General features: G+C 33.8%; 1 protein-coding gene and 3 pseudogenes across 4 annotated transcripts; 3 read left to right on the top strand and 1 right to left on the bottom strand.

Moving 5' to 3' along the window:
- Positions 1–3,069: 3,069 nt before the first annotated feature.
- On the top strand, positions 3,070–4,008 carry LOC308650016 (olfactory receptor 2B11-like; annotated as a pseudogene). Its single transcript has one exon. The product of its transcript is annotated as an olfactory receptor 2B11-like (transcript).
- Positions 4,009–45,624: 41,616 nt separating this feature from the next.
- LOC308650015 (olfactory receptor 2H1-like) lies at positions 45,625–46,563 on the top strand (the record flags this gene model as incomplete). Its single annotated transcript, XM_081295942.1, has 1 exon — positions 45,625–46,563. The coding sequence occupies one exon, from the start codon at positions 45,625–45,627 to the stop codon at positions 46,561–46,563; it is 939 nt and encodes a 312-aa protein (XP_081152068.1).
- Positions 46,564–58,454: 11,891 nt separating this feature from the next.
- LOC308650018 (olfactory receptor 2J3-like) lies at positions 58,455–59,383 on the top strand (annotated as a pseudogene). The gene has a single exon. The product of its transcript is annotated as an olfactory receptor 2J3-like (transcript).
- Positions 59,384–64,393: 5,010 nt separating this feature from the next.
- Positions 64,394–65,631, bottom strand: LOC308648898 (UPF0488 protein C8orf33 homolog; annotated as a pseudogene). Its single transcript has one exon. The product of its transcript is annotated as a UPF0488 protein C8orf33 homolog (transcript).
- Positions 65,632–72,089: the final 6,458 nt, after the last annotated feature.

Below are 72,089 nucleotides of genomic sequence, written 5' to 3'. Positions count from 1 at the left end.
TCAAGAAAGCATTTTTTTCACATAGAAAAGGACTAGGGAAAATAATTGAAGAATGGTCCATCACAGTAAAAGATATTATGTGAATATAATAATGTTTTAAAAATAGAAAACATGTATCTTCTATTGCAATTTTTTTAATAATGTGGGTTCACTGTAATTTTTAGAAAATTCAATATATGAATAGGATAATTCTGACTGGGCTTATTTATTATCATTTCCACATAATGGAATTTTTATGTGAATGAAAACTTAGGCCCAGAGATGTTCCTAAATTCTCTGTGCTTCTATAACATCTTGAGTAACAGAGCTAAATAAAGATTAGGGGTCACACTATTTCAGAAAACAATCTTGCAGTACAGATGTTCTGTTTTGTTTTGTTTGAAACCTTCAAACTCCAAATTTATAGTCTTGATATGTCACTGCCTCTTTTAAGGCATTGATTACATTTTGATCTTTACCTTTACCTTTCCAGTTATTAGGAGACTCTAAAATTAACAATTAACAATATCCTAAATTATAGATAGTAAAATTTCCTTTCTCATAAGGTCTAGGGTAGGGTGAGTACTACTAATTTAGTAGATGTAAAACCTTATTACAGTTTTGTCAAATGTGGTTCATTAAGAACCACGTTGCTTGGATTTATTATTGTTTTACCATTGTTATTTCTTATGGACTAGGACAGTATATAATCAAAAGGCAACATTCACATCTTAACTCTGAGTAGCTTTCTATGATTCCTTACAAGTGGCACTGCAGATAAAATGAAATAGAGAATTTGAAAACTGTGCTTTGTAACTCTGATAATGGTACCTTGAAATTGCTAATTTACTAGCAGAGTGATTCCAAATTTTATTGCTGGGCCACTGTCCTAACTTCCCCTCTGAATATTCCCCTTCTTACAGGATGCTGTGGTGGAGTGTGTTTTATAAATCCACAATATTAAACAAAAACTTCTTTACCTAATTCATCTCTCTCAACATGTGGTTTTACTCAGCTCATTAATTTTGTGGTTTTCAATATAACTTTCAGCCAAAAAAATAAAGAAATGTGTTCTGGAAACATAAAATTCCTTGTGTATTTTAAGAAGTCTCTGGGCCTGAATGAAGATATTAACTTTTCTCTTGACAGCAATTGATGTGGAATTCAAAAATATATTTGTATTTACCTATGATTAGTGGATCACTAGGACCTGCCTGTTCAAATTTTCTTATTAAGAAAAAAATGACAAAGTATCTTGATAAATGAAAAATCCGTACAAGATAGACAGATTACCTAAAACACAAAATGAAAGAACAAATATTGAGAATCTGAAGTAATAGTCATGCAAGGAAGAGGGTACACACAAATTCATTTGTTTTGTGTGTGTATGTGTGTTTTTAATTTGTTATTTTTAGATATACATAACAGTACAGTGCCTTTCACATATTTTACATACATGGAGTATAACTTATTCTAAGTAGGATCCAATTTTTATGGTTGTAATTATGTGACTTCACTGATGATGTATTTATGTATGAACATAGGAAAGTTATATCTGATTCATCCTACTGTCTTTCTAATTCTCCTCCACACTCCCTTTCCTTCATTCCCCTTTGTCTAATCCACTGAATTTCTATTCTCCCCTTCTCCAACCTTTGTGTGTTATTATCCATATATCAGAAAAAACAATAGGCTGTTGTTTTTTTTTGGGGGGTGGGGATTGGCTTATTTCACTAAGTATTCTTCATATCCACCAATTTACCAGCAAAAGTCATAAAGGCATTCATTTTTAGGGCTGAGTAATATTAAATGGTGAATATATACTGCATTTTCTTTATCCACTCATCTGTTGAAGAGCACCAATTTTAGTTGCATAGCTTAGCTACTATAGATTGACCTGCTATAAACATTGATGTGGCTGTATGGTACATAATGAGGAGTGGTATAACTGGGTAAAATGCTCATCCATTCCAAGTTTTCTTAGGAATCTCCATACTTCTTTCCATAGTGGTTGCATAAATTTGCAGACCCAACAATGTAGGACTGTGTATTTTTCCCCCCACATCCATGCCAACATTTTATTATTACACAAATTCTTGAGCATGGTGAAACTTATGTAATTGTACCTTCATACACTCAATTTATACCTGAAGAAACTGATGTTGGAAGTGCTAGATTTCTTACTCAATTCCAAGTAATTAGTAGAATTGATTAAATCCAAAGACTTCTTACTCCCCATGGAGATGGAGGAGGATAGGCCTATAATAATGATTCTCAAAGTTCTAAATTTCTTGTTAATTCTTCTACTATAACTATCTTGATATTCTACTCTTCCTAACATTTCTGAAATGTTGCAACCCTGCCTGTGAAAAGGATTCATGCGATTCCAAGACTCCATGCTATAGCTGCTCTAGCAGAGACCTGGGGATAAAAACCAGTAAACAGTCTCCCTAGCTGATTTTTATGGCAGCCAAAGATTGAAAACCACTGACTAGTGGTGTCCCAGCACATTTACCTCTATTTGCAATTGAATTTTCACTATAAGGAGATCATTATTGTATGCATTTATTATTCAAAGGAGGTAATTCAGATGCAGAATATTTAGCTATTTTTATGTGGTTGTCATGTTTACATTTTTAATTAAATGAAGTGTGAACATATTCTTGAAATTTCTACAGAAAAGTAGTTATCTTTACTTGGATGCTAATTCTCCTTCTCACCTCATTACCTGCTTCAACTCTGGCTATACACTTGTGAAATTTTTCTTTTCTTTTTTTTTCCTCATAGAATATAGCTATAGAATAGCCTTATAATGAGATTACTTCAAACAATAAGTTCCTTTTAAATATGTTATATTTCCCATTTTTTGCTCTAGAAATGTCATATTTTTATCGTACATACCATTTCTTTTAGTATCATGAATGGAAATTTGGTCACCTTGCTACAGACCTTTGCCTTTTTTCCTCCAAGAGTTATTGCACACTATCCTCTATAATAGTATGGCCGATATGTAGTTATACTTTTTAACTAATTATAACTATTTCTAATTTTTTGCCACTTCCTAATTACAAGTGAGACAACTTGAAGAGAATGACAATAGTTAATGAAAGTCATCATGAATAGTTCATCCTACTAGGCTTTGCAGACCTACCTTGGCTAGAGCTTCTTCTATTCATTATTCTTCTCAGAACATATCCCCTGGCCTTGATGGGAAACATTGCTATCATTCTGGTTTCCAAATTAGATCCTCGTCTCCACAGCCCCATGTATTTCTTCCTCACCAACCTCTCCTTTCTAGACATGTGTTATACCACAAGCATTGTGCCTCAGATGCTATTTAATTTGGGAAGCTCTACAGAGACCATTAGCTATATTGGGTGTATAATTCAGTTTTATATCTTCCATATAATGGGGGGCACAGAATGTCTGCTCTTGGCTATTATGTCCTTTGACTGCTATGTGGCCATCTGCAGACCTCTGCACTACACCCTCATCATGAATCAATGCACTTGCATCTTGCTAGTATCCATTATGTGGATGACTGGAGTGATCTTTGCTTTCTCAGAAGCCACTCTTACATTACATTTGCCATTGTGTGGTGTCAATAAACTGGATCACTTGTTGTGTGAAATTCCAGTTCTGATAAAGACCACGTGTGGTGAAAAGGAGGCTAATGAGCTTGCACTGTCTGTGGTGTGTATTTTTATATCAGCTGTTCCTATATGTTTAATCCTTGCCTCCTATGCTAGTATTGAACGTGCTGTATTTAAGATTAAATCTTCTGAGGGAAGGAAGAAGGCCTTTGGTACATGTTACTCTCATCTCATTGTAGTTTCCTTATTTTATGGTCCAGCCATTAGCATGTATCTTCAGCCTTCCTCCTCTATCACAAGGGACCAGCCCAAGTTCATGGCTCACTTCTATGCAGTAATGACACCAACACTAAGCCCCTTCATCTATACCCTAAGGAATAAGGATGTAAAAGGGGCCTTAGGGAACCTAGTGAGGAACATTTGCAAACGCAAATAAAATTACTTGTAAAATGCAGTTTTTCTAATAACTCACTTAAAAATATTTTTAGTTGCAAACAGACACATTACCTTTATTTTATTTATTCATTTTTATGTGGTGCTGAGTATAAAATCCATTGCCTCACACACAGTATGCAAGTGCTCTACCACTGACCCACAACCCCAACCCCCTAATAATACATTTTTGACTAATAATATAATCTCATGCTATATGTTCTTTTTGTCAACTATATTTTGTTTCTGACATTTTTAGTCACATTGAGTATGAGTGATATCAGATTATTTGTACTAGTAGGGAAAGATGAGTTGTAAAAATGCAATAAATAGAATTTTTGTTTGAATATTGAACTAGTAACTGTATTGAGTAGTAAAAGGAGAATTTTAAATTTTAATTGCAATATAAATCCATTAGTTCAAGCTCACCATTATAAATACACACCACATAAAACAACACCAATATGCTTCCTATCAGGGTTACATATTAAACATTACATGACTCTCGTATTTTGACAAATTTCTGCAGGCAGTATGGCTTAACTTTATGTTTAGGCTGAAACATTCTAGGCTTTAAAAGAATCATTAGTTTATCAAGCTCAGCTCATGTAGATCTTATCACTTCTTCAAAAACACATTGTAAATCTTGTTTACATAATTAATATGCAATGTTTTACATGATTAATTAAACAACTTATCATTAAATGTTACAATGAATAGAATTATGAGAAAAACTATTAGTAGGTGTTTTAATGTTCATTTTAAATATCATAAGCATGACTCTTTTGAATCAATGAGTAAATAAGGTAATAATGGACCACTACCTGGAAATATTTCTATGCATAAATTGAAACAGCCAGAAATGTCTTTTGAACCAGAAAAAGAATCAGTGTGAGAATGAAGTGTATATTTGGAAGGCTAGTAACTAGATTACATCAACAAATAATACAAGTATCTCTTTATTGATACAAATTTTGGTTGCAAATGATGTTCAAAAATCTGTCACATCCTAAAAGTAAATCTTATTTATAAAACTTACACTTCTATCTTAAAATATTGTCATAATTAGTTCTATTTTGTGAAAGCAAATTCATGATTTTTGTGGTTAAGTAGTGTTGAATTCCTATGTTAAGAAGTCAATATGATGTTGCATAGTGAATGCATATATACTTGTACAAAAAAACCCTCATTTGGACTTTTCAAATGTGTCTTCTAGTATAATCAAGATCTGAGAAAAATCACAAAAAAGGAAAATCACATGGTACAATGAACCACACAACCAGAATCAACTGCAACCAGATCTATTCTTTGAAAATAACAGAACATCTGGTGCTAGACCAGGTCTTGAGACCTTTGGAGCTTGGCAACTATTTTAATTAATATAAATATTGATTTCTGGGTACTTACTAAGGGATTGTCACCAAAAGTTTTTAAATTTCCAGACTGTCATACTTTAAATTTTCTTAGTATTTTTTAAATATTTGCATATTCATGAGGTAGGCTGAGGATGAGATCCATTTTAAATATGGCAGAATTCATTTGTATTTATATGCAATCTATATACACAGATGAAGGTAATCTTGAGAAATATTGTTTGTGCATTTTGATTATAATCCATCACAGCAGATAAGTGTAGAATTTTCCACTTGTAGCATCACATTAGTATTAAAATATTTCAGATTTCAGAGCTTTTTGGATTAAGGATGCTCAACCTGTAAGGATATTTTGAGCTTTGGGAGGAAAGACTTCAATTCTGCATTAAAAGCATAGCTATAAAGGTTGCCTATAGTTGTTCATAGTGCTTTCTTATATTATCCTGAGTCCTGATGCATTTGACGTGTATGCTATGTTCTTGGTCTGTAAAGATTATTCATTTTGGAAATGTAAATGTAATCCAGACTTGGTGAAGTATCAGAACTAAGAATTAATACAAAATTCTCAGGATAAAGAATACTTATAACAGTGGTGGGAAAAACCCACAGAAATATTTTATTTGTGCTAGTGAACTTCACATTTCTAAGGTATGTATGTTCAGTATGTTTCAAAATTTAGTTAACCTTTAATAAGCTCTGAAGAAAAGGCATATCGTTATATCAAAGTGAAATTGTATTCTATGTTCAATGGAAAGCATAAGCAGTATTGAGAGTGCCTTTTTCAAGAAAATTAATTAGAAACTTATGATTCCCCAAAGAAATCGGACTTATTCTGAAGAACAAATAGAAAAAATTAAAGATTTTAATTGTAATGATAAAAGACAGTTAAGTCTTTAAGAAATCAAAATGGTTTAACCATGGTTTTCTCTAAACTAAAGACATCCTCATCTATGCTTAGCATACTCATGGCTAGACAAGAAGTGCATCCCCTTCTAAGAGGGATAATTAAACTAGATATAAATTAGAATTCTGCTTTAACAAATGCCTTTAGGTCTTAATATAAATCCAATATGTTTTCAAACTGTCATATTTAGAATTCCCAAGCCTTAGAAGGGACACAGAGGCCACTAGTAAAACCGGGTAGACTGAAGAAGAATTATATATGGTGGGATTGGAAAATCTGTCAGATTTGTTTGAAGAAAAAACAGTAGACTTAAATTTAGATAACTAATGTCCTAGTCTAATATGAGAAGTAAACACTTCAGTATTGTGATTAAAATAAGTGTATTTTGAATAAATGCTTAAATTTTTACCTGAGCAAAAGTATGTGTATAATACACATAAATACAAAATAAACTTCAATATGTAATGAGTATTCAAATAATCATTTAAGAATTTATTTCACAGAAAAATAACCTCTGAACATGTTTATTTTTTATTAAGATTTACATCATGCAAATTGTTTCAAAAGCTTTCTAAAAGTAGTTAAATGTAGCCATTTTAACTAGTGATCTCAAGATCTTAGTATCCTTATATATATTGAACTTTGGTTACTACATGCAGAGAATTAGGAGGCTGACCTAAATAATGACTGGTGCTTTCTGTTATTTTATACAGACATGTTAGAGTCTGTAAACAAGTCAAGATGGCACCTGGCATTTTGCCAGAGGGAGTGGTTTGAGAAGTAACGCCAGCGAGCCATTAAGTGTGGAGATTCCTTATTGGTTGACTGCTGTATCTAGTTTATGTTAATTAAGATAAGCTGTGTGTAAAGTATATATACCCCTCCTGTCCTACAATAAATGGCTCCCACTCCTGCTGTATCAATGTACACAAGTCGCTTGTCACATCACCCCCCAACCCCACCCCCCCACACCCCAGTTAGTTTGCTGCAGCCGGACTGCGGCACAGACAGAAACCAAGTTCAATACTTCTCATTAATATTCTTTCAACCATTAGATTGTATTGTATATGTAACACTAACACAAACCTCCCTTCCCATACCAATTGTAATATATAATAATTTCAGTTTCTATACTTTTCTGCATTTTCTGCTTTGTTCATTCATTTATTTTTGAATTTAGAAATGCTCCTTCTTATTGCCTACATCTTAAGACCTTCCTTAAAATGAACTATTATAATGAGAAAATACATTCTGTAAAATATGGTTCTGTCTATTGCTAAATAAAAATGCCCAATACCAAAGGAAACATAAAAAAGTAAAATAACAAAGGATCTACAAAATTCTAAAAAACTAGTGAAACCCTAAGCAACTTAATGAGACCCTGTCTCAAATTTTTAAAAAATAAAGAAGACCGGGTATGTACCTCAGTGATCAAATGCTCCTGGGTTCAATATCTAGTACTAAAAGCAAAACAAACAAACAACAAAAAAAAACATACAAAGACAAAAAAGAATAAAAAATTAAGTTCTTACCAATCAGTAATTACCTGTGATGAAAATGAATTAAGTATGCAATTGAAAGACATAGATAACTGACAGATAAGAAAACAAGCTCCAACTAAATGCTGACTACAAAGATTCATTTCATCTTTAAAGACTTTAGAGACTGAAAGGGAAGGGATGGAAAAAGACTGTCCAAAGAGAATGGAAACCAAAGGAGAACAGGATTAACAAAACTTACACCAGTTACAATAAACTTTAAGTCAAAACCATAAAATTAAATTTAAAAAATCATTATATAATGATGATACCAACATCACCAAGGATATAATAATTGTAAATTAGATAAAAGAAATATTAAAAGTCCTGAAGAGAGAGAATACAATAAAAGTAAGAGACCTCTAAACTCCATTTTCACCAATAGTCTGATTGTCCAAACAGAATTATCTATAAGGAAACATTGTTCTTAAGTTACACTTAAGACCAAGCAGACCTAAGAGACGGTCATAAAACACTATCTCAAAGCATTGGCATACACATTCTTCTTAAGCACACAGAAGACATTCTCCAAGAAATATCTCGTGTTAGCCCATAAAACTATTTCTAACTATTTTAAGGAGTTTGAAGTCATATCATGTAAACTTTTCTGAATAAAGTGGTATGAAATCAATAATGACAGGAGAAATTTACAAAGATTCCAAGTGCATGGAAATTAAGCAACATGGTGTTGTTTGAACAACCAATTTATCAAATAAAAATAATACTAAAAATATATTGAGACCAAAAAAAGATGAACATGCAACATTCCAAAGCTTGTGCAGAAGCAAATTAAGCTGAGACTGGAAATGAAATAAAAAATTAAAATTTTAGCTATTTTAAAAGATAGTAAAAAATCATTAGATAGATTAAGAAAAAGGTAAAACTTCAAATAAACATAATCATATGTAAAAGAGGAGATACCACAGAAATACAAAGGACAATAAGGTTACTATGCATAATTCATGCTTGTAATTAGATAATCTAGAAGAAATATATGATTTCTTAGAGCCTTACAACTTATCAAGACAGAACCATGAAGAAATAGAAAATCAGAACAAACCAATAAGAAGTAAGGAGATAATAATCAATAACAACCCAAAGGACTTTAAATCACATACTACAGTGACACAGCCACATCATTGTATATAGCAGCTCAATTAGCAATAGCCAAGCTATGCAACCAACCTGGATGCCCTGTAAAAGATGAATTAATTAAAAAATGTGGTATATATGTACAATTGAATATTACTCAACTGTAATGAAATTATGAAATTTACCATTAAGTGGATGGAACTTGTCAATATCATGCTAAGTCAAATAAGTCAGTCTCAAAAAAGCAAGGGTCGAATATTCTCTCTGAGATATGGATGCTAACTCATTACAAGAAAGAGTAAGGAGGAGAAGTATAGAATTTTATTTGATTAGACAAAGGGGAATAAAGAAAAGGGAGGGAGATTGAAATAAGAAAGTAGAATGAATCATACATAACTTTCCTATGTTCACATATGAATACATGATTAGGGTAACTCCACATTGTTTAACAACAAGAATGGGATCAAAATTTTAATGACTTGCACTCCATGTATATCTAATATATCAAAGCACACCCTAATGTCATATAGATCTTAAAACAAAAATATTTTTAAAAGGCCTTATATGAAAAGCCTTCAGTGAACCTCATACCCAATGATGAAAAGTTGAAAGCCAGATGGGTATTCATTTTCACCACATTTTTTTTCAACACAGTACTGCAGTCTTAGTCATAATAATTATGTGAAGAAGTGAAATTGTCACTATTTGTTCCATTAAAAAAACTACTGGAACTAATTAGAGAATTTTATAAAGTTGTAAAATACAAAATCAACAACAAAAATCAATGTTTCTATGTACTAATAATGAACTATATGATAAAATCTCAAGAACAAAATCTCTTATAAAACTAGAAAATTTTAAATACCTCTGAATACTTTCAACGAATGAAGTGAAAGACCTGCCATTGAAAACTGCAAAACACTGATGAAAGTAGCTGAGAAAAACAAATAAGTGGAAAGATATGTTTATGGATTGGAAAAATTACTGTTGTTAAAAGGTTCAAAGAGAACTACAGAGTCACTGCAATTCTTTATCAAATTTGTAATGTTATTTTTCATGGAAATATTATAAACAATTCTGAAATTCCCATAGAATTATTTTTAAAACTCCAATATTACCAAAATAGTCATTACCAAAAAGAAACTGAAAACATTGTTCTGCTTGATTCAAAATATACTTTGAAGCTATAGTAATGAAAACATGGTGCTGATAAAAAATAGACACATCAGCTTATGGGACAGAATAGAGAATCCGAATATGAACCCACAGATATACATTGAATAGACTTTCAACAAAAATGCCAGGAATACACAAGGGGAAAATATAGTATCATCAATAAATAGTATGGGAAAAACTGGATATCCACATACAGAAGAATGGAATTGGTTTCTCATATAACCAACTCAAAATGGATTAAACACTTAATGTAATACCAGAAACTATAAAACTACTAGAAAAAATAGGGGAAATCTAAAGAATATTGGTCTGGGTATTTTTTAATATGTGACCTGAAAAACATAAGCAACAATATCGTGGGATAGGGAGGGGAAGCATGGAAGGAATAGACAAACTCGAGATAGGCAGAGGGGTTGGAGGAGAAGGGACAGGGCATGGGGTTATTAATGATGGTGGAATGTGATGGTCAGTATTATCTTAAGTACAGGTATAAAGACACGAATTGGTGTGAATATACTGTGTATATAACCAGAGATATGAAAATTTGTGCTCTATATGTGTAATAAGAATTGTAATGCATTCTGCTGTCAAATAGAAATAAATATATAAATAAATAAATAAATAAAAGAAACATTGCTGGGATAAAAAAGAAAAAAGTCAAATTAGTGAAAACTGAAAAGTTTCTGCACAACCAAGGAAACAATAAACACAAAGAGTCAATAAATGGAATGAGAGAAAATATTTGCAAACCATTATCTGATAAAAGGCTAATAATCAGAGTAAATAAGGAACTCAATTGTAAGAAAATAAATGACTCCATTAAAAAAATAGGTAAAAGACATGAATACAGTCTACTGAAAAGATGATCTTCAAATAGCCAATAGGTATATAAAAAATTTCTTGACAATGTGAATTATCAGAAAAATGCAAATTTAAATAGCTCACTGTAGAACATAATTATCAAAAAGAACAATGAAATCAAGTGTCTGCAAGGATGTGGAGAAAAATAACACTTGCACACTGTTGGTGGGAGCATAAGTCAGTTTATGCATTGGAAAAATCAGTGTCACCCTGATAGTTCTTTTTTTCTGAATCTCAATAGTTCTTTTTTCTGAACTTTGTATTTTTTGCTCAAAATTGCCACATTCCACATGTTTTCTAAATCTCCAGACCCTTTGGCAACTAGCCGTGTAGTCAACTGTGTTTTTATAAGTTCAACGTTTTAAAATGCACATATAAATTTAAACAGAAGATATTTGTCATTATGTGCATGGCTATTTTACCCAGCATAATATTTTTCAGTGTGTCTGTGTTATTGAAAATATGCTATTTTCTTTATGTATCCATCTGTTAATAGACATGTTTTTTTCCCCATACCTTGGCTATAACAATGCTGCAATGAACTTTGGTGTGCAAATATATTTTCAACATGGTGATTTCAGTTTATATATATATATGTGTGTGTGTGTGTGTGTGTGTGTATGTGTGTGTATATATACATATATATGTATGTATATATATATATATATATATATATATATAGAGAGAGAGAGAGAGAGAGAGAGAGAGAGAGATTGATAGATCTTCAGAAATTGGATTATTTTATCATGTGATAGATATTTTTAATTTTTTAGAAAATCCCAGAGTGTTTTCCATAATAACTAATAATTTGCCTTTTCTATAGCTGCATACAAAATTTACTGTTCTCTACATCCTTGCCAATACAAGTTACCTTTTATTATTCATAATAGATGCTCAAGCAGGTATAAAGCATAAGGTGATGACTACTAGGAATCAACCTAGACTCTGCATACACTGAAAACTGGGACCACAGGGATAACCCTGGAAACTGGATCCAGCTAGTGCTGAGGCAGGGCTGGAGTCTAGTTCCTCTGGGGTTGGTCTGAAGCCTGAAGTCAGGGTCTGCCTTTGCTGAACTGGAGCAATTGAATTTGAAGATTAGTCTGGATCTTGAGGTCAAAGGGATCGGCCTTGTCTTGAGATTTTCTTGAAACGGAGTGATGCACACCAATGATCCCTAGCTCACTACCTCTGATGCACACCAATGTCACTATCTCGCTTCACTTCTCCATCTACCATTCTTTAAACTTGACTTAATATTGCCCAATATATACATATATCAAAACATTACCTATTGCCTATCCATTTGTATAATGTTAATGTTTTTTGTGGGCCTACTAATAAGTTAATTTTAAAAAGATAAAATAAAAGGAGAATTTAAATTATAAGAGATAAATATGAACAGTTTTTTAAAGTTTATTGTTTTGATGACATTAAAAAAAAAAAAACAATCAGAGCTGGGGATGTGGCTCAAGCAGTAGCACACTCACCTGGCATGCACGGGGTGCTGGGTTAGATCCTCAGCACCACATAAAAATAAAATAAAGATGTTGTGTCCACTGAAAACTAAAAAATAAATATTAAAAAATTCTCTCTCACTCTCTCTCTTAAAAGAAATACAATCAATTACCATAGTACTATTCTACCTTAGTATGAATGATGTATTCATATAATACTTTTTTAATGTTACGTAACATGAATTTTAGAAGAATTTGTACTGGGAACTAAAAAGTTGGACAAGAGTTGTTTGTTTATTTAAAAAAACTTGTAATTGAACCCAATAACTTTATATTATTTATTTGTTTTTTTTGTGGTGTTGAGGATCAAACCCAGTGTCCCACACATGCTAGGCAAGCACTCTACCATTGAGCACCACCACAATGTTGTTATTGCAGAAACCTCTAAGCCTTAGAATTTGCAATTCTCTTTTCCTAGAGGAACTCTCCATAGTGAATTAATAGTACCTAGGAAAAACACCTGCAAGTTTAAGATTCTTTGTATATATAAAAATATGGTATTCTAAAAAATGGTGCTGGGAAAATTTGATGTTGAGTGGAGAATAAAACTAAATCCCTTATCTTTCACCATACAATAATCTACAAAAGATGGATTAAGACTTAAGTGTAAACACTGCAATTATGAATCTACTAGAAGAAAACATAGCATAACTACTTTAGGACATTGGAATGGGCAGGTTTTTTTTTTTGGATAAGATTGCAAAAACAACACAGAAGCAAAAATTGAAAATGAAAATCATTCAAAATAAAATGTTTCTGAAAAGTAAAGGAAAAAGTCAAGTGAAGAGGTAACCTACAGAATGAGAGAAAATATTTGTAAATTATACATCTGACAAGAGGTTAATATCCAGAATATGTTTAGCACATACACACACACACACACACACACACACACACACACACACACACAAACATAGCCCTTAGAAATGGCATATTACAGAAGGTAATTTTCCTGGCCACTTGGTGGCATGAAGCCAAGGATCTAGATGTGAGAGGGGGGACGTTTTGGGGAATTAATTTTGAACATTCAAAACAGTTTGGGAAAACAGGTCCACTAGATAAAGAAATAAAGAAACATCAACACTACTGGAGCCACCAGTGGTGGTGGAACGGGCCGTCTTCCCTGTGCTAAAATAGTGGTAGATACATCAATTAAATGAACTCCCAAATTTAAGAGGTCTGAGATGTGTATGAATACAGAAACATCAGAGATTAAAGACACTGAACGACTAATCCTCCGAGAGGTACCTTGCACAACATTATTGAGTGGTAGGATAGAAAATAAGAAACCAGCTCTCTCCAGGCAGCCAGGTGAATAGGAGGAATAATCCATTTTGCAGCACAGGGGAATGACATCAGAGGCATCTGAATAATGGCAAATGTGTCTAACCCAAAAATCAGATTTGGCAAACTTACTACACACAGCAGAGTGTATATCTATGAAACCAGAAGAAAATCAAAAGTGGAGCCAACTTATATAGTGGAAAACCAGTCAGGAAAACACACCTGGATTTCCTCTTCCAGAACAACTGCTTGTAATATGACTCCTTGAAATCATCTGGGAAAGTCAGGCCAGGCAGAGAATGTAAAAAGGCAGGGAGAAATAGAGTGAGTTCAGAGACTAAACCCAAGAGTCCTGAGAACACATGTGCTTGAGGGGATCAAGAATTGGCCCCTCCATTGCACAAGTAAAACCCAGGGGTTTTTCCTGGGGGACAGTCTCCTAGTGTGGCCAAGCAACTGCCTGACCCAGGAGGTGCCTTGATTTAAAATCTTCAAATCAATCCAAGGCAGAGGTTAGAGACTAACTAAACTCAAACCCTTCTCCCAGAAGTCCTGCATATGGCACCTCCCATCACTTCAGGAATGCCACCTGACACACCTAAGAATATTACTTAGAAATATAATGGAAACAATCCCTTAACCTTTTGTCAATATTGTCCGCTTTATTTTAGTTCCTTTTTTTTTCAACTCACTATTTAATAATAACCTGAATTGTTCATAGACACTTATACATTCTCATACCTGTTTTTGTTTGTTTTGTTTTTTGTTTATCATTCCTAGCATTTTTGTGTACCATTATATTTAATTTTTATTACTTATACATGGTAGTAGAATCTATTTTGACATATTACACATATATGGAGTGTAACTTCTTATTCATCTAGTTGTACATGATGTAGAATTATATTGGTCATGTAATCATATATGCACATAGGGTAGTAATAGTTGATTTCTTTTATTATTTTTTTCTGTTTCCATTCTCACTCCCTTCCCTCCATTCCCCCTTTGTCTAATCAAAAGTAATTTTAAGGTAGTTATTTCTCACTAATCAATAATTTGAGAACTAAGATGTTTGATTAGAATATATCATTTGTATAATTGTACCCTTTTACTTATTTTTATTTTTACTATTAATTTTTAATTTTAAACTATACACTTTTTTCTCTCACTTATCTGTGTCCCTTGATTCTCCTTCTCTCTTTTCCAATGCTAACAGCTAACCTTTATTGGTCTCTGTTTTACTCATCCTTTATTTTCTATTTCTCTTTTTCTCTCCTCTCCCCAAACATCACATCCTACACTTCTTTTCTATCTCTGTTTACAACTTGAAATTATAAATCCATTTGTAAACATATTTTCTTGACTGTGGGCAATAACTGATCATATCATTACTGTTTATTGTGACAATTAGCATAGTAGATGCCAAAGCAGGAATTATTTGTTTTGATACTGCAAACATTTGCATTGGTTCTTGTTAATATCGGAGTCCCTCTAAACTATAAGGTACTAGAAACCTTCTGAGTCCCTATAAATTCACAGGATAGAAACTCTATTGTCTCAAAATCATGCTGACAAATGAGCAGACACAAAACACATGAAATATCGAGGGAACAAATCACCTCAAAAAAAAAAGCCAATATATTTTAACAACAGATTCCATCAATACCACAATGGAAGAAATGACCAAGGAGTTTAGAATATTCAGAGTTAAATTGATCTGTGTGGTTAAAAAATGATGTAAGAGAGAAAATATAGGAAGCAAATGATTACTTCAAAAAAGAGAGAGATTCTGAAAAACCCAGAAATTCTTAAAAATGAAGTAATTAATAAACAAAATTTAAAATTCATTGGAAGCCATCACAAGCAGACTAGACCAATTGGAATACAGAGTTTCAGGCAATGAAGACAAAATACATACTCTAGAAAATGAAGCTGACCATGGAGAAAAGGTGTTAAGACACCATGAACAAAATATTTAATAAATATGGGATAGCATGAGAAAACCAAACTTAAGATTTGTTGGGATAGATGAATAATTTGACATATAAACCAAAGGAATGCATAATCTTTTCAATAAAATAATACCCCAAAATTCAAATCTTAAGAACAAAATAAAAAATCAAATAGAAGAGGCATACAATAACCAAATATTCAAAATTATAACAGTCCCACAAATAGGCATATTATTATGAAAATGCCCAACATAAAAAATAAGGACAGAATTTTAAAGGCAGCCATAGAAAAATAAAAATTATTTCTCATTAATAACTTTTAGAGGAAAAACAATCTGGATCTCAGCTGATCTCTCAACTCAGACCTTCTAAATAAGAGGTATTGAAATGATATGTACCAAGCTCCTAAAGAAAATGGATGCCAATCAAGAATACTATACCTTTAAAAAATTAAGATTCAGATGAAATAAAACCCCTCCATAATGAACAAAAGTTAAAAGAATTCACAACTAGAAATACTTTACTACAAAACATTCTCAGCAACATGTTTCATGAAGAAAAAAGAAAAAGAAAAAAGAAAACCATCAAGGGCAGCAACAATGCTAAAGGGATAATCAACCAACAGAGAAAGTAATTCAAATTTAAAATCAGCAACAAGCCACAATGATATGGAATAAAAATTATTTCTCAATAATAACATTAAAAGTAAATGGTCTGAATTCATGAATCAAAATATATAGACTGGCAGATTGGATTAAAAACAAGACCCAACAATATGCTATTTTCAAAAAGATGCACCTCTTAGGCAAAGACATTTATAGACTGAAGGTCAAAGGAAGGGAAAAAAAACACTTTTTCTTCCTGTGGATCTCTTAAGCAGAGGTTTTCATATCAGATAAAGTGAATTTCAAGTAAAGATTAATTGGAAGGAACAAAGAAGAATATTTTATACTGCTGAACAAGTTTTAACAAAAGGAGAATTTATACACCAATAAATCATAACAATCTTGAATATTTATGCCCCAAACAATGGGGTATCTACAGACAACAAACTGAATACACTTTCTTCTCAGTAGCACACAGATCCTTTTCTAAAATAGACCATATATTAGACCACAAATAACTCTTAGCAAACACAAATATTAGAGATAATAGCTTGCATTGTATTAGACCATAATAAAATGAAGTTAGAAATCAATGATAAATAAAAAAATATAATGTACTCAAGCACCTGGAAACTAAATAATACACTACTGAATGACCAATGGATAGCAGAAGAAATCGAGTATAAAATAAAATATATTTAGAGATAAATGAGAATAACTACATTACTTGTCAAAATCTCTGGTATACTATAAAGATAGTTTTAAGAGGAAAGTTCATTGCATTGAGCTCATTCATTATAAGAACAGAAAATCATCAACTAAATAACTTAAGATTAAATCTCAAAGTCCTAGAAAAAGAAGAACAAATCAACACCAAAAGCAGTAGAATACAGGAAATAGTTAAAATCAGAGGTGAAATTCAGAAAATTGAAAAAAAAATTTCAAAAAATCAAAGGAAAAAAAAGTTGGTTCTTTGAAAAAAATAAATAAAATTGACAAAATCAATAAATGGGCAAAGGTACTAAACAGGCACTTCACAGAAGAAGAAACAAAAATGGTCAAAAAATATATTGGAAAACAATGTTCTACATATATAGCAATTAGAGAAATGCAAATCAAAACTGCACTGAAATTCCATCTCACCCCAGTCAGAATGGCAATTATCAAGAATATAATTAACAATTGATGTTGGGGAGGATGTGGGGGAAAATGGTCACTTATATATTGGTAGTGGGACTGCAAATGCAACCACTCTGGAAAGCAATGTAGAGATTCCTTAGACATCTCAAAATGGAATCACCATTTGGCCTAGTTTTCTCATGCCTCACATATCCCCCGAAGACTTAAAATCAGCCTACTACAGTGACACAGTCACATAGATGTTTCTAGCAGCTCAGTTTACAATAGCCAAGCTATGGAACAAACCTATGTGCCCTATAACAGATGAATGGATAAAAAAAATGGTATATATACACAATAGAATATTACTCAGCCATAGTGAAATTATGGCATTTGAATATAAATAGATGGAGTTGGGGAATATCACATTAAATGAAATAAGCCAGTCCCCCCAAAAATAAAGGCAGAATGTTCTCTCTCTCTCTTTCTCTCTAATATGTGGATGCTAACCCACAAAAAGGGAGGGAAAGACTTGAAGTTTTTTAGACTAGACAAAGTAGATTGAAGGGAAGAGATTGGGAACAGAAATATAAATGACAGTAGAATAAATCTGACATAACTTTTCTATCCTTATCATTGTAACTCTACATCATATACATAGACATTAATTGGATCCTAATCGGAACAAGTTATACTTACTCTATGTATGCATAATATGTCAAAATACCCTCTGTTTTCATCTATATGTAGAAAGAACAAGTAAAAAATTTTTTAAAATCCTCAAGCAACTCAGGGGAAAATAGAAAATTAAAATCTACTTTATAAATGGGCAATAGACATAAATAAAAACTTTTTAAAAAGAAAACATACAAATGACCAATATTATGAAAAGGAAAAAAATCTTCAAGGAAATGGAAATCAAATCCTAATGTTAAGCATCATCTCACTTCACTTAGATTCTTAATTATCAAAACATAAAAGACGAAAAGTGCTTGAGAGGATGTGGAGGAAAAAAGGATCCTCCTATTTTTTTTTGAGGAGAGCAAATTAATAGTTATCATTGAAAAGTTATATAGGTCTCCAAAATCTTAAAAATTGATATATATGATCCAGCAATAAAAATACTTAATGTATGTACAAAAGAAATAAATTCAGTATTTCTAAAACATATTTGCACTCCTATGTTTGATGTAGTTCTATTCATAATAGCCTAGAAATATTAATAGTCTAATTACTATTCATCAACTGAGGAATCAATTAAGAATTGTCATACATATGCAAAATAGAATAATATGAAGCCACATGAAATGGATTAAATCTTGTCATTTGTTACAACATGACTGGAACTGGATGGAGATCAATATGCTAAGTAATGTAATCTAGACACAGAAAAAGAAGTGTGCAGTATGAAATTGTACTCATATATAATCTCAAATAAATTGATTAAGATCATGGGTATAGAAAGCTATTAAAGAGTATAAAAGGGAGGAAGAGAAATGAGGGGTTAGTCAATAAATACTGAGTTGCAGTTTGATAAGATTAATAAATTCTGGTGTTCCATTGCATACTAGGAGATTATCATTAATTATGCACTACATACTTCAAAAAAGCTAGTAGAAATTATTTTAATTGTTTTTATAATAAGAAAATTATAAGTGTTTAAGAAGATAGATATATTTACTCTTATTTGACCATACACTATATATATGTGTGTATATCAAAATATCATGATACCCCATAAATATTTAAAATTCTATGTATTAATTTAAAAGTGAAATGAAATCAGAAAACAATGTGAATGGAAACACTTTTCAATACTTTTAACCTGAAAAGTCCTGATCATATATACTTCAGAGTACAAAGCTTACAATAATAAATACTGGAAAATAGTACTTGTAAATTACTATATTCTGTTTGTTCAATCCAAAGTATGGTTTCAGGAACAAACCCTTGTAACAAAAATAATAAAGTCTCATGCAGGGAAAATAAATACATAAATTGCCTACTGGAAATAATGGAACTGCCATAAGATTCAGCAATGTCAACACTGGATATGTATCCAAAGGGAAGTAAATCAACATAATGAACCTATACCTATAATCCCACATTAATTATACCATTATTTACCACATTCAAAATATCTTAATCTAAGTGCCCATCTGTGGATGAGGGAAAGGCTTTATATATACAAATGTAATACTATTCAAATATAAAAAGAAATAAATTTTGCCATTGATAACAACATGAATGAAATTGGAAATCATGATATTAACAAAATTAGCTAGGTACAGAAAGAGAAATACTCCATGATATTACACTCATACATGAAGCAAAAAAAATGGTTTTATAAAAGTAGAAAGTAAAAAAGTAGCTACCAGAAGTTGGGATGTTGGGAACATGGGTGGGTTAGGAACATGTTGGTGAACAATATTTCAAGTTATTGAAAGGATAATTCAAGACATCTATTGTACAACTTGGTCACTTTGTTCAAAATATATAGTAGCCTTGAAAAATTCTAGGACAGTGTATATAATATGTTCTCACCACAAAACATAATTGATATATAACCACATATTAATTAAGTAGACTTAGTCATGGTACTATTTGCATATATTTTGAACCATCATGTTGTACATGATAAATACAAGTTTACTCTATGAACTGAAAAAGTAAAGAAAATATGAGGAAAATACAAGCTGAAAATAAACAAAAAAACAGTAAATAAACAATAAAACAGAAAATTATCTTAGATTGTTTGTAATGGTAAATGAATGCCCTCAATGTTCCCAACATAACACATAGAGTGCACTCTATCTGGAGTATTAAGGGTAGTTTTGAAAAAAAGCATTTATAAGGTTGTGGGGTGGATTGAGATAAACCAGAAAGATGTTCTCTATGAGTATTATATATGAAATACCCTGAAGCTAGCAACAGTGGAGAGCTTGGTTTCAAAAAAAAAAAAAAAGGCCTAATGTAGCAAAGAGAAGAAGTGGTATTTGCCTTTGGAAACAGTGTCTGAATGTACAAGGCCTTCTCCAAGAGCTGTGTCCTTTGATTGAGTAACAAAGTCACTGTCATTTGTTCTATCTGAGTTGGAAATAGAAGAAAATGGCCCAAACCAGCTAGCCTCTCATTCTTTAATCCTCAGATGGGTTTCCTATCAGCTAAACATGACAAGGAGCCACATATCATAGAATCCTTTTGATCCAGCCACTAGAGAAACAACACAGTAAAATTATTAAATATGAAGAATGGAAGGCTATTGCTTAGGAATGAGCACCTGTACTTGATCCCAAAAGCCCAGAACAAGCCAAAAGGAGTCACTCAGGTCAGATGTCATAGTTAAAATGGAAACTTTAAGTAACTAGATCCTCCAAAAGAACATTTATTCCTGAAAATGAGAAATTCCAGTTTACCTAAGTCAATGTGATAAGGATGTTTCCTGTACTTTACCCATTACACAAAAACAAAAAGACAGAAATTTCAAGTAATCTGAAAAACAATTAAAATTTGAACACTATCTCCTCATCTTCATCTTCCAAAATTCTCTGTTTTGACATTGTTCAGCGGGGACTTGTATCCTATTTTTAAAAATGGGAGCTATTGGGTATCATGATTTTAAAAAGTTGATATGTAAATAAATTTGTTGTAATTTTGTCTTTTGACCAGAAATATATATTGAGATACAGAATGGATTTGGGGAAGGGATAGGAGTAGAGACTATCCTTCAGGTATATAATGTATAAATACATTATAATTTAATACTAGTGGCTACCTTTAGAGAAAGGAGAGAGTGGTCAGAGGAAAACTATTTCCATTTGTCTCTCTACTCAACCTACTTGTTTTTGTTTTCAGAAAAATGTAGCTAATATATGTAATCAAGAAATCTTAGTGGTATCTCTGTATGTAATGTACACAAAGTGGAGAGAGACAAAGAAACAGTACACAGAACTCAATCATCATTTCATATTTTTCTTATAAATAAATTCAATAGTTTGAAGGTTGTTTTAAAATATCATTTCAATTTTTCTAATTGGAAAGGTCACTTTCTTCTTCTCTTTCAAAATTCTGCTCCATTATCAAAAATCTATGTGAGCTGTTGTAAGAATTTGTCAAATAAGAGAATTCAAGGTATTCGTACATAAATTCTCCAGAATCATTTATTCAAATTAACTATACTCTAATTATTTTCTATTTATTTACTCTTTTTAATTGTATTATCTTTAAAATTATTGTTCAGCATCTTGGGAAATGGAGTGAGTTTATTTTAAATAAATCTAACATAGACTAACTCCCAAACTCAGCCTGGAGGTAACCAAGTGTACATAAGAAGCATTTCCATGGAGAGCTTTATTTAAAGGAACTTGCTCTGTTAAGTCATCTTGGAAAAAGATATGTGAATGGACTATGCAGTAATAATGCCCAAGAAGTCTCAGGAATAGCATACAAATAGCACTCCCACAATGCATATACTTGATATTTTCTACTATTGCCTTCCTAACCTAGGTTTTTTTTTTCACTTTGGTACCCCATATCACCTGATAAATTAAGTTCTGAATGGAATACTTAAATAATCATCTGCATATTATAGTTTATTTATTCTTTTCTGAAAGCTTGAACAATTCAAGTGTATTCCCTCATAATTCATTTTTATTGAATATTTACCGAGATGAGGTAAGTAAAACAGTACACATGTATTGAGGCCATGAATTTTAGGGAAGGTGGAATGTGTACTAGAAAGAAGATCATAGTGCCTAATACACATAAAGAGAGAGAGAGAGAGAGAGAGAGAGAGAGAGAGAGAGATTCATTTCAAAGAGCATTTTCAAAATTCAAAAAATGCTACTTTGCTGGCCCTAGGAACAATTAGACTTCTCTCTGTACTTAATATATTTCTGAGTCTCACAGATCATAATTAGAGTCATTTAAATTACAATAAACATTATATTCCACATATTAAATACTCAGATGAGGTATGATGTCTTCTATCAATCATGTAAATTATGTCAATTCCAATAATATATATAGGAATTTGGTAGACTGGCTTGATTATATGTTTCAACCAGATGCTATGGACTTGAATGCAATTACTTTTATTTTTTCTAATGATCTGTTACTAAATATAAAGCTAAATGTACTATAATTATAACTAAAATACTACTTTTGATGAAGTTATATATGTATAAATAAACCAGAAAGAAAATGTGAATAGAAATAAAAAGATATCAGAAAGAATACAGCTTGTCAACTTTTAACATGACTTTAAATATTCATGGATATAGTGTAATGTGTAGTAAAATAAGGATGGAAAGATTACTAGAAGTAGAGGTTCAAAAAAGAGTTAAAAGTAATAAAATATGATGAGAATAATAGGGTAGACCTGAGAAATATAAGGATAGGATTATAAAGCTTATGCATAGTACAAGAGTAGATCTATTGATCTCTGGGGAAGTAAAATGGCTTTAAGGGGATCAGTGCACACAAACAAAACTACACTTGATGAGGTGAAAAATAACAAAGTCCCTGATAGTATAAATGTCTTAATGTTAATATATACATATATATTGATGTGAATAACATTAATAGAACTAAATAAGAATAATTTTGGAAGAATTAATGGAGGATCAAATCTAAAATTACTCTTTAAAAAATTAATGGATGATTAAAGGTAGAAAATTATGAAATGTGAATATAATAATGTTGAAAGTATATTTAGTAAGTATCTTATACTGCAATTATTCAATAATGTCTTTAGATTGCAAATTTTAAATTCAATCCAATTCATTAATGCCATCCATTTTGTTATTAAATTTTCATTTGATTATTAATTATTAAATCAGTTCTTATTAAATCATTATGGCATAACACATATATAGCTAAAATAATGGATACATTATTTTAATTGGCAACATTAATATTTTAACTCTGAGTAGAACTATTTGTCACCTGAACAGGTGGCCTTCAAGATTTAATGAAATAGAGATTATTGAAAACATGCTTTGTAGCTCTGATAATATAATCTGTTTATATGAAACCATTTGGCTGGTGGAATAACTTACAATTTTTCCAAAGGATGCAATGTTAATTTCACATCTGAGTATTCATCATTGTAAAGATTGTAATTTTTATGTAGCATACATTATAAATAAGTGAAAGGTACATAAATTTTAAAAATCAATTTTTTTTCTGAAAATATTACTTAATTCATATCATTACTTTTTTAATAAGACTTTTAACTAAAAAAGAAAAAAAATATGTCCTGAAAAATATAAAGTAACTTCAGGATTTGAATGTCTCTCCACTGGAATTGGGATATCTCCTGAAAGAAATTACCCAAAGTTAAAAAATGTATTTGTACTTATATGTCAAAAGTCTTATGATAAAAGAGTATAATAAAACAGGTGCAGTGGTGTATGCCTGTAATCACAGTTCCTCAGGAGGCTGAGGCAGAAGGATTATTAGTTTAACAACATTGATATGCTAAATAACTCAGTGAGACCCTGTCTCTAAATAAAAATTAAGTCTGGTAGTCTTATTAAGGAAGTTGGGGCCTAATCCCACATGATGAAGATTAGGGCCTACTTTTTCTTCTATTAGATGGAGAGTCTCTGGTTTAATTCCTAGGTCCTTGATCCATTTTGAGTTAGGTTTTGTGCATGATGAGAGATAGGGTTTTAATTTCATTTTGTTGCATATGGATTTCAAGTTCTCCCTGCATCATTTGTTGAAGATGCTATGTTTTCTCCAGTGCATGTTTTTGGCACCTTTGTCTAATATAAGGTAGTTGTATTTTTGTGAGTTAATCTCTGTGTCCTATAGCACAAGAATTAAAACCAAGAATCAATACATGGGATGAAATGAAACTAAAAAGTTTCTTCTCAGCAAAAGAAACAATCTGTGAGGTGAACAGAGAGCCTACATCCTGGGAGCAAACTTTTACCCATCACACATCAGAGAGAGCACTAATCTCTAGGGTATATAAAGAACTAAAAAAGCTAAACACTGAAAAAACAAACAACCCAATCAACAAATGGGCTAAGGACCTAAACAGACACTTCTTAGAAGCAGATATACCATCAATGAACAAATATATGAAAAAATGCTCATTATCTCTAACAATTAGAGGAATGCAAATCAAAACTACTCTAAGATATCATCTCACTCCAGTTAGAATGGCAAATATTATGAAGACAAACAGCAATAAGTGTTGGCAAGGATGTGGGGAAAAAGGTACACTCATACATTGCTGGTGGGACTGCAAATTGATGCAGCCAGTATGGAAAGTAGTATGGAGATTTCTTAGAAATCTGGTAGGGAACCACCATTTGACCCAGCTATCCCTCTCCCCAGACAATACCCAAAACACTTAAAAACATCATACTACAGGGACACAGCCCCTCCAAGTTTATAGAAGCACAATTCACAATAGCTAAACTGTGGAGCCAACTTAGATGCCTTTCAGTGGATAAGTGGATAAAAAAATGTGACATATATACACAATGGAATTTTACCCAGCAATAAAAAAAGAATAAAATTATGGCATTTACAGGTAAATGGATGGCATTGGAGAAGATAATGTTAAATGAAGATAGCCAATCCCCAAAAAACAAATGCCAAATGTTTTCTCTGATATAAGGATATTGACTCATAGTGGGGTAGGGAGTGGGAGCATGGGAGGGATAGATGAATTCTAGATAGGGCAGTCAGGTGGAAGGGAAAGAAAGGGGGCAGGGGATTAGCAAGAATGGTGGAATGTGATAGACATCATTATGCAAAGTACATGTATGAAGGCACGAATTGGGTGTCAACATATTTTATATACAAACAGAGATATGAAAAATTGTGGTAAAATGTGTAATAAGAATTGTAATGCAAAAATATAAAAGTAAGGCTGGGGATGTGGCTCAGTGGCGGAGTGCCCCTGAGTTCAATCCCCAGTAGCCCCCTCTCCCCAAATAGAGTGTAATGAGATAATTTGATAAATGAAAATCCCTAAAAAGTGGATGAATTATCTAAAATTGAACAGGGAAAATTAAATGCCCAAAGCTTGAACTAATCTTTTTGCAAAGAAACATAAATGTATAAACAAATTCTAGGGTATGAAGAGACCTCAATTATTATAGCTTAGCTCTTTCAATTTATAAAACCAGTGGGTCATTGCAAACTGTGTAAATGTAAGGAAATTGATGTTAAAAAGTGTTTATAATTCTTGATTAACTTCAAATACTTAAGATATACTTTTAAAATCAAAACTTCTCTTTATAGAGAAGACTTGATGAGTTAACTGACTAGATGGAGCTGGGGATTATTTATTTATTTATTTATTTATTTCAGGCTGCTGAGATTTTAACTCTGGATCTCGTGCAATCTAGGCAATTGCCCTACCATGGAGCTATACCCTCAAACCTAGACTCATTTATCTCCATGATACTCAAAATTTCAGATTTTCTCTTTCTTGGTGTTCTGTTATTGTAATGTGATCACTTTCATGATTCTTTTTTCTTTAACTTCCCCACCCCCCCCGCCTTTTTTGTACTGAAGATTCAGTGCAGAAGCACTTTACCTCAGAGCTACTTATTTTTTATTTCAAGGCAAAGTCTAAGTAAATTGCTTAGGGCCTTACTAATTAGCTCAGGCTGGCCTCAAACATGTCATCCTCCTGATTCAGCCTCCTGATACACTGGAATTACAGGCATGCCCCACCATGCCAGACTACCTTTATGATTCTTATTATTTATGTAATATCTTGAAGCAGTTTTTCTTAAAATGAGCCATCCAATTACTTAAACTCATCTCACATCTACTCTATCAGATCTACTCTATCACATAGGAAGCAAAGAAATTAATATTAACCTCTCAGTTGATTTTTAAAGTTCAAAACCATTAATTTGGAGTTTCCAAAACCATAAATTTGGAGTTTCCAAAACACTGTTGCTTCTGTTTTACAATTAATCCTCACAAAGGCAAAAGGAGATAGTTATTTTCCACCTTATTATACAGGAGAGAAAACTTCTTTCAGAATGGTAAGGTAAATTGTTGTCAAATACCTATAATTTTTAGTGTAGAAATTTCCCTACATCACCTCTTGCTTTATGTTACTTCAACCCCAAATTACTGTATTCTATATTCTATGAGTGCAAGCAAATGTATTGTCATATTTTTGTCCCCATCTTGCTAACTCCCTTGGCACTTTCTTTTATAAGTGAAACACATTAAAGAAAATGGCACTAAGTAATGAAAGCCACCCTGAGAAGTTTGTTCTATTAGGATTTTCTGACCAACGTTGACTAGAACTTCCTCTGTTCATTATTCTTCTCTTAATGTATTCCATGGTCATGATTTGGAACATTGCCATTATTCTGTTTAAGTTAAAGCTTTATCTCCAGAGCCCCACGTATTTCTTCCTCATTAACCTCTCCTTTTTGAACACTGTTTATACCCCAAGCATTGTACTTCAGATGCTGTTTAACCTGGGAAGCTCTAAGAAGATTCTCAGCTATATGAGGAAGTTCAACTTTATGTCTTCCATGTAATGGGGGCAGGGCACAGAATGTCTTCTCTTGGCTATCATCTTCTTTGGCCACTATAATGGCCATCTGCAGACCTCTGCACTACACCCTTATCATGAATCAGTTAATATGTGTTCTGTTAGTGTCCACTGTATGGCTGGGTGGAATAACTGCGGTCTCAGAAGCCACTGTTACACTATTACCACTGTATGGCATCAATAAACTGGATCACTTGCTGTGTGTGATACCAGTTCTTATAAAGACTGCCTGTGATGAAAAGGGTGGATAATGAGCTCACACTGTCTGAGGTGTGCATTTTTGTGTTGCTATTCCTCTGTGCTTCATTCTTGCCTCCTATACTAGTATTGGACATGCTGTACTTAATATTAAATCTTCTGAAAGAAAAAAAAACTACTTTGTGACATGTTCCTCTCATCTCTTTGTTGTTTTATTATTTTATGGCCCAGCCATTAGCATGTAACTTCAGCCCCTCCTCTTCCATTACAAGAAACAAGCCCAAGTGCATGGTTCTCTTCTATGGAGTGGTGACTACTACAGTCAACTCCTTTATCTAACCTTAAGGAATAAGGATATAAAAAGGGCATTAAGCAACCTAGAAAATAACATAACCTGAAAATAACATAATTTCATTTTTATTTATGTCTTAATAAAACTCCACTGTGTATATATAACACATTTTCTTCATCCATTCATCTATCTATGAATAACAAGCCTGGTAGCATAGTTTGGCTATTGTGAATTGTGCTTCTATAAACATAGCTCTGCTTGTATCATTATAGTATGATAACTTTAATTCATTATGATAAATATTGAGGGCTGTAACTGGGTCACATTGTCATTCAATGCCTACTCTTTTGAGTAACTCCCACACTGATTTCCATAGTTGCACTAATTTATAATCCCATCAACAGTGTAAAAGTGTTCCCTTTTCTTCACATCATGTTCATAGGAGGGTAATTTGAACTTACACAGAGACAGTACAGCAAATTAGTGTTTGAAATTGTTCCATGTTTCTCAACTTGTGAGTGGAATGCTTGATGCAGAGATTCTTCTTGTGGAGGATACATTTGAGTTTGCCACTATGCGAAATTGGGAGATATTGCAAATATTGGCACAGTGTCCCATACGGTGCCTTCCATGTGAACTAGGGTGCACCTTGTGGAATGTGATTGAAAGAGACACAGAGGAAATTGTATCCTGGGAATTCAGGAGTACTACTCACTTTTCATTTGAACTTTTCATTTTTCATTCATGAGACCAGATGTCTTCAGGAATCCAAACAGTTAGGCAAGCTTACACTAAGGGACTGAGTCTTTGAAGACTATATCTTTTTAGATATGGAGTGCATGATATGTCACCTGCCCTCTCCACCTAGGAAGCTAAGTTATTCTACTCTATAATAGAATTCTCAGGAGGCACCTGAGATTCAGATGCCCCATTGAGATTGGCATCGAATGATCCTCAGGACCATTCTTGGAAATATATTAAGCTAATCTCTTCAGACTAGATACAACCTGACAAAGTTTCCAATGTTCAGATTCAACCTAGACTCAAGCCACCAGAACTTCCTATGTTCATCCTGGAAGTACACCAATATAAACACACTGCAGTCTGGATCACCTTGGAAGTGCATCAGTTGGGAAAAAAAACTGCAGTACATGATATTTTTTTATTTTATCTTACCTTGAACTGGTGAAGAGGAAAGCTGAGAGCCATTTCAACCAGTTTCAGTTTTAGGCAACTCTAGCTGGAAGCTTGGTGAGCCACATAAATAAGAGAAAGGCCTTAAAAAATCCATTCCTTGCTTATTTTAAGGGACAAATATCCCAAGAAGAAATGAAAAGGACATTCTGGCTTATATAATGTACATTCAGCCTTATTCATAATTTTGACTACTTGCACATACACTTGTTTCTTCTATTTTCATTTTATTATTCTTGTTATTTTTGTTTTTAAGGGATAGTGTTTTTCTTTTATTTTTTAAAAAATTTTATTTATTCTAATGAGTTATATATGGCAGCAGAATGTGATGCAATTTATATTACACAAATAGAGCACAATATTTCATGTCTCTGGTTGGACATAAAGTAGAGTCACACCATTCATGCTTTCATACATGTACTTAAGGTAAGGATGTCCTTCTCCTTCCATCATCTTTCCTTCCTTGATATCCCGACTTCCCCTTCCTTCCTTTTGCCTTATTTAATGTTCATCTATTCCTCCCATGCTCCAGCTTTCCATCCCCATTATGAATTAGCATCCTTATATCAGAGAAGACATTCAACATTTGGCCTTTTGGGATTGGCTAATTTCACTTTGAATTATATTCTGCAACTCCATCCATTTACCTGCAAATGCCATGGTTTTATTCTCTTTTATTTCTGAGCAATATTTCATTGTGTATATATACCACAGTTTCTTTAACCATTTATCTACTAAAGGGTATCTATGTTGGATCCACAATTTAGCTATTGTGAATTGAGCTGCTATAAATATCAATAAGGCAGTGTCCCTGTAGTATGCTGTTTTAAATTCCTTTGGGTATAAACTGAGGAGTGGGATAGCTGGGTCAAATGGTAGTTCCATTCCCAGTTAGTGGTTGTTTTTTGTTTTGGTTTTGTGGGGGTCATTTATTTACTTTTGTTTGATTTTTTAATTTCTTTTTTGTTATTTTGCCTCTCCTTCCTTCTCACTCTAATATTCAAATTCTTAAGCTCTCTTCTCTTTGTTTCCCTTCTTTTTTCTTTCTCCTTTATTATGGATTTCTTGTGCTACCTCTCTTCTACTTTTTTTCCAAATTTGAAAATTTTAAGCTCTGTTTTATTCTTTTACCACATTTTATTTTCTCTTAATGAGCTGTATTTTTAATATCTTTTTTAGTGAATGAAAGAGTATGGATCAGAATAACTCAAAATGCTGTAGGATATCTCCAAGATAAGATCAAAGGAACAGCTTGGTGGAATGGCAGGAAATTGAGCCTACAAATCTAAGAAGAACAAAGGATACTTTCATTTGCAACTGACTATCTGAGCTCTGGGATAAGGAGCCTGACTGTTGTGCTGGGGGTGACTATGTTTGATTAGGGTCAGATGAAATGTAGTGACCCAAGAACCACTTCTCCAAGATTAGAAAGGACTGGAGGATAGACTGACAAGTTCCATGCAACTGGCAATCAAGCACACAGACTGAGACCCTTAGAAGGAGAAGTGCCACAGATCTGGTTAAACAAGAAATGTTGGTGGAATTCTGCACACAGACCTCCTGAATAAGTTTGGCTGGTTTGGGTCAGAAATAGAAATAATCAAAATAAATCATATCTAAAACCTCACCAAGAAAAAGGAAATAACCCGAATTTCATCAAATGCTTGATACAAACTCATTCCTAGGCTTCCCTCACATTTTGAGTTTGAAAAAATTATATTTAATTTTAGGTATTTCATCTATTAATTGGATCTTCTTTTGATACATCTTATCTGCTTCCCCATTTCTATTCTCTTCCTCTCTTCTGTATCTTATATACTCATCAAATTTAATTTTGTAAACCTTCCCTCCCCCACCATTTTTATTTGTTTTACTTTTCTTTTTAACAAACTATTTTAAAAATTTTTATTTGTCCATTTGTATTCCTGCATCTAATCCATTTTAGCATAATACCATGGATGTTTAATTTCTCAGTATATTCTAAATCAATTCTCTCCCATGTTTCTCAATAAAGTTGTAAAGATCAGGAACAATAACTTGTACATCATATGTTGATGTACAGTTTGATCTTAAATTATTATCAATATTGGTGATAATTCTCCAATTTCATAGTGGAAATAGTGGTTGAAATTATCACCTTGAATAGACTAATCATATATGTGGAAGCTAAATTGAAGGGCTTGTTAATAAGAGACAACTACTCCCTAAAGGACCTGTATAAAAGAGGATAAGGAAACCGTCTCAACAGATGTGCAAAAATAAGATGTTAGAAAACATTAGGAAGCAGATTAACATGCCTCAAAATGTATACTCCCCCATGAATGAATTTACAAAAAATGATGTGAATAAAATACCAAAGAATTCAAAAAGTTGATCACTCAATGTGCAAAGAACTAAAATACCTAAGACCTAAAAATCAGAAAGTGAAAGCACAATTTAATTAAGAGAGCTGTACTGAAAAATAAATGGAAGACTCAGTAAATAAAATTCAGTTGAACATCTCACCAATTGATTAGAACATGTAGAAGATGAGATTTTATTCTTTGAAGATAAGGTCTATGTTTTTTGAAAACACAGTCATAAGTATAGAAAACACAATGAGAGGTCATGATCCAAATATTCAGAAAACTGAGGGCCACATTAAGACACCAAACTTCTGAATCCTTGGAATAAAAGAGGGATTGAGATGTAAGAAAAAACTATGGAAACGTTTTTAATGAATTGATATCGGAAAATTTTCCAAATCTTGGTATGAGATACATAGATACAGGACACTTTTTGAATCCAAAAATACACAAGATAAAAAGAGAAACTGTCCACAACATATCATAACTAAAATTCTTAACATTCAGAACAAGGATATAACCCTAAAAGCCTCAAGAGAACTTGTGGCTGATATACATATAAATAAATAGGAATAACCTGTGATTTCCTAGGAAAAAAAGAAAGAAAAATCTCTACAAGCCAGGAGGGCATGGAGCAATGTACACCAAACCCTGAGAAAAAATAATATCCAGCCAAGATTGCTATATCAACCAAAGATATTCTTCAGAATTGAAGAGATAAAACTCTTCAAAGATAAAGATAAATTAAAAGCATTGATAACTATTAAGCAAGCACTATAGAAAATGTCAAGGAATCACAGATAATAACAAACATCTCTGTATAAATACACAGAATGTAAATGGTCTCCATTCACCAATTAAAAAATCAAATCAGTAGGCTAGATTTAAAAACAAGACAAAAAATGTCATTTGCTAGAGATTTATCTTACAGGCAAAAACATCCATGAGGTTAAAGGGAAAGGATGGGAAAAGATAATTCATGCAAATGTAGATTTAAAACAAGTGTAGACACACTCATATTCAACAAAGCAGACATCAAGGCAAAATTAATCAGAGGAGAAAAAGAAGGCCAATTTGTATTGGTAAAATGAGAACAATAAAATGTGAAGATATAATAATAATAAATATGAATGACTCAAACATGTCATAAGTATAGAAAACACAATGAGAGGTCATGATCCAAATATTCAGAAAACTGGGGGCCACACACACACACATAAAATCTCAGACTCCCAATTCAGTAATAACAGGTAGATTTTGGCACCTCTCTCTCATCCACAGGTAGGTCATCAAAAACACATAGTCAGCAAAGACAATTTAGACATTAAAATAATAATATAAATCAGGTGGACTCAGCTGATATTTATAGAATAACCATCAAGAACAGAATTCATTTTTATCAGCTCCAAAACAGACTATATTTTCAAACAAAAACCACACAATATTAAATACACACAAAAAATACACATAATTTTTTGCATCTTATCAGATCATAATAGAACAAAAGAGAAATAAACTACAAGAAAACCACAGGAATAACATCAATGGATATTGAACAGCACACTTTTGAATGATGAATGGAAAATAGAGGAAATTAATGGATAGATTTGAAAATTCTTAGAATTGACAATAGAGACATAACATACCAGAATCTTTGGGAAACTATGAACACAATTCTTAAAAGGTTAGGTTTGAGTGATGAATACTTATATAACAATAACAAAGATCCCAAGTAAACAATCCAATGGTGTAAGTCAATTTAGAAAAACAAACAAAAATAAGTATTTCCAATATCAGTACAGGGAAGTAAATGAGATAAGAGCTAAAATTAATAAAATAGAGAATAAAGAAAAATATAAAGAAACAATGAGGGGCTCGGGATATGGCTCAAGTGGTAGCATGCTTGCCTGGCATGTGTAAAGCACTGGGTTCAATCCTCAGCAGCACATAAAAATAAAATAAAGATATTGTGTTCACCAAAAATTAACTAACTAACTAAATAAATATTAAAAAAGAATCAATTAAACAAAAAAGTTGGTTTTATAAAAAGACAAAAAAATATGTCTTCAGTCAAACTAACCAAAAGAAAAACAAAGTGGAATAAAATCAATAAAGTGAGAACAGGATCATTAGGGATATTGAGAAAGTTTATATGATAAAATGAAAATTCAAAAAGTAATGTATATATTTCTAGACATATACAACCTACCAAAATTGAAACAATAAAATAAAGGAAGCATAAATGATGCTGGAAAAACTGGATAGCCAGTTAAAACAGATCAAAGGCCTAAGAATTAGGCCAGAAACTCTGAAAATGCTAGAAGAAAGGATAGACTGAAAACTCCAATGTATTGGTACAGGCATTTACTTTCTTAAAAAGACTCCTAAGGCCAAAGAAATCAACCCAAATTCACTAAGTGGAATGATATCAAATTAAGAAGCTTCTGCACAGGAAAGGAAACCTACCCCTCAGGGGATTAATACCCAGAGTATATAAAGAACTCAAAAAACTTACCACCAAGAAAACCAATTAACCTAAATAATAAATGTTCAGAAGAAATAACAAGACCCTTCTCAAAAGGAGAAACACAAATAGATAAGATATATATGAAAAAGTTCAACATGTCTCTAGCAATCAGGGATTATATAAACCAACATGGATACTTCAACAAACAACATATATTTCCAGCAATGGGTATTTTGCAAGTAAAAATTTCCAAAGTCTCTATAATTAAAAATTAAAGGTGCTAAAATGTAACTCTAACACCCAACTAAAGCTTAACACTTTAGCATGAAATTAGTTACAACTTTTGAGAATAAAGTAGTTGGTTGCATAATTATGTGTATAATTATGTGCATATATAAATATGTTCAGAGTTTAATATGAGGTGTAGGGGAAAAGCAATCACTTTTAAGAAAACAAAATATCATTCAGACTTTTAACATGTCTTCTTACAAGATCAAGATCTAAACACAAAATTGGAAGATAAGTCTCACTTTAAAAAATAACATCACACAGTGTTTGATCTAGTTCTTATACTATTTTTATATTTCTATTAATGCATTATAGTGATACATAATATTGGTGTTTTTTTTCACATCATCATACAGACATGGAATATATTTGCTGAACCTCAGTCTTCATGACTCTCCTTTCCCTCCCCTCCCTGCCCTACCTATAGTTACCTTTTCTCTACTCTATTGGTCTTTCTTCTTTTTATTTGTAATATATATATATATATATATATATATATATATATATATAATATGTGTATATATAACACATATACACATATATAAATGTAAAATGTAAAAATATATATACACATATATGTAAATATGTATGTGTGTTTTAAATTAGTTTTATAATATATATATTTTCATTTTATTAGATACATAGATGAAATTCACTGGGGTATATTCATATAGATACATAGCTATCATTCAACTGTTCTTCTTTTTCTATCCCTCTTTCTTCCCCATTAATCCTGTTTCTCTGTTGCATTGATCTCCCTTCTATTTTCATGAGACACCCTCCACATTTTTTTTCATTATTTGGATTAACTTTATTTTATAAGAGAAAAATTATGACATGTTTAGCTTGAAAATTGTCTGTGTCACCTAAAATTGTCATAAAGTATTATTTTATGCAGACTCACAAACACATGCACAAATTAAATATTAAAAATCTATAATGCTAAATAATAGCTTTAAACTTAATTGATTAATTAAGGCATTCTTTAATTTTTTTTTTATTTTTTTACATGCTAAGAAATGAGATGTTTTCTCTTTTGAAACAAAAACCTTGTAATATTTGTGTCTGAAGTATAGCACAAACTGTTTATATTTCTTCTGAGAAGTTTCTTCAATACCCTTATTTCTGGGAAACTTAATGTGTATATGAACTTTTAGGTCTATGGATATTATTCCTTCTAGAATTGTGAGTGACATCCAGACTGTGAAAAATCAGGATTACCAAAAATTTTATACAAAATCTCAGGAAAAATAATATTGAGAGAAGCAAAAAGGAAACACACAGAAATATTTTATTTGTACTAGATTGCTTAACATTTCTGGGGTATATGTGCACTATTTTCTAACATAGAGAATATGTGAGCTAACTTTTGAGAAACACTTTCAAAGAAAAGACAGGTGTTCATTACCCTTAATATAAAGCACGAGCAATCATGAGAATTTTTCTCAAGCAAGACATCCTGAAGAACAGAAAACAACAGAGCATTTTAACCTTGGTTGTAAAGACACTGAAGAGGCTTTTAGAAAAATCTTTAAGGGAGAATTCAAAATGTTTTAAAAATGGTTTCTTCCAGAGTACAGAGGTCCTCAGGTCTGCACAGCATAACACCAGTTAGGCAAGAAGTGCATCTTGTTGCCATGGGAGCCTTTCAATGCAGCTGTTTCTTCTCAGTTCACATAGTGTAATAATCTCTAGTGTAATAATCCAGTGTAATAATCTCTAGTGTAATAATTACAGAGTTCTTCTCAGTTCACATAGTGTAATAAACTCATAGTGTAATAATTCCAGTGTTTCTTCTCAGTTCACATAGTGTAATAATCTCTAGAGTTCTATCTTTGAGAAGAGAAAAAATTAGGAATAGTCTATTTTTGAAAGCTAATGTACAAATGGATCTATTAAGTGTCAATGTAACAATTCAAAATTTATCATTGACTTATAAACTCTTAGAATCCTTTTTTACACTTATAAAATGATTAATGGATGTACAATAAACAATCACAGAACAATTCTGTTTTTCTATATTTGTCAACACATTCAGAGAAATTATAGAAAAAAAATTCGCACATTTGGTGTCACATTTGGGATCCTGTAAGCCTCTTGTATTTGAGGTTTCTTTTCATTCTTTAGGTTCACAAAATTTTCTGATATTATTTTATTGAAAAGATTGTGCATTCCTTTGGTTTGTATCTCAATACCTTCATCTATCCCTATAAATTTTGTCTTTTCATTGTATCCCATAGTTGTTGGAAGTTATGTTCATGGTTTCTTACCATCTTCTCTTTGTGGTTGACTCTATTTTCAAGCTTATATATTTTGTCTTTATTGCCTGAGGTTCTGTCTTCCAAGTGGTCTAGTCTATTGGTGATGCTTTCTACTAAATTTTTAATTTTGTTTATGATTTTCTTCATTTCAAGAATTTCTGTTTTTTTTTTTTTTTAGAATCTTTCTTTATTGAAGTCATCTTTTGCTACCTGTGTTGGCTCTCTTATAACATCCTTTATTTCACAGATCAGTTTAATCATTTACATTCTAAACTCATTCTATGATATTTCTTCAATGGATTCTGTTATTGGAGTATCTTGGTTTTCTTGGGGTGATTTGTTCCCTTTCTTTTTCTTTTCTTTTTTTCTTTCTTTTTTTGTATACTCATCTAAAACTATGGATCGGAAGCAGTAGGGCTTCTACACTGTGAATTTGTAGTGTCTCTGAGGGTTTTCAGTACCTCACTATTAGAGGAAGACAAATAATAACAACAATGAAAGCACATGTTTTACAGCATTATACCAAATAGTTTCTACTATAATGTCTATAATGTTAATTATCACAATAAACAGAAATGCTATGATTAGTTATTGCCTATAATAAGACCAGCAAGATTTCAAAAGGGTTTACATATTTAGATGGTAGACTGGGAGAGAACAGAAGTGATATAAGATGTGATGATTATGAGGAAAGAGAAAACAGAAGTAAAAGATTAAAAAAGAAATAGAAAAATATAGATTGTCTGTTAGCAGAAGAAAAGAGAGAATCAAAGGAAACAGGTAGGATAAAAAATATAAAGCAAAAATTTTAAATGATTATAAATAAAAATAAAATACAAAACAGAACTAAAATATGTGAACTCTTTGTTTGAGAAAATAATACAACCTATATCTGGTTTGAGAAACATCCTATATTTGGTTTGAGAAAAAATATAAAAGCTGAGAAAAAGTGTCTTCAGGAAAAGGAAAGGAGAAAATGGTATTTGCTAAGAAATAATAGGCCAAGACTGTTCTTCCTGCTGGTGCTCAAGGAGGGGCCTCCTCCGCTCAGGATCACCGTAGATAAAGGAAGATTCCACTAGGGGTTGAGATCTTAAGGTGTGTCCCCCAAAATAATGCTGACAATAAAATCAATATTGTTTTCTATTGGAATTCAAAATAATCTCAATTTCTCTTCTCAGCAGTTTTAGGTGGGGCCATCTGAAGCATGGTGCTGCACCCTGTAGGTTGCTGGAGAGACAGAGGTAATCCTATAGGTAGAGTTAATTAATAAGTCAAAGCTAAACAGATGGATGGGACTTCCAGATATGTTAGAAGTGAGAAAACAGAAAATTCTTTCTCCCTCCAAAATAGGAGACAATCAGGCAAGATTTTCAAGATTGTTGAGATTGTCAAAAATCATTGGGCAACTCTAGAAAGTAATTGAAGCAAAAAATAAATTTAGAAGCATTATTCAGGAAACCCAACTAGAATATCAGGAATCATGGAAATCTGTAACTCTCTAACCAGGATGGCTCCCATACCATTCTGGTTCAGTTGGAACACAAATCCATCAGCAGAGGATGGAGGCCTTCTGAACTCAAAAGTATTTGAGGAAAACTTTTGCCAATCCTTAACTGACTATGAAATTATGCAAGTACAAGGGAAACTCTGGACTCAAAGGTTAAAACTTAAGAAGTTTCTAAAACTGAGTAGTAACAAAACTTCAAATGATGATAAAACAAGTTTATTAACTTAAACTAACAGATTAAGTTAATAAAAACAATAATTTTTAGGGGGTCAAATAAGAATTGAACACAATCTAAAATAATATGAGACAAGTAAAGAAACAGGAAAGTGTGATACAGTCACAGAAACAAAAAGGGTGGCTAAAGGAAACTGACTCTAAACAAGGTGAGAGAACCAAAGAGGTGAACAGAAACCTGTTAATTTTAAGCAAATGTCTTGAAAAAACATTCCACAAAGACGATAAGTATGTCTAATGAAGAGGAATCCTATTATATGCAAAAATAAGCCATGTGAGTTGATATGTGTTTTGAATATAATCATGTGATTACATCTATATGAATATAATCATATATTATAATCATATATATTTGAATGTAATATGCTTATATGACTATAATCATATATGCATATATGTATATATACATACATATATATATATATGTATATACATATATATGTATCAGGATATACAACTTAAATTCAAACAATAAAGTTTTTTACATGAAAAAAAAATTTTAAATAATGAAGCATCACTTTGTTATAGTTAAAGCTTCATTCCAGGGTTTCATAAACTGACTTCCAGACCACTCACGGATAATTGAATCAAGCCTTTATTGAAGCACACTAGTGGCAGCTGACCAGAACATAAAGCTGTTCCCCTGATCATCCCCGAACAATTGCAAGGACACTCTTTATAAGCCTGAAAAATGCAAAAGGGATGTTCGGGGGGTCTAGCCAATGTAATCAAGCCAGGTTACAGAAGCGGGAGAGTGCAGTCAAGTGGGGGAAATCCTAAAAAATCACAGTTAGACCAATCACCCCAGTTACAGAAACAGAGCCACATTACCCTAGTCAATGCCCCATTAGGTAGTTCCATGTTCTTAAAGGTTTCTATAGCAAAAGGAAAAGAACATCTTGCCCCAGTCATGACCCTTCTACTTGGCATGGTTGTTTTACAGAATGGAGTCACACAAAAAAATGTAGTCACATTTGCTTTTATTATCACAACTTCACACTCACCAGAATGGCTAACATGTGACCCAGATAGTCTACTTTTACCAAAAGGAAATGAAGATATATATGTTCACAAATTACTTGTACATGAAAATTCATAGCAAATTTATTTATAACAGCATACATTGGAATCCATTCAACCATCTACTGCTACATAACAAATTCCCTCCAAAATTTAGTGGCTTCAAATGATATATATTTGTTTTCTCACAATGTCAGTCAGTGGGTTTCTAGGGAGATGAACTCACAGTTTCTGTGCAAGTCACAATGGTACTTATGACCTTATCTTAGATGTCACGCTCCATCACTTCTGCCACATTCTGTTTGTTACAGTGAGTCACTAGGTACAGCTCACACTCAAAGGGAAGGGAAGGAGAAATACCAGAAAATTGAGGAACATAACTTAAAACTATAGACTCATATATCCATTAACAAGAGAACAAATGAACAAATTGTGATATGATTATCTACCAGAATACTTCTCAGGAATAAAGAAAAAAGTGGACTTTTGATTCATGAAGCATCATGGATGAATGTTGACAATGTTGTGCAGAGTGTAAGAAACCAAACACAGATGAGCATGTATGTATTGAATGGAACTGTGAAGTTCGAGAAGGAGAAAAACAGCCTAAAGTGACCAGAAATCAAATCTATGGTTGCCAAGAGCAACCAGATGGACAGAATTATTGTAAATTGGCATGAAAAATTTTCTGAAGTAATGCAAATGTTCTACATTTTTGCTGGGGTGGTGGTTGCTTGTATATACACATTTGTGAAATCTCAGTAAGCTGAACATTAAAATATGCAAATTTTATTATGTAAATTATATCTGTGTAACATATATGTAAGAAGAGAAAAGAAATAAACCAAGTCAGGAGGTATTGAATGAGTACTTTAGAACCATGAGAGAAAAAACTGGAAACACAGGGGAGACACTCAGAAGGTGGGTAAGGAGACAATGGTGCCTTGTACTCCCCAATGGCAGAGCAGCAGAGAGTAAGCTTTCAATGAGCACATTTCCTCTAAATCTTCTCCTCCCTTCTTAGTCATCATTAGTAGCAGGTACTTCCTGTCTCTAATTGTCTGTGGGCTGTGGAGGCCCCTTGTCTTGGCAGAATTGCTGAGCTGTTTATCCCCAGGGTGTGGGAGTTCTGAGATCCCTCCCTTCACAAACTCACTATGCCACCCTTTCCACCTCCAGTCCCAGTAGAAGAGAATTTAGCTAGTGGATTGAGGGAAAGGGCTTGTCAATAAAAAGCTCCACAGTAAAGAGTTGCCTCTGACTGGCACATGGGCTGAGGGGTGGGGGGCACATGGTTAGTGCACAGCCTCTTCAGCCACACAGGTTCTCAGCCCAGCTCTGGTGATTCCTAGCTACATTTTCCAGAAAAACTATTTCTCCTCCATGTGCCTTCACTCCTTTATCTGAAATGGAAGATAATAACAGTACCCACCTCTTGAAGTTATTATAAGAAGCAGTAAACAGAAAGTGCCCAAGGAAATAAACACTGGCAATCATCACTCTTCCCCCAAATCTAAGCTCTCATCAATTTCAAGGGTGTGATATTACTGTATAGTTTTATTTCTCATTGTGAGAATCAAGTGGAGGCTCCAACCAGTCTGGAAACTACTTGCTTGTCACCAAGAAGCTCTGGCAGCAAGGCAAAGAAGAGATCCTGTCCTTAATCACAAGTAAGTTATAAGTTTATTCTTCTCTTACAGCTCATCAATTTCCACATGTACTCAACAGTGTTGGATTCCTACCTAATGTTTTATTTTGATGGGAAGTTATTAGGGGTTGAACCCAAACATACTTTAACACTGAGCTACATTTCTAGTTTTTTTTTTTTTTTTTGAGACAAGTTCTTACTAAATTGCTGAGGCTGGCATCAAACTGGAAATCCTCCTGCCTCAGTCTCACAAATCACTGGGATATCAGCATGTGTCACCACACCCAGCTCTCTTGACCTTGTGACTTCAGTGCCAGTGACTGGGTAACTTTCAGCAAGTTGCTTAATACTTATGAGACTATCTTCTTTATTAGTTAAATTGCAGATTCCAGAGATGCCAGGAAATCACCCAGTGTCTGGTATATAAGGAAAAACTGCTAAAATAAAGGAGATTCTCATTATTGGATTGTATATCAGAATTTATACCTCATTACCTTGCTGCAGATATTTTACGGCTGGGGTGGTGGTAAAATAAGGGAATAAATGAATGCATGTGTATGTGAAATTAACAGGAAAAATAGTGCTTGCTTTATATTAGTGCTGTAGGGGAGGATCATATAGAAATAAGAAAGAACAAAGTCAAAGGAAGATACAAGATGAAGAGATTCATAAAAAGTATAAAGTGAGACAAGTTGTCAAGAAAGCAAGAATGTGAAAAATGATTAAGTTCAAGGATGTTTGAAATGGGTAGGAAGTTGCTGAGATAGAAAAGGTAAGGCACTGTGAAGTTTAAAAGGAATAACTAAATAAAACTAATGACTTAAAGGCACGAGAGCAGTGTTTCCATCTCCAGAGGGGAAAAAAAAAGAGATGTTATCAGGGAGGGGTTCCAAGAAGACAGCTGAGGTGCTGGTAGCATTTTTTGTGTTCTAAAATTGTGTAGGGAGGGGCATTCTGAGACACCATGTGTTTATTTTATTATTCTACATAATTCATAGGTATGTTTTAGGTGCACTTTTGTTTATAGAATTACTTTTTTTTCCCCTTGGTACTGAGGATTGAACCTAAGGGGACTTAACCACTGAGCCACATCCCCAACATTTTTAATATTTTATCTTTAGATGTGCTCGCCCTAGTTCCTTAAGGCCTCTCTAAGTTGCTGAGGCTGGCTTTGAACTCATGATCCTCCTGACTAAACTGCCCAAGATGCTGGGATTACAGGGGTGCACCACCGTAGCCACTGGATAATTACTTTTTTAAAAAGGGAACAAAACTTATCTGCAAAGGGAAGAGCAATGAAGGAGGAAGGAAAATAGAAGACTAGAAAGAGGAGATATGCACAAAAAGGGAAATTAAAGATGTCTTTTAACACAGGATGGATATCCCGGGATGGGGAGGTGAGCATGCCATGCCACAAAATCCTAGGACACTTTCTGCCCACCAGACCACCACCTAGCTTGCCACCTCTCAACTCATTGGTCTTCCTAAGATCGTCTGTGCTCAGAAGACCCTTAGTTCCTGCCTCTTAATTGCAGGGAGGCTGCCATCCCACCCCTGTCTGTGAGCTCGCCATCTGTGTCCCCCACTGTTTGCACAGCAAAAATTTATGTCCCTTCCTCCAAAAAGCTTTCCTTGATGCCTCCTTAACTGTGTAGACTTTTCTTGATCCCCCAGTGTTTATTGAGTGCAAGAGGCCACACCCCTGCAGACCCTCAGCTTCTCCTGGTGAACCTGAACCCATTAGCCTATACTTTAAGGCTCAGTGTCTCTGTGATGAGTAAAAGGCTACTACTGAAGCCAAAGTTAAACATACATGATCTGGACTGGATATTTCTTGAGGAAAATCATTTATAAAGGACACGATTGGCAAAATTTTGGGTATTGTCTACTAAGTATTTTATCAACATCTGTTGTCCTTAAAAAATAACCTTTGTTTTCCTAGGATCATGAGTCAACGAAGAGGCATTATATATGCTATCCACTCTTCAATGACACAGAATAAATATAATTACAAATGCAAAGAGAAAAATGCAATGATAAAAAATGGCACATTCTAATAACATTGAAACAAAAGATGTGTTGAAGTTCTCCATGCTACCTTTAAAATTTTTCTGAAGGTTTGAATTTTTATATAAAGCATGCTTTAGGTCACAAATAGTTAATAGAATGAAGACAGTATAAAACAAATTCAAATTTCTTCTTAAAATGTCCAGTCTCAATGCAGTGTTTTTTCTGTTTGCTTGTTTGTTTTCGTACCTGGGATTGAACCAAAGTGCTTAACCACTGAGCCACAACCCCATATATTTTATTTTTTTTGAGACAGTGACTAAGTTTCCTGGGGCCCCACCAAATTGCTGAGGATAGCTAGCTTCAACTTGAGATCCTCCTGCCTCATCCTCTCCAGTTGCTGTGATCACAGGCATGTCCACCATGACCAGCAAATCAATGTATTATTTTTCTAGTGATGTAGTCTTATCTGAAGGGGAAAAGAGGTCTTTTTTTGTTTGTAGTAGTTGTAGTTGGACACAATACCTTTATTTTATTTTTATGTGATGCTGAGGATTGGACTCAGCACCCCACACGTGCTAGGGGAGCACTCCACCACTGAGCCACAACCCCAAATCCGAAAAGGGATCTTTTCCTCCCACTATGCCCCAGAACAAAATAATTGGCAGCATTTTTTTCTGCTTTATTTTGCCTATATTGCATAGAATGTTGAGGTTAGAGTTGTTCATTTGTAGAGAAAGCTCTTAGATTAACAAATTTTAATTAACTTTTATTTTTTTAAACAGGGAAGAGAGAAAGCCACCCACCTGATCTGTCTGTGTATGGAGTCCCATTATACAGAGTGTAAAAAGTCTCTTTCTTAATAAATACATTCTGCCTCTGGTTGGCTCCACTGAAAACAAAAGCAGGTACTAATGTGCATTATGGTGCAAGCCAGGGGCATGGGTGATACTGACTTGCAGATTTGTCAGCAACAAGGAAATTCTTGTATAAGAAACATGGTGGTTTTTTTCATGAACCCTCTACATTGAGTCAGTGCACAATGAAACCCCCAGCCTTTTCCAGGGTCCTGTTTAATTCTTTCAAGATAGGTCTCACTGAGTATGAAGCCCCCACAGAGGTGCACTCATTTCTTTCATACTGCCTCATACTGGACCCGCAGCCATACTAACTCTTAAAACCAAGAGTTTCATCCTGAAGTATTCAAGGACTGCTACACAGTGGGGGCACTCCATGTTTGTACATGTGTGTAGATGTGCGAGCCCATGTGTGCATGTGCCCAGTGATTGAGCCCGGACATACTTAACCACTGAGCTACATTCCCAGTCCTTTTTATTTTATTTTGAGACAGGGTCTCACTAGGTTGCCTAGACTGGCCTCCAGCTTGTGATCCTCCTCCCTCAGCCTTCCAAAGAGCTGAAATTACATGCCATTTACCACCACAACAGCCGCACTTGTTCTTGGATGACCAAGCACAAGCACAGGCAGAGCTGTAGTCCCTTACCTTAAACAATTTGCAAAAATTATCGCTGTGTCATTTCCTTGAGAAGATGGTTTTGCCTTAGGGAAAGGAACATAAAACTTAAATATTCTGTAGTCCGGAATTTGTTGACCTTGAAGTTGTGTTGCAAATTGCCAAGCACCGTAGGACACACCTGTAATTTCAGTTACTTGAGAAGACTGAGAAAGGAAGATTTCAAGTTCAAGGCCACTCTTAGAAATATAGCATTAACAAGATGAAGGGACAGGAATGGGGATTGGAATAGGACACAAGTAGAATAAATAGAACATGCTTTTCCTATGTTCATATATGAACACATGCCCAGTGAAACTCCACAACATATACAACCACAAGAATGGGAAGTTATACTCCATGTATGTAGAATATGTCAAAACACATCAAAACACATTATACTTTTATGTATAATTAAAAAGAAAAAATAAAATTAAAAAAGAAGAATGGGACCTAAATTAGAATAAGTTATATTCCATGTGTATATAATATGTCAAAAGATACTCGACTGTCTAATAAAATATCTAATAAAAACAAATAAAATTTAAAAATTAAAGAAAAAAATATATATATATAGTGATAGCTTCAGAAATGTAGTGAGAGACCCTGTCTCATAATGAAAAATAAAAGGGCTCAGGATTTAGTTCAGTGATGAAGTGTCCCTTGGTTAAATCTCCAGTACCAAAAATAAATAAATAAATAAAATTCTGTTGTTAAATCTGTTCCACAAGCATTTCAGTTTACATCAAGCTGGAGTCCTAAATGGGAAAAGAATTGTTTTTATCTCCCATGCAAACTACCTTAAGCTCAGGCTGAGGACAAAAAGGATGATGAAGGGAATATTGATTTCAGAACGAAAATTCTTCAGGAAGAATTGGATTCAGTCTGAAGCAATAACCTGTAGCTCCCAGACTGTGTCTTCATCAGAGCCTCTTAACATGGATTTGAATTTGTCTCAACATTACTCCTTTGAAGAAAAGTATAAAATACATTAATAGCAATCTCCAACTCAAGGGAAATTTGTCTATATATAAATGTATTTTGAATATCAATTAAATGTTTGTCATCCCTGAAAATAAAATGATCCTAGGATACTTATGCCTCAGAGTAGAAAACAACCCTGCATACATACATATAATAGTGAAATTCTAACAAGATTTCTTTGGGGTATGGATGCTCTTCAGTGGTAGGTAGATCATTTAGCCAGCATGCCTGTGGCCCTGAGTTTCACCCCCAGGATCATATACAAACAAACAAACAAATTTTCACTAATTATTTCTGGATGCACAGAATAACCACAGTATTCAGAAGAAAATAGATGCCTAATAAGTTTTTCCAGAATTAATGAAGAGTAATTAATTAGCACATGTTGTATATCAGTTTCCTTTGCATTTAGCCAGGAAGTCAGAGACAACAGGACAGGGTTCCAAGGTTACAACCATTGCTACCATATTGCTGCTTTCTGTCCTCCAACAAGATAAGGTTTGACCAGGAAGAACAAAGGAACAGAGATGCTGGATGGTGATGTGCCTGGGAATGGAAGCCTGGGAGAGTAGGAGGGGAGAAATGTCCACTTAATATGACATGACAAGTATCTGAGTTGACTTTTTACAAAACAGGTTGGAGCTCATTCATCTGATAATCTTATCTTTCTAATTCTGAATAGGAATAGGCCATGGTCAACCAAAGCTTCCCATTGGGATTCCTCCTTCTGGGCTTCTCTGAACACCCAGAGCTGGAAAGGATTCTCTTTGTGGTTGTCTTAACTTCCTACCTCCTCACCTTGGTGGGCAACACACTCATCATTCTGCTGTCGGTGCTGGACCCCAGGCTCCACTCTCCAATGTACTTCTTCCTCTCCAACCTCTCCTTCTTGGACCTCTGCTTCACCACAAGTTTTGTCCCCAAGATGCTGGTCAATCTCTGGGGCCCTAAGAAGACCATCAGCTTCCTGGGCTGCTTCATCCAGCTCTTCATCTTTCTGTCCCTGGGAACAACTGAGTGCATCCTCCTGACAGTGATGGCCTTTGACCACTATGTGGCTGTCTGCCAGCCCCTTCACTATGCCACCATCATCCACCCACGACTATGCAGGCAACTGGCAGCTGTGGCCTGGGTTATGGGTCTGGCCCAATCCATAGTCCAGACACCACCCACTCTCCTCCTGCCCTTCTGTCCCCATCAGCAGATACATGACTTTTTGTGTGAAGTTCCTTCTCTGATTAGACTATCCTGTGGAGACACCACCTACAATGAAATCCAGTTAGCTGTGTCCAGTGTCATCTTTGTGGTGGTTCCTCTCAGCCTCATCCTTGACTCTTACAGTGCCATTGCCCAGGAAGTGCTGAGGATTAACTCTGCCCAAGCATGGAAAAGAGCTTTAGGGACCTGCTCCTCCCATCTTATGGTTGTCACTATCTTCTACAGCTCCGTCATTGCTGTCTACCTCCAGCCCAAAAATCCATATGCCCAAAAGAGGGGCAAGTTCTTTGGCCTCTTCTATGAAGTGGGTACTCCTTCACTTAACCCACTCATATACACCCTGAGGAACAAGGAGGTAAAGAGGGCATTCAGGAGGTTGCTGGGGAAAGAAGGTGATTCCAGGGAGAACTAAGGGTGAGCTGCTTAAAGTACATTTCTAAGTCAAGAGACCTTCTTCATGATTTATAAGAATGTTAAGTTCCCCAAGCCACTTGCCTGAGCCAGTGTAGAGGCTAAGCATGAGCATGTGGTATGTGACAGAGAGACAGATGTCCAATGAAGAGAAGACAAATATCTCCATAAAACATCTTAAATTCAGTGATCTTTACCATCAGTGTTTAATATTTCCTCTCTTATCCGTCCTCTCTCTACTGCCTTCCCTTCTAAAGATTCCCTAAATGTATCATGCCCATTTTTCACTCTGTCATCTCTCTGCATTTATCACATCACTGTAGGAGAACCAGTTCATCATGGCATTCTAGAACCTTACACATATTTACGTGGGCCATGCAAGCAAATGCTTGAGCCACAGCTAATCTGAGACTTAGAATGATGCTTTTAATTCCCACAGAGTATGAGAAGATGTGCAGATTGCTAGGACTTGCCTCAAGACCATCTCTCACTCTCTTCCTAACTCCCCTGGGAGGCTGTCATGAGACATTTCCTAGTGCTTTCCAGGTTGTAATGAAGCTTGAGGCATCCTGCCCTGTATATTTGAGATATAGAATTTCATGAGATCTGGCTCCATTCCAGAATTGTTTCCTCAGCAATAGGATATCCCACAACACTGCTGCAGTCACCTGGTCCACTTTTGTTCCATTGATATTCTTTTTTAATTTTGATACTGAAGATTGAATCTATGCTGCTCTACCACTGAGCTACATCCCCAGCTCTTTTTCTATTTTGAGACAGGGTCTTACTACGTTGCCTTAGGCCTTGCTAAATTGCTCAGGCCAGCTTTGAACTTGCAATTCTCCTGCCTCAGCCTCTCAAATTGCTGGCATTAAAGCATGCACCAGCACACCTAGGCTCAACTTATAAATTTTGAGGGGACATGAGCACTCAATTCATTATATGTCTTCTTTCCTTCCTCTTCAAGATCATTTGTCTCTACTCTCCTTCTTTTGTTGATCCTCTTCTGCCTTCCTTCTCTTCTTTTATCCTTCAAGTAATAGCCACAGGGAAGAGGAACTAAAACTCAACCAAATCCATCACCTCATACAAATGCATGCAATTGTTATTGTTAAAACCAATATAGAAGCTGGGCAAGGTGATGCACACCAGTAATCCCAGGGGCTTAGGACGCTGAGGGCAGGAAGATTGCTAATTCAAAGCCAGCTTCCGCAACAGAGAGGCTCTAAGCAACTCAGTGACACCCTGTCTTTAAATAAAATACAGAATAGGGCTGGGGATGTGGCTCAGGAGTTGAGTCCCCTGAGTTCAATCCCCAGTACCAAAAAAAAAAAATGATAGAATTGGCATCCTGTCAATCTGATGAAAACTGTTACTGTCATATTATAATCACCAATAGAAGTTTTCATTAGATTATAATAAAAGAGGAATATTAGGAGGAAAGCTTGCCACAGTTATATGCTGCATAATGATTTTGGGGTCAACAATGAACCATCTATATAATACTGATCCCACAGATTTTATGTGCTAGATATGTGGTAGTCATCTTACTTTGTATAAATAAACTATATGATGTTTACATAATGATGAAAATATCTAATGATTAATTTTTCCAAACATCTTCCCATGGTTTAACAACATATTACTATATTTTAATTATAATATTTCCTCTCTTCTCTACCAAGAAGCCCAGAATGATAAGGAAATCATCATGTTGGCTATATGATGCTTAACAGGATGCTTCAGTGAAGATGTTGTTCCTATTAGATAAGCAGATATATTGTTTTCCATAGTAATTATATATATATATATATATATATATATATATTCACAGCTTGTTTATATAATTTTCTCTATATTATATATAATATTTAGTGATCATATATATTACATACATAATATACCATATGTATATAACTATGTATATCATATATATCATGTTGTATACCTGAGATTTACAAATTTTATTAAAGTAAAATTAAAAATGAGATATCACTTCTCACTCACAAAAATGGCTACCATGTGACACACACAAAGTCTACTCATAGGTACTTACCAAAAGGAAATGAGAATATATGATCACAAAAAACTTGTACATGAAAATTCATAGCAGATTTACTTATAACAGTAAAAGCAGGAAATCATCTAACCATCCATCTATTGCTGCATAAAAAAATTCCCCCCAAAACTTAATGGCTATAAACAACACATATTGTTTCCCAATTTCTATGGGTTTCTTGGGAGATGACCTCCCGTTTTCTGTGAGACTCACACTCAGAAGCAGCTGAACAGTTAGTGGTTCCAGCTTAGGTTTCTCTGGAGTCTATAGTCAAGATGTCAGCCAATTGCCCTCCACACATGATTTGGATGAGACTAAATGTTCATCTTACATATGTCCCACTCACTTGTTGCTTATTTCCTTTGGAGAACCTTAGTTTCCACACCCCCCACCCCCACAATGCACCTCTGTAGCCACTGCTTGCATAGTTTCCCCTGATTGAAGATCCAAGAGAGAGGACAGGTACAAGTCACAATGGTACTTATGACCTAGGCTTAGATGTCACACACCATCATTTCTGCCACATTCTGTTTGTTAAAAGTGAGTCATTAGGTGCAATGCACACTTGAAAGGAAGAGAAGCAGGCTCTATCTTGTCCTTGGAGTAATGCCAGAAAATTGAGGGAGGCATACTTTAAGATCACAGAATCAATTATTCATCAACAGAATACAAACAAACAATTTGTGTATACTTAACCAGCATAACAGTTCTCAGGAGTAAGAGAAATGAATGAACGACTGATTCACAAAGCAACATGGATGAATGCAGACAATGTAGTACAGACAGCAAGAAACCAAACACAGAAGCATGTATGTATTTAGTGGATCTTTCTATAAAGTTCTAGAATGAGAGAAACCACTTAAAATAATATAAATAAAATCTTTGAGTGACTAGGGCATAGATGGACAGAATTATATTAAATAGTGCAGTAATGAGTGCCTGCAATCCCAGGTACTCAGAAGGCTGAGACTGGAGGATTATGAGTTTGAGCACAGCCTGGGCAACAGAGAAAAACTCTTACATTAAATAAAAAGTCTAAATAGAAAATATCAGCAAAGAGATATAATCTGTAAAAAGAACCAAGTAGAAATGCAAGAGCTGAAAATATTAAAACTGAGTCAAAAGAAAATTAAGTATCTCAAAAACAGAGCTGAGGTGACAAGAAAAAATTCATGAACTTGAAGATTGATAAATACAAATTATACAGTATGAAGACGGGAAAAAATACTGGAGAAACATGAACAGAGGCACAGAGGCATATGGCATAATATCAAATATATGAAGATATGTTGCCGAAAGCTCAATACTTGTTCCTGATGCCAATCCAATAACAAGGACACAGTTTTGAGGAAAAAGGAAAAAGAAAGTTTATTGCTTTTCTAGCAAAGGAGAAACACAGGGGTCTCCTGTCCCAAATGCTGTGATTCTGGCCATCAGAAGGAACAAGGGGCATTTATACAGGCAATTCAAAGGCCACATTCCACGTGTTCTCTGTTGAAGTTATAATTCACTTGACAATTTGGGAGACAGTTATTTCAGTCATTTATTTTTTTTCTTTAAATTTTTTTAAAAATTAAAAATTATGCAGACTGTGGTTCCTGCATGATGTCTTGCACTAGAAATCAATCACCTTAAGATATATAAAATGCCACCCCCACATCAACTATTTCAAAATTAAATGGCACACTTATAAATGTCTCTGAAGTCAAGGAAGAAAACACAAAAAGAATAAATAAAAAGTGCTTTCATCTAAATGATAATAAAAGCTTAAAATATCAGGATTTCTGAGATGAAATAGTACTCAGATGAATATAACTTAAAGTACTTGTATCAGAAAGAAGCTAGAATAATAATCAACTTATTTTCAAATTAAGTAGTAGGAAGAAAAAAAACACATAAATTAATATCAATGGAAAAGGAGCTATCAAATTAACCCTACAGGGGGCTGGGGATGTGGCTCAAGTGGTAGCACGCTCGCCTGGCATGCGTGCGGCCCGGGTTCGATCCTCAGCACCACATAACAACAAAGATGTTGTGTCTGCCGAGAACTAAAAAAATAAATATTAAAAATTCTCTCTCTCCTCCCTCTCTCTCTCTCTCTCTCTCTCTCTCTCTCTCTCTCTCTCTCTCTCTCAAAAAAAAAAAAAATTAACCCTACAGATGTTAAAATAAATTAAGGCAATATTACAATTGTATGCCAACATATGTGATAGCTGACATAGCATGGTACATATTAGAGAAGGATCCATATGCTATTGAGCAAAAAGTGTATTATGTCATTGATGGATAAAATATTCTATATAAATCTATTAAGTCTAAATTATTGATTGTAGTATTTAGTTCTATAGCTTCTATGTTTAGTTTTTGTTCAGAAGATCTATCCAGTAGTGAGAGAGTTGTATTAAAGCCACCCAGTATTATTATGTTGTGGTCTATTTGATTCTTGAAATTGAGAAGGGTTTGTTTCATGTAGTCAGATGCTTCATTGTTTGGGGCATAAATATTTATGATTGTCATGTCTTGCTGGTGTATAATTTCCTTAAGCAATATGAAAGGTTACTTCTTTGTCCCTTCTAATTAACTTTGGCTTGAATATCACTTTATGTGATATGAAGATAGAACAATTCATGTGAGTGATATATTTTTTCCCATTCTTTCACCTTTAGTCTCTGGACATCTTTGCCTAAAAGGTGAGTCTTTTGGAAACAGCATATTGTTGGGTCTTATTTTTTAATCCATTCTGCTTGTCTATGTCTTTTGATTGATGAGTTTAGGTCATTAATGTTTAAGGTTATTATTGAGATATGATTTGTGTTCCCAGTCATTTGAGTTTATTTCTAGATTATAAATTGGAATTAGTTTCTTCTTTGATTAACAGTTCCTTTAGTGTAATTCCTCCCTTTGTTGATTTTCACTTTTTTTATTTAATCTTCATGGAATAGTTTGTTGAGAATATTCTGAAGTGCACGCTTTCTAGTTGCAAATTCCTTTGAGTTTTGTTTATCATGAAACATTTTTATTTCATCTTCAAAGCTGAAGCTTAATTTTACTGGATATAGGATTATTGGTTGCCATCCATTTTCTTTTAGAGCTTGGTATGTTTTCCAGGGCCACCCAGCTTCAAAGCTGGATCTGGGTTGAGAAACCACCTGAGATCCAAATGGTTTTCCCCCTATAGGTAATCTGATATTTTCTCTCACAGCTCTTAAACTCTATTCTTATTCTCTATGTTAGGTATTTTCATTATAATGTGTCTTGATGTGTATCTGTTGTAATTTTGCACATTTGTGTCCTGTAATTCTCTTTTATTTGAGTTTCCATTTCATTCTTTAGATTTGCAAAATTTTCTGATATTATTTTATTGAAAAGATTGTGCATTCCTTTAGTTTGTATCTCCACACCTTCATCTATCCCTATAAATCTTAAATTTGGTCTTTTCATGTTATCCCATACTTCATGGAAGTTCTGTTCATGGTTTCTTAACAGCTTTTCCTCATGGTCTACTCTATTTTCAAGACTATATATTTTGTCTTCATTGCCTGAGGTTCTGTCTTCAAAGTGGTCTAGCATATTGGTGATGCTTTCTATTCAATCTTTTATTTGGTTTTTCATTTACTTCATTTCAAGGATTTCTATTTGTTTGTTTCAGAATCTCTTTTTATTGAAGTGATGGAGATTTGCTACGTATGTTGGCTCTCTTACATTATCCTTTATTTCATAGGTCAGTTTAACCATGTACATTCTAAACTCCTTCTATGACATTTCTTCCATTGTGGTATTAATGGACCCTGTTATTGGAGTATCTTGGTTTGCTTGGTGTGATTTTTTCCTTTTCTTTTTATGTTTTTTTTTTATGTCTAGTCATCTAAAAGTATGGACCTGAGTCAGTAGAGTTTCTACACTGTGAACTTGAAGTTTCCTTGAAGGTTTCTAGTATCTCACTGTTTAGGAAGAGACAAATAATAACATCAACAATAAATGCACACAATTTATAGCATTAAATCAAATAGTTTCTACCACAATGTCTACAATGTTAATTATCACAATAAACAGAAATGCTATGATAAGTTACTGCCTATAATGAGAACAGCAGATTTGCAAAAGGGTTTGCATTTTCAGATGATGGACAGAGAGAACAGAAATGATATAAGCTGTGATGATTATAAGGTAGGAGGAGAGAAGACAGAAGATTAATGGAACAGTAAAAGAGAGAAAAATAGACATTGGCTGTTAGCAGAAGAAAAGTAAATTAAGGGAAACAAGTTGGAGAAAACTATACATATAAAGCAAAATTTAAAAAAATAAAAAACAAAAGAATACAAAATGGAACTAAAATATACTAATAAAATATCCTAGTTTATAAAAATCTAATTTATGAAAATAACTGGCTTCAATAATGCTAGAGGTGAGAAGAAAAAAATAGGAAACTGAATAAATGGTCATGTACAATTAAGGTCCCAATTAAATAATGAAAACAAAATAAACAGAAAAAGAAAAGAAGAAAAATCTTCACAAAAAGTTTAAAAAATTCTTTCCATTGGAGTTCAAAATATTCTCAGCTTCTCTTCTCAGCAGTTTTATGTGGAGTCTTCTGGAGTGATTCTCCACTCTTAGCATTGCTGAAGTGAGAGATGGAATCCTGTCGATGGAGTTCCTGGAGGCAGGATTTAGGCTTAGGAAGGTTCTGGACTCTTTGTGGAATGCTAATTGGTCTGGAGATTTTAAATCAGTTCACCTCCAATGCCCAGTAGTTGCTGGTCCATGCTAGAAGTCTTTACCCTAGGGATCTCCCCTGGGTTCCATTCATGTATTGGAGGAACCAATTCTTAGTTGCCTACATCACCTGCAGACTCCATGTTTCCTGGTCCCGGGTTTAGTCTCCAAACAATTTCTTCAGCCCCTGCCCTTCTGAGTTCCTAACCAGATGCATCTCTCCCAGCTGTTCTTGCAAATAATCAGATTTGAGAGGGAGGAATAGAGCTAGGTGGGTTTCTGCAACATATTTGAAGATGGAAGAAGGCATGAAATAGTAAAAAAATAAAGAATGAGAAAGAGAGATCCAAGATAGCAGAATAGAGGTCATGTTGTCTCATATGTAAAACTCTCTCCATGTTTGATTTCTTCTGGTCACTTAAGCACACCCTATAATGTGCAGTATATATTTACTGGGCCTGCATTTCTGGTCAAACTTGGGTTTGCCAAGAATAAGCTTCCTTAGTCACCAACCCCTGAACTGCAGCTGCAAAATGGCTCCTTCCTTTGTCCTCTGCTCCTAGAGAGATGGTGGCTTCTTTCTCCAGGCGTGGATTTTGCACAGTGCATCTTTTGAGTTTGCTTGACAATGTCCTTGGTCTCTAAATGCTCCATACCCAGACACACCTTGGGCCTCCCCAAAATGCAGGTTCTTTTAATTCCCTTATCCCTCTACTATGCTTATGGAGGGACAACTCTGGCTGGAGCTTCTGGACTGGCTGTGGCAGCTGTTCCTCTGGGGATTTTTTTTTCTCATTTTATTATGTCCAATGTCCTGTGTCCCTGGTCTGCTTTGGATGTCCAGTAATGTGTTCCTGGATCCATTACATCCAGTAGTGAATGTTCCAGGAATGTGTCCCTCCCTGCTTTTATTTGTTCACCCACATTGCAGAGGAGCTGCCTATCTGATTTCTTGTTTTCATGCCTCAGAGGAGCCAGGAACATGACCTCTATTCTGCTAACTTGGATCTCTCTCTCTCATTCTTTATTTTTTTTTTTTTACTATTTCATGCCTTCTTCCATCTTCAAATGTGATAGTTGACAATGTATCCCTCCAATTTTAGCCATTAACAGGATGAGAATTTGCAGAAGAAATTTAAGGTAACTCTAGAAATCCCCTTTTCTTCTTAGAAGACACTGCTCAGCATTTTTCTCAGTGAAGGTCAGACTATAAATTCATTGTAATTTTCCTACAATGATGTGGTATCATGGTAGTCAAATTCCTGTGAAAGGATGAACCAAGACAAGTCTTAAAAAGCATTAATTGACACTTGGGATTTGCCATCCCTATGGCCCAGTCAAGGAAATTAAGTCACATTCTTCTTCTATTTCCACAAAGGCCCAAGGGTTCTAAGAATCAATCCCCTATACACTGATGGCTCTGAGTTTTTCCTTCTGGCTTCAAATACTTTGAGTAAACATAGGATTTTCTCTTCTGTAGCAATGATAATCACAGTTAGTAAAGCAGAGTAACTTTAAGACTTTGCTTTACTGAGTTGATTTTGTAGATTATAATCTATGGTGTAGGCAGGAATTTATGTTGGGGATTTCAAGAAAATCAACAAAATCAAGTATTCTACACATGAAGTATACATAAGGAAGATGACATACAGGTAACGTGGACAGAAATGGGATGAGAGAATTGAAAGAAGTTGTTTCAGTACCATTTGAGTACTAGGTAAGAATATGAAAGAAGTAATATAATCAAGATCAAAAGGTTTTGTCTGGAAAAAAAGAGATAGGAAAAGCAACCCTTTTCCCTCCACATTGCTAACTTTTAAACCTATAGTGGAGAAGTCATCCACAGTCAATAAGAACAACATTGGAGCAGATCTTTATTTCTCTCCCTTCTACTAATAAGAAAGTTAAAACATAAGATTTCTACTTTCAAGTTTTTGCATCTGAAAAAATGAAATTTTCCCCATCTCAAGTTCCCCATCTTTATGTTCTTGTGTACAAATAGTCAAGAAAGTTCATGCACTGTATAAAGTTATTTCACAACTGCCACTTTGTTTTAGTTAATGAACTAAGTCATGGAAGCCCTGTAAAAGACAAAGAAAATTACCTCTCTATGAGAAAATAACTACAACATTTAGGACCCAACTTTTTATATGTATTATTTTCCATTCTAAAAAATATTTAACACTCTTTTAGAAAATTACCATTATCCCTCAAATGGCAGTGGTCTATGGTGAAGAAATACTTGTGATTTACTCTTTGATTATTGCTATTTTTGAATTCAGTAGTAACTTTTAAGAAAGTTTTTTTTTTAAAGAGAGAGTGAGAGAGGAGAGAGAGAGAGAGAGAGAGAATTTTTAATATTTATTTTTTAGTTCTCGGCGGACACAACATCTTTGTTGGTATGTGGTGCTGAGGATCGAACCCGGGCCGCACGCATGCCAGGCGAGCGCGCTACCGCTTGAGCCACATCCCCAGCCCAAGAAAGTTTTTTTTAAAGTGTAGTCACTGATTAAACTGGAGAGTTTATGAGTTGAAGCTATTATTCTAGCTTTTATTCTTCAAACGGTGAATTATTCTGTTCATGACCAATATCATTAGGAATTACTAAATCTGAGCAGTCTTAAGGACTGGAGCCAAATTGAATGCTTCAAATTTTCGTGCTGAAACCCACTTATTCAACTACTCCCAACATTTTCTTTTTAATATTAGAGGTGCATTTATAGAACATAAACAACTAAGAAACAACAAAAAGAGGAAACCACCGGTGGCTCTGAGGTAACCTTTTTCTTTTTCTGTCATGGCTTATGAGGAATCATGAAAGAATGCATTGGCCAAGAAAGGAAAGGAGAAAAGGATATGGCAAAGTGGGAGGAGACCATGTATTCAGAGGAAAATAGGAAACTTAAATGGTGGGGTATACATTGCTAAAATAACTATATAACAAAAGGGAATATTAATATTTAAGATGCAGATTGAAAAACTGCAGGAGAAAAGATATTTCTTAAGATTCACAAATATATGTGTTATTTTTTAAAACCAAAAGTAAGTTTCATTACCTACAATATATTCAATGACCTAATCTGTTTTATGTTTTCATTAGATATTCACAGTTCTGCTATAAACTGAAAATTTCTAAATATGTAGTAATTAGAACTTGTGCTTAGAATTTAAATATGATAACATTTATTATCCTAGAGAAAAAGATATCAAGTAATGACCTCAGGACCAGGGGTTTCAGTTTCTCATCCCCGTGATGCCCTCTTCCAACTCTAAGTATTATCACCAGGTTGCTCTCCATACCTTTTCTTTGTCTGTACTGTCAGTGAATTTTTCTTTCCAAATTTAGACTCATACAATCTTTACAGATCATTTGAATATTCATTTATTAATATTTCTACCTTGTTCATATATTAATACTCTTATTGTAAGATGTGTCTCTTTTTGTTATCTCTATTTGTGTTTTATTTTACAGTTAGAAAGTAGCTTTGAGTCCAAATGCACAAATAAGATGATAAAATTCTTTCTATAAGCACATCTAATTGAATCTAAATACCTTGTATCCTATATAAATAATTTGATATCATTACAAAATTAAGAATTTTTCCTCCTGTATTTTCAGCCATATGTATGATTGACAGGATTGTAATTATTATGGTTTTTATTGTCACATAAATGATATTAACCTAAATATGCCGAAAAGAAAACTGAAGTCACTCATTTAGTAACAACAATTCTGTTTGGTAACAAATATTGCTTCATGGAAGTTATCTTTCTCAGCTAAATTAGGTATTTCTTTAATTACTATTTGCATAACAATTAAAATTCATGTGAGAATGAATTTTAAATTAAATTGTTGGTGTTACTTTTTTTCTACAAAAGACAAATATTTGGATGTGGTAAATGAAATTATGTTGTATGTTCTTGTAGTAAAATTTGAAACTTAAAGAGCAATTAGAAAAAGTGGTACAATATACCACCATGTACCATTTACCTAGATTGTGCCTTAGTAAACTGTTTCCCTGAAAATCTTTGTTTTTTCATCTAGTTTTCTATCATCTACCTATGTATCTATTGGTCTGTGTCTCCAGCTATCTGTCAATCTATCTATCCATCATTTTTATTTCTTGGAGCACTTGAGAATGAATTGGAGAAGCTATGTTCCACCAACATAGTGTCTTGTTGTGTTAATTTTTAAAGAAAAGAACAGCATTTTATGTAAAATATGTACACTTAAAAATCAGCTAATTTAATGGGGAGATAATTTTATCTAATCAATAGTCTATATTTACATTTTTCCAATGGTCTCAATAATTTTTGTAGATCTTTTTTGTAGAATCACAAATTAGGCTATTGTGCCCCTTTGGTCTCCTTTATCATAAATCAGTTTCTCAATTGTCACTGATTTTATTGACTTTGACATTTTTGAGGAGTACAGGTAAAGTGTTTTCTTTCTTTTAAGATGGGTCAAGTTTGCTCATTATTAGAATTAGACTTTGCATTCTTTTGAGTTGGGTCAAGTTTGTTCATTATTAGAATTAGTCTTTGCATTCTTGGCAGTAATATGACTGAAGCAGTATTGTGTCCTGTTGAGAGCATCACATTAGTATCCCGATAATGTTGGTTTTTCTCAACATTGTTGATGCTGACACTCATCACCTGGTTATGGGGATGTCCACCAGGTTCTGCAACTAAAAAATATAAAATTACAATCTTTCACTTTATATTACCAAGTAAATGGTGAACAGATATTTTAGACTATGTAAATAACCTGTTCCTTGTCAAATTATCATCTACCAATTTTGTATCCTTTTTTGTCTTCCTAAAGGCATCATTCCTTTTTATATTTATTAAGTAATATACTGGTATAGGCAGTACTTTAGTTTTCACAAATATATTTTATTATTACATTGATATCAAATATGAACTTGAAGATTCTATTATTGTCAATTACTGAGATAATTTCACTTAATGCCCTACTTATCATAGCATTCAACAGTGGCAGGCTTTTAAAAACTGGGGTTTTTTTCTTTATTTTTTCCATGTCCCTATGATTCTTGGATCATTTTCTTATATTCTTTGAGATAATTTGATTTTATTTCCTCAGGTAATAGAAAACAACAATGGAAAAAATCAATGGAACTTCTGAAGGATACTTCAATCTACTGGGCTTTTCTCATTGGCCTAACCTGGAAACAGCTCTTTTTGTTGTAATCTCTATATTCTACTTTATGACACTGATAGGTAATTTGTTCATCATCATACTGTCATACCTGGATTCCCGTCTCCACACTCCCATGTACTTCTTCCTCTCAAACCTCTCTTTTCTGGATCTCTGCTACACCACCAGCTCCATCCCCCAATTGCTGGTTAACCTCTGGGACCCAGAGAAAACCATTTCATATGCTGCTTGTATGATTCAACTCTACTTTGCTCTTGCTCTGGGAACCACAGACTGTGTGTCCTGCTGGTGGTGATGTCCTATGATCGTTACGCAGCTGTGTGTAAACCCCTGCATTATGCTGTCCTCATGCACCCTCGACTCTGCCAATCCTTAGCTGTGGCTTCCTGGGTAAGTGGCTTTATTAACTCAGCACTCCATTCCCTCATTACCTTCTGGGTACCCCTGTGTGGACATCACCAAGTGGATCACTTCTTCTGTGAAGTTCCAGCACTCCTGAAATTGTCATGTGTTGATACTCATGCTAATGAGCTGACTCTCATGGTCACAAGCTCTATTTTTGTTCTCACACCTCTTGTCCTCATTCTAACATCCTATGGTGCCATTGCTCAGGCTGTACTGAGGATGCAGTCAACTACTGGACGTCAGAAAGTCTTTGGGATGTGTGGAGCCCATCTTATGGTTGTTTCCCTCTTTTTCATTCCAGTTCTCTGCATTTATCTTCAACCACCAACAGAAAATTCTCAAGATCAAGGGAAGTTTATTTCCCTGTTTTATACTGTTGTCACACCTAGCCTCAACCCTCTCATCTATACCCTCAGAAACAAAGACATAAGAGAGGCAGTTAGAAGACTAATGGGAAGAGAATGACCAATGTACTTGTGACATTAACAGTGTAATAATACATCAAACTCAGTTTATAACTCCCTTCTGAAGATGGTACTATCAATTCTTAAATCTGCAGAATCTGTCTTTCTAGGCAGGATAATTTTGTCTCCTATCTTGGTTTATTTAGAGACTAATAGTAAACCTTCAATACTTTTCTCCAACACTGTTGTTCTTTGATGAACAATAAATATTGAGGGGAATTTGGAACATGTACTTTCATACCATTTATGTGTTATAAGTTCACTAATTGTAGCACAACAGTGAGTTATGTACCATAAGTAATTGTGGTCTTATATTTCTTTTCTTTTCCTGGCATGGCAGTAAGAAATATATATATATATATATATATATATATATATATATATATATATATATATATATATATATACACACACACACACACACACACACACACACACGCATACATACATACATACATATATATGTATATATATATATAATTACATATATTTTCTATACTATATACTATATAGTATAGTTTCTACAATATAAGTATAGAAATGGGTATAACTTGAAAGTTCTGATAAGTAGTTTGCTGAATATTAGTCATCATAATTTGCATATAATTTGGTGAAGTATATGTTTGAAGCACCTGGGCTACCTAGAAATCCATAAAGAATATTTGTGGTAGTTCAAGACATAGAGTTCAAAAATTACTTGGAAGTAAGTGGGATTTCTAAAATAATAACTTGAAAATGTATTGGAAAAAATTGTGATAAATACTGTTGTGTGGAGGTTGTTATCTTCAGTTTTAAGCTTGATCTAATATATTTTTATTAATATATATTGAACATTAATTATATTTTCCAAATTAAGGAATATATTTTTATGAAAAGAATGGTTTATTGTTTACATAATCATTAAAATTTTCTATATGAAATATGAGAACTATATATTCACCCTATTAATTGTCAGTCATATCAATTGTAGTACAAGAAACTACAAGGAAATAAAATAAAGTAACATTTGGCAATATAAGAATTTTATCTATGAGTTAATTGTCACTTATAGTCTTTGAGGGCTTTGTAAAGGCTAATTTAAACAATTTGCTTCATTATAAAATAAAACTACACACTAGACTTCCACTGAATTTCCTGTGTGGCTTGCAATTATACTAATTGTGCTCACTTTGAACTCTTTATGTGTCTTTAAAACTAAGTAAGAATCATGTATATAACAGAACTTTTAGTCTGTATACTGTGAAATAGCACATGAATACAAACTTTTTAAAGCATAAAAATGTACGTTAGTATTTTGGACCATATTTCACTGTGAAAAGCTTATGATTTTGCACAACTTGTGCTACATTTCCATCTTTACCATACTTTTTTTTCTTTCAGATTTTTATAAGTATAATTGAGAAAAAATTGTGTGTATTTATGGCTAAAATGCGATGTTTTATATATGCATATTAGGAAATTATTTTTTCGATTCAATTAACATGTCTATCACCCTACACAATTTCCATCTTTACCACACTTTTTTTTCTTTCAGATTTTTATAAGTATAATTGAGAAAAAATTAACATGTCTATCATCCCACACAATTATAATATTGTTGTGAGGTGAAATCTACACTTTTAAGTATTATCTGGTAAACAATACAGTAGCAATACTTATAGTCACCATGTTTTATAATACAGCTCAATTGTCCTCCTTTCTGAAACTTTGTATATTTATCCAACCTCTACCTAGTTTTCATTTCCCTCTGAATCTCCAGACCCAGCAGTCTAGTTGTCTGTGCCTTTATGAGTTCAAATTTTTAGATTCACATATAAAAGTGAACATGCAATATTTGTCATTTTCTATATGGCTTATTTCATTCAGTATAATGTCTTCGAGTTTTGCCATGTTATTGCAAGTGTCAGGACATCCCAGCTACATTGCTTTAGGCCTTAATCTCTCTGAATTTCTGTTTCTTCTTATTAAAAAGGGTATAGTAATACAGCTTGCCTCAGAGGGTCATTTTGAGGATGAGTGAATTAGGTAAAGTGTTCTGGATATTTCTTGGGATGTAGTAAATAGTATATACTCTGAGGCAATGTTGGTAATAGTGATTGTCATAATCTATGAAATTTCTCTATAATAAAAATGATAACAGGGGCTGGCATTGTGGCTCTGTGGTAGAGCACTTGCCTAGCATGTGTGAGGCACTGGGTTAGATCCTCAGCACCATATTAAAATAAAAAAATAAAATAAAGGTATTGTGCCCATCTAAAGTTAAAAATTAATTAATTAATTAATTAATTAATTAAAAAAATGATAACAGGGTTTTATTGGTTACTTAAAGACCACAGGTCACTTTTTGGCCATGTCTTGGATTTCTTGTACCCAGTTATAAGCAACTGTTATTAAGAGCTTTTTCTGGCTTAGAATTTTATGGTTAGCTCAGACTCTTTCATTTATCAGTCTGTTTAGTCTGATCACATGGCCCAATTCTGTCTAGTCAACTGCTGAAATGGCAAGGGGAATAGAGGAGAAAACATCACTGGGAAGTTGACAGGAGAAACAAGAAGTAAGTTGGAGATAGTGTTACCACAGGGCATGGGTGTCCAGACTTCCAACAACAAACTGTGGGCCATTGAATGGGACAGGGGGCATGCCTGGATGGCAGGGATCACCAAGGTTCTCAGCATCTGCCTGAGACCTTGAGAAATCCAATATAGTTCATTGCAAACTTCACTCCAAGTTCTGGTTACCCCCAGAGAACAGCAAAAGGACAAATTGTGAGTCCTGTACCCACAAATTTGGTCACCAGAAACTAGGATGAGATCCCCTTTTGTGTGGAGGAACCATTGTCTCTTGGAAGCTTCAAATTCCTGCTTCATAAATTACCATGCTTGTACCATGTATTATATGTCTATATCAATATATTATACGTGTATAATTTATATGTGATATATATATATATAATTTCATTATTTCATTTTCTTTCTTCATTCATTCATTTGTATTCCTCTGTCAAGATACTTGGCAAGGGCTGGGGATGTGGCTCAAGTGGTAGCACGCTCGCCTCGCATGCGTGCGGCCCGGGTTGGATCCTCAGCACCACATACAAAGATGTTGTGTCCGCCGATAACTAAAAAAATAAATAAATAAATATTAAAAATTCTCTCTCTCTCTCTCTCTCTCTCTCTCTCTCTCTCTCTCTCTCTCTCTCTCTCTCTCCTGTCTCACTCTCTTTAAAAAAAAAAAAAAGATACTTGGCAAATGCCCTGCAGTCTGCAAAGCCATGACCTAGCTGGCATCCTATAACTACACAATTGCAATGTTTTCACATTGGCATTATAGATACAGATGCTGTCCCCTACTATGTGGATACCAGGACACTGAGGCTTTCGTCTTCACGACCATCAATATCCTCATACCACACCTTCTCATGCTCTTACAGGTGGATTGCATGTAGTGATTTGATATTTCATGATATCACATACAGGTACAAAGAAAACCATCATCATTTATATTCTCCTATCATGTGTATCCCCTATGCAATGAGAGTTGAGCACTAGATGATATAGATCAATAGATATAAGAATAGATATAGCTATAAATTATAAATACAAATATCTGTCTCCAAAATACTTGCCAATCCCAGGGTAAGTTCCTTAATCTTTTCAATATAATTTTCGCCCTCAGTGTAAATATTCTCAATAAAATATGAGAAAAATTGAAGGCATAAAGTGTTTACTTCCATGCTATGTGTCTATTCTGAGAACTATCCTTTAACCTGTGCACTATATATGTTTATCAGGCTTAGTGTTATATAGCTAGGCTCTGGAACTGATGATCACATTCAGTATCTTTCTCATTAGGGAATTCTATTTTAACATGAAAATCAATAATTGAAATTCATAGTATTAATAGAGTAAGGAAGAAATTTAAAAAAATAGTCTATGCATAAAAAGCTTTGATGTTCATCACATTCCACCATCCTTGCTAATCCCCTGCCCCCTCTCTTTCCCTCCCACCCCTCTAGGGAATTAGCAAGGATGGTGGAATGTGATGGACATCATTATACAAATTAGATGTATGAAGACTTGAATTGGGTGTCAACATATTTTATATACAAACAGAGATACAAAAATTGTGGTATAATCACATCGGTTACACATCCACGTTTTTACATATCTGTATAAGGGGAAAAAATGGGAGTTCATAACCCACTTGAATCAAATGTATGAAATACGATATGTCAAGAGCTATGTAATGTTTTGAATAACTAATAATAAAAAAATGCAAAAATTTGTGGTATATATATATATATGTGTGTGTGTGTGTGTGATAAAATTTGTAATGCAGAAAAAAACGATAACAACAACAACAAAGATTTGTAATGCAGAAAAAAACAATAATAACAACAACAACAAAAGAATATCATTCCCTTAGATTAGGTAGAGGGAAGTGAAAGGAGGGGAAGGCAGGGGATGTGGGGATAAGAAGATAGTAGAATGAAAAAGACATTAATACTTTATGTATACATGTGACTGTATGACCAATATGATTCTCCACGATGTATACTCAGAAAAATAAGAAATTTTATCCCATCTATATATGATAGATCAAAGTATATAAGAGCATTCTACTGTCATATATGACTAATTAAAACAAACACAAATTAATTTAAAAATGAAAATAAAAAGCTTTGAACAAAATATCATAACTTTTCATGATAAACACTCTCAGTAAGCCAAGAATAATTTTTTTTTCCAATTTTATCAAAAAAAGGAGATTTATTAGGGTGATGTGACAAAATACATAAAGCACAGGTCTGTGGCACAAACTAGATGAGGCCACTGGTAGGACAGCTTTTCAAAAATGAGCCAAATGTACAATTACGTAGCTTCCCCACAAATCCTTATCACCAATGGCTACGGAATCAAATCAACTCAATATTCTTTTTTCTTTTTGGGTACTGGGGATTAAATCGGGGGCAGTCTTCCACTGAGCTATACCCCAGCCCTGACTCCGTTTCTTTTCTTTTTTTTTTTTTTTTTAGGTAGAATCTTTTTTTTTTTCTTTAGTATTTATTTTTTAGGTGTAGATGGGCACAACACAATGCCTTTATTTTTATGTGGTGCTGAGGATCGAACCCAGGTGGGCGAGGGCTCTACCGCTGAGCCACAATCCCAGCCCCGAGGGAGGCAGGATCTTTTTAAGTTGCAGAAGCTGGCCTATTGCCTCAGCCTCCCAAGTAGCTGGGATTACAGGCATATGCCACCACACCCAGCAAGTTCAATAATAATACATTGAACACTCACTTCAGTTTATCATAGAAGATCTCCTAAATGCAACTCTCTCTCTTCTGGCAGAAGAGATATTTCATTTAGAAAATCTACAAATGGAGTCTTATGCTCATCTGACAGTCCCACACCTGCCCAACAAACTCAAATGCATGGACCAGGCAAGAACCAACCAATTCCATACTTGCTGACAGAAAATTCCTAGAAAGGCTCTACAGTCACGACAAACCTTGACAGCACCATGAGGAAGAGAGGACTGTGCCAAGATAGGGGAGAAGCTAAAAGAAATTGAACCTAAACTCTTCATCAGGAGTGTCCAGAGTGGCCTTGGTTCTCCCTGCTGGACGAGGTCTGCAAAACCTTTGGCTCTTCTTTCTGAAGGCCTCACCTACAGGCTGCACTTGGGCTGAACTGGCAGCAGCCCTGAGAGCCCGCAAGGACTCTTGCCACTCGGCCTCCATCTGGGCCCTGTAGTCCCCAAACAAGGAGTGCATCAGCTGCTTCATGCGAGGCAGGGGAGTTCTTTGACTCCGTAGAGTTCGGATTGCACCAATGGCCTGCTCTTTCTGTTTTGAGGTAGGTCTCTGCATCTTGAGGCCCAGCTCCAGCTGCTCCACACACCAGGCCAGTTCCCGGGCCAGCTGCTCCGCCTGGGCCTCGGAGCTTAGGGGAGACTCCTCTGCTGCAGGCTTCTCGGAGGTCTTCTCGCCTCCATTTGCCACAGAGACCCTGTTCTGCGTTTTCTTCTTCTTTTGCTTCTTGGAGACAGTCACACCTTCATCGCGGACAGGGTGCGCTCCGGAGGCGGCGTCAACGCACGTGGGTTGTGCCCAGTGGAGACAGACGGCGGGAGGACCCGGGGCATCGGAGCTGGGGTTTGCGGGACGCGCGAGCGGTACCAGGTTCCAGGGCTGCTGGCACCCTCCGAGCAGGACGTCCTAGAGCCGCCATACGCCGAGCGGCCGCCGAAATTTACGTCCTAGAAGAATAATTTTTTAAAAAATCGCAAACTTGAAAATAAAACCTAAAAAAAAAGAAGCCAATATCATACGTACTGGTAAAAGACTGAATACTTTCCCCTTAAATTGAGGCTAAGGAAAAGATTGTTGCTTCTAGTTCTTCCATTCAAAATTATCCTAGCTATTCTAGCCCGTACAATAACACATAAAATGAAATTGAAGTCATAAAAGCTGCAGGTTTATAAATAAAAGTCTCTATTTCTGGATGACATGATCATGTACTTAGAAAGCCAAAAGAATTTATAAAAACACTACCAATAGGTGCATTCACAGCATATAGGGTCAATATTTAAAAATCACACTGTATTCCTATAGTGATATTACAAAAATTAAATACTTAGGGATGGATTTTACTAAATGTTTGATATCTATACAGCAAAAACTTGAAATTGCTCCAAGAGAAAATAAGATAAATAAATGCACACAAAAGCTATATTACTGAATCAGAAAAGCCAAAGTCAAGTTGTTAGTTCCTTATAGAGTGATATAATTCAATGCAAATATAACAGAAATTCTAGTAGATATTTTTTTGTGTGTGCATGGAAATAACATATAGTATTTTTAAAAATGTAAAAATATAAAAATCTTTAAAAATATTTTTTAAAAATTTAAAAATATAAAAAATATAAAAATCTTTCAAAATGAGCAAAACATTAGGTACACAAATGGTTTATGTCTAGAACAAATTACCCTGAAAAATAAATATAAGCAAAAAATGACCCAATAAACAGTAAGCAAAATATTTAAATGTAAGTTACATAAAATAAAATATATGAAGCTCACAAAAGAAGGTAACACCAGCCTCAATTATAACCACAGTAAAAAATTATAATCATAATAAAAAATAAGTATAAACATGATTGAGAGGCTAAAAGTACAACATGGAAAACATCATGTTTTGGCAGCTTGAACTCTCATATTCTGCTGTTTAAAGTTAAAAAGGAAGACCAGCTTTGTATAACTTTCTGACAGTCACTTATAAAGGCGTATATACACTAAGCATCCATCAGCCCCACACTTATGTATTAACTAAGTTTCTTGAAAATGACCATCAACAAAAATACTTCTATATAAATTTTCATGGCCACCTGATTCATGGAAGCTAGAAATTATAAGATACCTCAAAGTCCATCACAGATAAGTGAATACATTTTTACCTATTCATAATTTGGAATTATAACCAGCAATACAAAGAAGTAACTGATAATTCAATGACATAATAAATTTCAAAAAACATCTAGCTGAATAAAAGAAGCCACATTATGTTCTATATAATTGCATTTATATATTATACCAATGAAAAAACTGGAATGAAAGCAAATCAGAGGCCAACTAATTATGGGTGAAGTTATGGGTGGAAGGAATAAATCAACTACAAAAGGAAACCAAGTTTGAGATTAATGGACATGTTCAATGTCTTGAATGTGGTGGTGTTTACAGTTTTGCACTCAGTAAAATGCACTGCATTGTATACCTCAAAATGTGTAGATTTTATTATGTTTAAATTTTACTTCAATAAACCTAAAAAAAATAGATCCATTTATACAGAAGCTGGAGTGCCACATGAGGTATTCTAAATGTAAGATTAAAGTGGAGGCAAAGGAATCTCTCTTCATTTGTTAAGCTTGTGTGATATGTGAAATGATTTCATTACATGACCTCAGATATTTATAGGAATTATGTTACATATATAAGCCTGGGTTGGGGAATAGGTCCAAGCACATGGATATCTACCCTATATGACCATTCATCTTGGGTAAAAATTTTAAAAATTATATGTATAAAGAGCAATGAAAACAAATTTTGCAGGCAGAGAATCCAAGTAGAGTTGATCATGTAATGATGACATATTCAGAAACTGAGAGAATTTCTATAATAATCTTAGTTTTTAAATAATTCACACAGGATTTGAATCACTTACATCTAGATCATAAAAGGAATGTAAAATTACAACGAATGTCTGGCTAATACCTACAAAACTACAATTAATATCTAGATGCAGCTACAAAAGCAAAATAAAAATAGAGCATTCAAATACTCATTCTTTAGACCACTATTTCTATAAATTGACCAACTTCAACTGAATCTATCTGTTTAAAGCAAGATGGTAAAGTAGCACTATTCTAGTTTGTGATGCCAGGAGTGATATGTACAACATATTCAAGAATTACAAAAATGCAATTCGGTAAGTGGACAATACATACATATTTTCTTGTTCCCAGTTTATGAAGACGCATTATTTAGAGTATAAATCACAATTTGGAGACTTATTCACACCATCTATGTACTTCTAAATCCCCTGAAAAACTAGAGGGCAGTGAGAAATCTATCACTGGCTTGAGAGTATGTCTCAGTTATGATCATCAATATAATTAAATATCACTAAGATTAAAAAATTAAAGCTTATGGGTGATATTACTTCTAACATTAAAAATGAATAATATTTCAAAATGGTTTGTAAGTTTCTCAAAAACTAAAAATATTTGGGCAGAAATTCTAAAGAAATGAAATCAGTACCTCAAAGAGATATCTGCACTCCCATAGTCATTGCAGCACAAGAGCCAAGGTTAGAAAACAACCGAAGTGTTCATAGATGGATAAATAGATAAAGAAAACATCACACACACACACACACACACACACACACAGGAATATATAACATATTAAATAATGAAATGTTATTCAGCCATAAAAAGAAAATCCTGCTCTTTATGACAACATGGAAGAAACTAAAGGACATTGTGATAAATGAAGTAAATATACACAGATAAATAAATACGATTCACATAAATGTATAATGTAGGGAGCTTGAACTCATACAAGCATGGTGGTTTCTAGGGATTGGGGAGTGAAAAAAAGAAATTAGTCAAATGGTACAAAAACTGTGTTATTAAATGAATATGTTCTGATGATGTAATATAGATCATGGGAATATATTTAGTAATATCATACTACATACTTGAAACTTTCTTAAAAAACGATTTTACATGTTCACAACTGCACACACATTCATACACATGACATGGTAACCATATGAAATGATGGAAGTGTTACTATGACTGGGGTACTCATTTCAACCTGCATGAATAATAGGCTCATAATTTTGCTTTGTACACTTTGAAAATATACAATTTTATTTGTGAATCATATCTCCATTAATCTGGAAAAATAAAAAGTAAAGACTTATTTAGAGTAATACAATTTAACAAAGAATACTGATGTTAAGAGATCTTTTAAGTACACAGTAACAATAAGGAGATGGAAACATTAATTTCCTGGATTTGATCAGTTCACACTGTGCACATGCATTGAACAATTACACTGTTCTATATAACTATGTGGAGATTCTCTGTTTTAATGTAAAATCTTTAAAAAGAAAAGTTTTAAGGTAGTTTCAATATGTCAATAACTAAACCAACTAAAGCAAACTAAATGTATAATGTTTTTGCCTCTTCTTTCATTTAACAGCACCAACTTCTTACCATAATTACTAACTGGTACTTAGGATCAAAATTTATTGCCCCATTACTTGTTGTTTTAAATTTGAAAAGAAAATAACAAATTAAGTCATATATAGATAGATCAACTTTTATCTTATATTTCCATTTTCTCCATAAAAAAGTTCTGTTTAGATATAAGGTGTGATATATTATGTTACCATGAATCCCACAATCAGGAGAGAGAAAATGCTCTAAGAGAAAATGTTAATGAAGTGAATGAAGAATAAATGAAGGCTAGGTGTGGGTGGAAGAACAAATGAATTATTTTGAATAGATGTTTTCCTAAACTGTCTCATGTGACAAGTTATAGAGACCCACTAAATAAATTATTCATGTAATTTAGTGTCTTTTAAAAAGTGTACTTCAGCCAGAGTTCACCATATAATAAACCATGTTATTTGTCATATTTACCATTAACCTTTACCGTGACACATTTTAGCTAATTTTGAAGTCTGTTCCATGACCAAAAACACCATTAATTCTGTTATTCTTCTCTCTCTCTCAGTCTCTGTCTGCCTCTCCTCTCTTGATATATATATATATATATATATATATATATATATATATATATATATATATATAAATATGTAGATAGAGATACATAATTACATGTAAACAAATTATATACATAAATGGCAAATTTATAAATTAGCATACTAATGTCTGTTAGAAATATGTCAAATATGTTTGCAATAAACTCTTCATAATGGTACAAATGTGTGTGCATACACATAGACATAGACATAAACATTTCTATATGTTGATACTCCAGCAAGTGAAATGAAATACAGAATTTTTAAAGCCTAATTTGGTACAAATCAAAAACATTTATTTCTTAATAATATTTCAAAATTAACCAATAAAAATTACAATAAATTTAGAACTGAACAGTCCAATGTATAGTGAATTGTTGACAACTTAAAATAAATCTCAAAGAAGCAAAGAAATCATACTTCAAGATTGGCTAGACACAATGAAGAAAAATTGGAGGACATATGGCTACCTTGTCACATCTCTCACTATCACCCCATCAGTCTTCTAAGTGCCCCTCTTACATCTTTGTTTCTGAGGGTGTAGATAAGAGGGTTGAGGCTAGGGGTGACAACAGTATAAAACAAGGCAATGAACTTTCCTTGGTCTTGAGAAGTTTCTGGTGGTGGCTGGAGATATATGCACATGACTGGAATGAAAAAAAGGAAAACAACCATAAGATGGGCTCCACATGTCCCAAAGACTTTCTGAAGTCCAGTAGTTGTCTGCATCCTCAGTACAGCCTTGGCAATGGCACCATAGGAGCTGAGAATGAGAATAAGTGGTATGACAACAAAAATGGAGCTCATCACCATGAGAGTCAGCTCATTAGCATGGATATCAACGCAGGATAATTGGAGCAATGCTGGAACTTCACAGAAGAAGTGATCCACCTGGTGATGTCCACACAGGGGTACCCAGAATGTAAAGGAGGAATGAAGTGCTGAGGTAGTAAAGCCACTTACCCAACAAGCCAAAGCCAACATGTGGCAGAATCGAGGGTGCATGATGACAGTGTAATGCAATGGTCTGCACAAAGAGAGTTGCTTCCAGGTGAGGCCACTTAGAAAACCGCAGTAAAATAAAATAGCCTTCAGAACTTGCATTATTTGCCATCATCATTCAATTTTTTTTTCTATTTTTAGAAAAGAATCACTTAAACTTCAAAAGCTATATATACATTGTCAAATACTTGCAAAGAGATTAAAGAAAAAGTGTAACTTCCAATTGTAACACTATGTTCATTAATGGCAGTAATTTTTTTTTCTCATTTTCACTGTATGTTTCATTCAGACATTTGTGCTGTTGCAGAAATGATAAGCAACTTCTCAAGTGAGTGACTTCATACAATTACTAAATTAGTATTAGTTATAGAAAAAGGAATAACTTCAGTCTTAATGGTTTTCTATATAAATGTTTATCAGGTGAAGAAATACAATTTGGGAATGACATTAGAATATCAATAATATTAGCTTATAATTAACTGAATATGATTATAGAGATAATAAAATATTATTAATAAATTATTTATGCTAGCAGTTTATTTCTAGACTAAAAATAACACAAACACACACACATGCATATACACCAATTCACAAGAATTCACAGTCTGAATAAAACTGAGTGGAGAAATCTGTGATGGAATGCTTTCAATTTGCAATGCAAATAAAATTAACAAATATGATCTTTTGAACACAAAAGATAAGTATATTAAAATGTGGGAGCAAGAGAAATGGAGGGTTTGGGGATGCAGGAAAGAGGAGAGGAGCTCTAATTGTAGTACTTGGACTTTAAAGTGTGTATATCACATGGCTGTGAGGCCACTACAACAGGATTTAAAGAGAGTTCCTAAGAAGTTTCATATACTTCAGAACAATAATGAGGTGTTATGTAAGCCTGAGTCAAAATTTAGGTTTTCCCTTATTTGTAACAAGGTTTCTGAATAGACATTAACTAATAGTAAAATATAATTGAAGATATGTGAACACTGTATAAAAATCCAGTAACAAATTTATTAATATTTATTGCAGTTTTTCCTTTATAAAAAAAATGATGCACTGATACTTCAGATCTTATTTGCTTATTTTCTCTGTGCACTATCAATCACTCATAGAAAAGATAAACACTATTTTATTATATAGTATTTTCTACACAATACACTAACCCACCACTTAAATATTCCTGAATAGTTTTGTCATGCCACTTCTTCCGTTTCTTCCCATTTCTCAACCAGTTCTCCTTTTCATAATCTTAGAAAATATTACAAAGACAAATTCAGCTAAATGGACTCAGCTTCAGCCTTTGGGAAACTCTTCATGCTTCATATTGTGCAATATTGTGTCTTAAAAATGATGTAATGGTTCTCTAAGGTACAAGAG

The sequence above is a fragment of the Spermophilus citellus genome (assembly GCF_964194105.1).
Source record: "Spermophilus citellus genome assembly, chromosome: 5".
In the NCBI taxonomy this organism is placed as follows: Eukaryota; Metazoa; Chordata; class Mammalia; order Rodentia; family Sciuridae; genus Spermophilus; species Spermophilus citellus.
The sequence above is the reverse complement of the archived record's forward strand: the minus strand, read 5'-3'. Positions and strand labels throughout refer to the sequence as shown.